The following is a 72,089-nucleotide window of genomic DNA, read 5'->3' on the forward strand; positions in this document are numbered from 1 at the left end:
ATCTATGTAAGCGGTGGCGTACTGCTGATGGGGCCGGAAGATGCGATCCATCATCCGTTGGAAAGTGGCGGGGGCTCCGTGCAACCCAAAGGGCATGGTCCTAAATTGGTACAACCCGAAGGGAGTCGAAAACGCCATCCTGTCTCTAGATTCCGGAGTCAGGGGTATCTGCCAGTACCCCTTCATTAAATCCAGTGTCGTCATAAAATGAGCTGTGCCTACGCTCCAGCAACTCATCTACCCGGGGCATCGGATAAGTGTCAAATTTCAATTTCTCATTGATTTGTCTGAAATCAATGCAAAATTGAGTTGACCCGTCTGGCTTATCGACTAAAATGATCAGACTGTTCCAGTCACTTTGGGACTCTTCTATTACCCCCAGTCTCAGCATTTCGTCAATTTCCGCTTTTATTACCTGTCTTTTACGCTCAGGTATATGGTACGGCCTCTGGAGAACTAGCGCCCCCGGCTCAATATCAATGATGGGCTACTCGAGTCTCCCCCGGGACGGAATAGAAAACGTCAGGAAACTCCGCCACCAGACCGTGACCCTGACATTTCTGCGATGGTGTCAGATTCTCAGCAATCTGTACCGATGCTTTTCTTGCCAACACAGAAAGATCAGGTCCCAGGTCCGTGACGTCATCTGCATGCGCCTTAACAACGCCTCTGGTTGCAACCAAGGCTTTAAGAGGTTGATATGATAAATATGTTTCTCTGTCCATCGCTCCAGCTGGCAGATCTCATAGTCCACCTTCCCAACCCGGCATGTAACCTCAAAGGGTCCTTGCCACTTAGCCAAAAGTTTAGACTCAGAACTGGGTAATAAGAGAAGTACCTTATCCCCCGGCTGAAATGTGTGCAACCAGGCCCCTCGGTTATATTGTGTCTCCTGTCTGTGCTGTGCCTGCTGCAAATTGTCATGCGCCCATTTCCCAACCGACTCAAGACGCTTGCACAGGTCCAACACATACCAGACGGTATTGGTCGAATTGTCTTGCTGCTCCTCCCACATCTCTCTGACCAGATCGAGCACGCCCCGGTGTCTCCACCCATACAACAGCTCGAATGGTGAAAACCCTGTGGAAGCCTGGGGAACCTCTCTGATCGCAAAGAGAAGGGGAGGAATCAGCTGGTCCCAGTAACACACATCACTACGAATAAACCTGCGCAACATGCTCTTAAGGGTCTTATTAAAGCGTTCCACCAGACCGTCGGTCTGAGGATGAAACACCGAGGTCCTAATGGTCTTAATTCCCAAAAGCTTACATGTTCCGCGGATTAGCCGGGACATAAAATTGGTGTGATCGGTTAGCATCTCCTTGGGAATCCCCACCGGGGAAAAAACTTTTACAAGCTCACTGGCAACGGACTTAGAGGACACAGATCGGAAGGGAATAGCCTCTGGATAACATGTGGCGTAATCCAGAATGACAAGTAGGTGGGTGTATCCTGCCGTGCTCCTCTCTAATGGCCCAACTATGTCCATCCAAATATGCTCAAACGGAGCTTCCACTAGGGGCAAAGGCACCAGTGGGGCTCGTGGAACGGCTCTAGGGCTGGCCTTTTGACATTCCCCACACCACTCACAAAACCATTTGACATTGCCATCCAGCACCAGCCAGAAGAACTGTGACACAAGCTTTGCTTTAGTTTTATCCCTTCTCAAATGACCAGACAGGGGAATAGCATGAGCCAGCTGCAACAAATCCTCCTTAAAGGGCTAAGGATGATGACGCACTTCACCGGTCTGGGGTAATTTATCAACACGGTATAGCAGGTCTCGATCAATTTCAAAATGGGGGTACGTGACGGCGCGTCTGGGCTCGACTACCCGACCATTAACCACCGTCGCTTGGTCAAAGAGCCTGCCCAGCACATCGTCACGGCCTTGCTCGAGTCGGAAGTCATGGGAACGAGCTAAGAAATCAGCTCCCATGGCTTCCAACTCGGGGTCAGGTCGATCCCGAGCAGAGGCAGCCGAGCCAGACCCCTGCGCTGGCTCCGTGACCTCCCCCCCGACTCTTCACCAACCGCCCCCACCTGAAACTTTTCCGACTCCCTCCATTGCCAGCCCTCATTCTTAGCGATCAGGCGCTCCCGTTTAGTTTTACGGGGTTTAAATTTATGGCAAAACCATTCTGGATCATGAAAGGGAAAGATCTCTCCAATTACTTCCTCTTTCTTTGCCAATAAAGAGGACGGCGCTGTCAGGGCAGTCAACCAATCTTTAAACTGCTCACAGTCCCGTCCCAGAACTACTGGTACCGGCAATCGAGGACATAATCCTACCTGCACCTGCGTCACCTGCTGGCCAATAGTCATACACACATTGATCTTGGGATAGGAGCAGACATCCCCATGAATACATTTAATATGCACCCGTCCCAATATACGTTTAAGCCCCAGTGAGATTAGGCTCTCCTGTACTAGAGACTGACCACACCCTGAATCCAGGAGAGCCTGGGTTTTTGTACCATCCACTGTCACAGGAAAAACAAAACCTGTGTGCTGAAGTGACTGAGGTAATTGAACGTGCTTACCTGGTCGGCTGAGGTCACACTCCATCACGGGGCAGTTCCGGGCGAGGTGGCCCACCTCCCTGCACGTCCAACACCTCGGTGGGCTGGTTTCTCTCCCCGAAGTTTTGGCAAAAGGGGAAAACACTGGAGCCACTAAAAGGGGCTCGCCGATAAGGCATCTGCGCGAGACCCCGGTCCGACACTGCAGCAGCCCGTGGGTATCCCCACCCTGCCCCAGTTCCCGGGCCGGGAGCTCCCACCGACACCACCCGACCAAATCCTGAACTACCCCTTCCCCTCTCTGGGGCCAGTTGAGGGGTCGATCCGGTGGCCGCGCTCCTCCCAGACTGTCTCGCAGGTGTTGGCTCCGCCACCTGGTACTGTTCCGCCAGTTCGATCACCCAATCCAGAGTATCTGATGCCTGTCGCTGGACCCATAGCTGAGGTCCCGGGGCTAGACACTCCAGAAACTGCTCCACCACGACCAGCTGTTCAGCCAGCCCATGGTGTTATCTTTTAGCCGATGGGCAATAGCTCGGGGGTGCTCCCCCACCGTAAACTGCTCCTCCCGGAATTTCTTCCGGTAGCCCTCCAGGGTGGCTCCCACACGACTCAGGATGGTTGCCTTCAGCAGGGGATAATCCAGCATGTGCTCTGGGGACAGCGTCCTTGTAGCTGCTTGAGCCTCCCCGATGAGCTGGGGCAACAAACAGCTAGCCCACTGGACTTGGGGCCACCTGGCTGAGATCACCATGGCCTTGAACACATCCAAGTAGGCGTCAGGTCGATCCTCGGCCGTCATTTTGGTGGGTCTCTGGATGGAGTGGTCTGGAGCTGCGGGTCTAGCTGGCCCCTGCACCGCGGCAGTGAGAGTCTGGCGCAGGAGGTCCATCATCGCGACAAACTGGGTAGCATCCATTGCCAGTCTGCTCCTTCTGTAAATGCACTGCTTGGGGCAGATGGTACACAATACCGCTGCCCTTGCAGGTGCTTCGAAACAATAATTCAAAACGGAAGGCACAAAGAAACAGGGAAAACAAAACAGTAACAAAAACTACAAAGAAAAGGTGCTGCACTTTGCAGCGATATCCCGATTGCCACTGCCCGTGCCACCCGGATCACCGTCCTACGCTGCCGGCTCACTAGTCTGCTCTGATATACTAATCAGGGGTCTGCCCAAGGGTTCCCCGCCCTCAATGTCTCGCTCTGAACCTCCGTTTCTTTCTCTCCCACTGGTTCTCGGTCGTTGACCAGCGCTTCCGCACTCTCGGCGCTTAACAGGGCAGACCTGAGGAAACAACAGAGCGTTAATTTATAGTGCTAACAATCTCCCAAGACGCGCCTCTCAGCCATTCAGAGAAGGGGAAAGTCTACACACCCACTCTCCCACCTCCCCGTGTCGCTGCCATGGCTCACAGGCGGTTGTTGGACGACTGCTGCCCTCTTCCTGCAGCCCTGTGGACGCGCCAGCAGAGTCAGCACAGATCTTTCCCTGTTACACAGGTATACAGTAAGAAACACAGTGTGTTTAGTAGAAGTTTTACAATATTAAACACAGTATAATGTCTAGTTTTTAATTGAAAGTATACAGTATGAAGCACAATGTGTTTAATATTTATATAGTATGAAGCAAAGTGTTAAATAGAAGGTATACAGTATGAAGCAGAGTGTGTTAAACAGGTATACAGTATGAAGCACAGTGTGTTCAATAGAAGGTATACAGTACGAAGCACAATGTGTTCAACAGGTATAGAGTATGAAGCACAGTGTGTTCAATAGATGGTATGCAGTATGAAGCACAGTGTGTTTCATATAAGGTATATAGTATAAAGCACAGTGTTTAAGAAGGTATATAGTATGAAGCTCAATCTGTTCAATATTTATACAGTTTGAAGCACAGTGTGTTCAGTAGGAAACACAGTGTGTTTAGTAGAAGTTTTACAATATTAAACACAGTATAATGTCTAGTTTTTAATTGAAAGTATACAGTATGAAAGACAGTGTTTACTAAAAGGAGTACAGTATAAAGCACAGTGTGTTCAACAGGTATACAGTATGAAGCAGTGCGTTCAATAGAAGATATACAGTATGAAGAACAGATGTTCAGTAGAAGGTATACAGTTTGTAGCACAGTGTGTTCAATAGTTATATAGTATGAAGCAAAGTGTTTAATAGAAGGTATACAGTATGAAGCACAGTGTGTTCAATAGTTATATAGCATGAAGCACATTGTGTTCAGTAGAAGGTATATAGTCTGAATCACAGTGTGTTCAACAGGTATACAGTATGAAGAAATGTTTTTAATAGAAGCTTTACAGTATGAAGCACGGTGTGTTCAACAGGTATACAGTTTGAAGTGCGGTGATTAATTGAAGGTATACAGTATGAAGCACGGTGTGTTCAGTAGAAGGTATACAGTATGAAAGACAGTGTTTACTAAAAGGAGTACAGTATGAAGAACAGTGTGTTCAACAGATATACAGTATGAAGCACAGTGTGTTCAATAGAAGGTATAAAGTGTGAAGAACAGTATGTTCAGTAGAATGTATGAAGCATAATGTGTTCAAAAGTTATATAGTATTGTAGCGGCGGCAGAACTGGAGAGCCAATCCTGACTGGAGTTATGGCAGCAGCACCCCAAAAAGAGGTCATGAGTTAAGAGAGCAGGGGGGATTGGAGGGGTGCTAGAAGGGGGGAGGGGTTAGTTCTGGAAAACGAGATGCAGGGGAGGTGGAGATTAGAACATGTTGAGACACCAAACGGTGCTGGGTGCTACAGAAAAAGAAAAGGGAGCTGTTAGCATTGCTGGGGATATAGGATCGGAGAAATTGTAACAACAGCGCAGCACTCGGTTGCCTGTTAATTCAGTTCTGTGCGGCTAAAATAAAGCCCTGTTCAGATCCGAATTACTGTCTCGCTTCCCTCATTTCTGAGATGCTTAGTAGAAGGTATACATTATGAAGAATAGTGTTTTCCATAGTACGTATACGGTATGAAGCACAGTTTTTTAATAGAAGGTATACATTATGAAGCACAGTGTGTTCAACAGGAATGCTATATGAAGAACAGTTTGTTCAGTATTTATACAGTATGAAGAAAAGTGTTTAACAGAAGCTATACAGTATGAAACACGATGTGTTCAACAGGTATACAATATGAAGCACAGTGATAATTGAAGGTATACAGTATGAAGCACAGTATGTACAACAGTTACACAGTATGAAGCAGAGGGTCTTCAATCGATGGCATACAGTATGAAGCACAGTGTTTAATAGAATGAATACATTTTGAAGCACAGTGTTTAATAAAAGGTATACAGTATGAAGCACAGTGTGTTCAATATTTATATAATGTGAACCACAGTGTTTAATAGAATGAATACAGTATGAAGCATGGTGTTTAACAGAAGGTATACAGTATGAAGCACGGTGTGTTCAGTAGAAGGTATACAGTATTAAGCAAAGTGTGGTCAATATAAGTCATTGAGGATTGCACAGCACTTAAAGTCTCGAGTCTCGGTAAAGCTGCATAAAAGCTACATGTTTTCACCCACTCAGAGTTGTGTGTTCAGTGAGTGGAGAATGGGATTGGAGACGGAGGTAATTGTAATTGTAATAGTATTAAGTTAAATATCTGCTCACCGTGTTTGTCTGTTTTGTTTGTCTTTTGTTTTGGCGACGAGTGCCGTGTCCTGTGTTTTTGTTTGTTACAAACCTTTTATTTACTGTCTGTTCACTCATTAAATGCTGAGCGAAACCATTCGCTCAACTCTACCTCTTTCTGTTGTTTATTTCCTGGTTCCTGTTACTGGTCTGACATCCCCCACTCTGGCCGTCTTTGTGACTGTTCAATAGAAGGTATACAGTATGAAGTACAGTGTGTTCAACTGGTATACAGTATGAAGCACAGTGTGTTCATTAGAAGGTATACAGTATGAAGCATGGTGTGTTCAATAGAAGGCATACAGTATAAAGCACAGCGTGTGTTCAACAGGTATACAATATGTAGTGTAGTGTGTTCAGTTGAAAATATACATTATGAAGCACAGTGTGTGCAGGACAAGGTATACAGTATGAAGCACAATATGGTCAATATTTATACAGTATGAAGCAGTGTTTTCATTAGAAGGTATAGAGAATGAAGCACAGTATGTTCAGTAGAAGGTATACATTATAAAGGACAGTGTGTCCAGTAGAAGGTATACAGCATGAAACACAGTGTGTTCAATAGTCATATAGTATGAAGCAAAGTGTTTAATTGAAGGTATACAGTATGAAGCATGGTGTGTTCAACAGGTGTGTTCAGTAGAAGGTATACAGTATGAAACAGACTGTGTTCAATATAAGATATACATTATGAATAACAGTGTTTAATAGAAGGTGTGCAGTATGATGCACAGTGTATTCAACAGGTATGCAGTATGAAGCACAGTGTGTTCAGTAGAAGTTATACAGTATGAAGCACAGTGTGTTCAGTACAAGGTATACGGTATGAAGAACAGTGTGTTCAATAGAAGGTATACAGCATGAAACACAGTGTGTTCAATAGAAGGTATACAGTATGAAGCACAGTGTGTTCAACCAGTATACAGCATGAAGCACAGTTTTAAGTAGGTGTACAGTATGAAGCACAGTGTGATCAACAGGTATACAGTATGAAGCAGGGAGTGTTCAATAGAAGATATACAGTATGAACACAGTCTGTTCAATAGAAAGTATACAGTATGAAGCACAGTGTGTTCAGTACAAGGTATACGGTATGAAGCAGTGTGTTCAATAGAAGGTGTATAGTTTGAAGCACAGTTTTAAGTAGGTATACAGTTTGAAGCACAGTGTGTTAAATAGGTTTAAAGTATGAAGCACGGTGTGTTCAATAGAAGGTCTACAACATGAAGCACAGTGTGTTCAACGGGTATACAGTTTGAAGCACAGTCTGTTGAATTGAAAGTAAACAATATGAAGAACGATGTGTTCAACAGGTACACAATATGAACCACAGTGTGTTCATTAGTTATACAGTATGAAGCACAGTGTGCTCACAATTTAGCACTAGCCTCTTTGGTTGTCAATCATTTTTTAAATAACAAATACATCTGGTATAGGTGGAGAAGAGGGGCATAGGATGTGACATAATAGTTAAAGGAGTGAACAAGAAAGAGGTGGCAGTATGGCAACGGGTCGTGTGAACAGGATCGCTTGCAGTGGTGACGTCCGACCAGAAATAGACTCCAAACAACTGCGGTGAACCTGAGAGGCTACGGCGTCCAGTGTTTTATTAAATAATACAAACAAAAGATTTAAACAACAAACTGAAAATAATGGGTGCGTTGGCCATAGTAAATAGACAGACATACAAAGTGGACGGCCAGAAAACAAGCACTATGCTTTAGCTTCCAGCACGAAATAGCAATTGTTAGTTGAATAGAATCTCTCTCCTCTCTTCCATTCTCCACTCACGAACACACAACCCCGAGTGAGTGGAAACATGCAGCTGTACCGAGACTCGATTGCTAATCAGTTATTCAATTGGAGTCTCGGTACAACTGCACGTGAATTAATAAAAGTGCAATTCCCTGTGCTCACATATTTTACCTGCACGTGAAGTGCTGTGCAGTCCTCGTGCCTAAATACAAATAGACATTTTAAATACTTCTGCTTGTAACCATGTATTTTATACATAAACGCTAACATTAACACACCACATGCAACATAAAACACTAATAAACACAAAAGGGGCAGAACACTCCACCACAGTCGCTATATATTTGTTTGTTTATTTTGTGTCTAAGCTTTAAGACAAAAAATAAATGAATATAGCTGTGACACTTTGGATTGTTTTCTGCATATTGGAAGTATGCTGGAACAGGAACTGTATAGCAAGCTGATGACTGAAGGGAAATGTGCAGGACCAGTGAAGATTCTGACATGGTTTGAAATTTATAATACACAAAGAGTTATTGAATGTGTGGAAAACAATCCATATTATTATTTTTTTTTTTTATTTGTTCAAACAATTGAAGCTGCGGGTAGTGGTCTGCTGCATGAGTTAGTTAAAACAACATGGATTCTGTTTGTTGTTTTAACCGAGACCTGGCGTTCTTTATACTGCTGTATTACTAGCGAGACTGAACACCTGGAGTTTCATATATATATATATATATATATATATATATATATATATATATATATATATATATATAATATATATATATATATATATATATATATATATATATAAATGAGAGAGAGAGAGAAAAAAAAAAAAGATCCACTAGCTAGGCACACTTGCACCACTGCTTTCCCCCTTTAAGCAACTGGCACAGACTCAACACGTTTACAGGTAAGTGTATTTTATTTACATCAATGATCAGTTTCTCTCAAAGTTCTTGCCCTGTACAGGTCACAGACTAACTCACTTCTTCAACCCTCTCTAAGCTACTTCAAGTCCTGGAGATCGAAGCACAGTCCAAGGGTTCTCCAAGGAAATAAGTTAGTCCGCGGGTGGGACAGGACAGCTCTCTTTTCCATATAGCAGTCTCGAGTCACAGGTAAATGCAAGATGGTCTCCCTCTGCTGGAAGAGTCCGGTGACCCGATAAGTATAGGACCAGCTCCCTCTGCTGGAGTAGTCCCATCAAACAGGTAAGTGTCTGACAAGCTCCCTCTGCTGGAAGACACCTGTAACATAGGCAAGCATCAGGACCGACTCCCTCTACTGGAAGAGATCTCTAGCACAGGCAAGTATAGAACAGGCTCCTTCTGCTGGAAGAGACCTGTAACACAGGCAAGTATCAGGAAAGGCTCCCTCTGCTTGAGTTGTCCGTGAAAACTGGTGTATGTAGCGTATATCTGCCTTGCAGACCAACTCCAGGATTGTAGTGACAATGTCCTGAACGTCCCAAGAATGAACAGAGATAGCACAAGTTATATCCAGGCTGTGGAGATGGACCTCCGGCAGCCAACTCCCGATCGTCTAGAGACGCACTTGTATCTTCAAGCTTCCGCGTCTTATGTCTGCATTTATTATAAACAATGTCTGTACTTCCAGTCTCAAGTCTATTCTTTCGGGTTATTATTTAATGTCTCTTCAAAATGAAATTAACCAATACCGCTCCGGGTTATAATCCCAGAAACTCATACCGCTGTGATGTCAGCGTATTCCAGCACAGCGTTGAACACCGCGGACTTTATTTTAAACTGATGCGGAGTACTACTCCTCTACTAGTACTCCGTTAAAAAGAAAATAAATAAACTTTCACAATTAAAACAAAAGACTACCTCAAAAGAGGAAAAATCGCGTTTTCATAAAACTAAATACTGACGGTATTTTTTATCATAACCCTATATAGCTTTTACCTTACGATGTTTTCTCACAACACTGAAATTATCACGCTACCTTCTTGTAGAAACCAACAGCTCAGTTTTCTCCCAACCAACCTACCTGATGGCTCTGCCCTGCTTCCTTTTAAACCCAGAAACCCCACTTGATTAATTGTCACCAGGCTTTCTGGGTTGTGTAATTTCTCCCATTAGCGCCGCCATTCCTTAAAGGCGCCACTACCCTTTCCTATATATAAAGAAAACTTATATTGCTTTTGTTGTTGCCTACGGAAAATCTTTATGAAGCTATCCTGCACATTTATTTGAGGAGGACTGCTGACATCTGTAGTTGACTTAAACAGTCTTTTTTTTATTATTACGGAAGATCCCATCGTTTTATTTTTCCTTCTTTCTTGTCTGGGAAAGTGACTGTTCAGCCCTATGTTGCTCTCTTTGTTATTTTCCTTGCTATTATAGCCTCTCGGTCATTATTGCCGATACTTACCTTAATGCAAAAAGTCTTGTTCATTATCTGTATCTTTGTTCTTGAGTTGTTGATTTTAGTGTGTTTGTCTGGGTAATGTTTTGAAAAATATTTCCTGTTTGAAAACCAAGTATATCTATGATTATATTACAGAAAGTAATTGAATATTTCTTATACTAATGTATTTTCTTCTCTATTTAAAATTGTATAAATTGGTTCCTTGCATATGAATCACTTAAACTTACAACTGCTATTTGCACTAGAGTAGTTCAACATGTGATATGGTTATTGTTTATGAATGTGTTTGCTCTATTTAAATGGTATAAAATGGGTTCTTTGCATATAATAACTTAAACCTACGATTGCTATTTGCACAAGTTTGGTTGAACATGTGATATGAATGTGAATTCCGTATTTAAATATAGTATTATTGCTTAGTTGCATAAGTATTAATTTGTTAAATTCTTCTTGCTGATGAACGTAATTGTATTTACATGTGAAATGTTTGGTCGTATTTGACAATTGAAATGTTTCCAGTTTGATTATGTATGGTATAAAGAAATGTACCTGAGAAAAAATTAAAGTCAATCATTTGGGGGGCTCAGTACGATTAATTTAATTACTTTCCATTTAACTATCAAAATCTTATTGGCTATTGCTGTTCAGTTTAATTTCTTGTGCCAAGGATAATTATGTAAAGTAAGAAATATACAATTGCTGTTGTTAGTAGATATATTGTTAACAGTAATTTGAAACTAATTGAGAACTAAAGGTGTTGAGGAAGAATACTTGAAATGTATGTTTTGAGTGCTGTGCAGAAATAAGTAACATTTCTGGTTATGTAATAAATGTCAATTGGTGTACTTAAAGCCCTGTTCTCTAAGTTATAATTTCTATATTGTAAGGTCGTGTAGGTAGAAACTTAGTTTTGCTACAAGGTCCGAGTAACGAGTTGTGGTTATTTTTGTATTGGGAAGTTTATATACTTCCCTGGCACCCAAACTTTATTATTAGACATATTTAGTTACAACGTAACATTCCCTTTGCTTCGAAGATGGCCACCAAACATCGTTTATGGGAAAATGAATACCAAAGCCGTCGCAAGGGAGGGAAGAACGGCAGAACACAAGGGATGCCTCAGCACTGCCTGACCAAAGGTCACTGGTGCGAGTGTGCAACCTCAAGGACCCTTGTGCCCAGTGAAGGCAATGAGGGATCTATCACAAGGCGATAGAACCTGGAAAAAGTATGCGCCGTAGCCCAGCTAGCCATATTATAAATCTCAGCCACACTAGTCACACCTCCAACGCAATGCTCTCATTCTATCCACGTAGCATCTGAATGCCCGAACCGGGCAGAGGAAATTCAACTTCCTATCCTCTGAAGTAAACAATGGTGGATGAAAGGACTCCAGTTCCACAGATAGATTAATGTGGAAGGCTGTGACCACCTTGGGGAGGAAAGCAGGGTTTGCAAGCAGTGACACTCTGCTACCATCATCCCAAATATGCATGCAGGAGCTATGATTGCCAAGAGGAAGGCTGTCTTCACAGACAAATACTTCAACTCAATGGAGTATATAGGCTCAAACCCGAAGGCTCCATTCGGGGAGAGTAGCTATCCTGGGAGGGCACAACTACCGAACACCTCGGAGAAACCGGGTAGCCAGAAAATGCGTACCCGGAAACACTGAGTCAATGGGGGCATGGCAAGCAGAAATAGCCACTTCACTATGGAAGGTGATCTACCAGCCTCAGGCAGGAACGTGGAATCCGCGTTCTTTCAGTCCATTCTGATTTTTTGCCCGGCAGGACAGCCTGGTGAGTACAGCGGATGCCAGTGTCTTATTCTTTACCTGCTGAGACACCTTGCATTCTTGGTTGGAGCACTGCAGCAATTCCTCAACCCCGGTCCAAAGTAATGATCAGGGGAGGTAGGAGCCACTTTCTCATGAGGCCACGACATAATCGCATTATGGTCCTCCTCAGCAAAGCTGAAATCCATTTCTGTAACATCCGGGGCGACCACCGGTACAGGCAGGGTCAGCTCTGGAGCCTGTGTTATCGGCTGAGCTGGGGCCACAGCAAGGGCTTGAGCCTGCTGCCTGGCCAGGGGCTCCCAACGTTGTGTACAGCTCAGCTGTGTATTGAAGCACTCAGGCACCAAGGGTGCAGACGCACCAAGGACACTGAGTTAGGTAGAACACACTACTGGTGCACTGAAGCATCGGGGGCACAGAGTGCAGTTGTTATTGGCATGCTGTGGCGCTAAGCACCGAGGCATGGAGCATCTAAACGCTGAGGGTGCCAAAGCAACACAGGCTCGAGTGGCTGCGGTAGACAATCAGGAGAGCAGTACAGGGGAGAGCACGGTGCAGAGCGGCGACAACCTTTTTTTTTTTTTTTTTTTTTTACTGCAAAGGCAGTAATAGGAAAAAATACAGGCTTATACACACAGCCATTCAGCTATGGGAGAAACACATTCACTATGCCAGGCGGGTGAACAAGCTCACCAAGTAGGCGGGCTAAAATAAGCCTGCAGATTCATCTCAACAGCGGAACCCTGCAGAGCTGGGTCCCGGTAGAGGAATCCCACTGCTATTACTTATTATTTTTAAACTGCAAGGCAGTAAAGAAAAATACATATACACACATACAAACACACACAACAGCAAATTGTGAGGGTAAAAATAGCAATCACCATGGCAACACGTGTAACTGCTTTTTATTTATTTTTATTTTTTTTTTAAAACAGTGTGCCGAGTAGGCAGGCTGAAACAAGCTGGCATAAGCAAACTCAACAGTGGGGACAGCAGAGCTGGGTCCCGGTGGAAGAATCACGCTTGTATTCTTTTTATTTCTAAAGGCAGTGAAATAAAACCACACATACAAACACACAACAGCAAGCTGTGAGGATAATACAACAGACATCATGGCAACACGGGTGCACCGAGAGGGAGTGCTGAGGCATTCCAAAAGAGTCAACTCCACAGCGAGGCACGGTAGAGCTGGGGTCCGGTTACACAGTAAAGGCAAGCAACCTGCAACGCAAGCGAGCAGGTGCTGAAAGGTATAGTTTAATAGAAAAAGTAAAAAGGCTACGACTCAGGAGCTACTGATTCTGTGAAAGCAGCGAGCCAGCTTTCAGCACAAAATGCAAGGAAACTAGCAGCAAGCTCAGCGCAGAGTTGTTTAAGTAATAAAAGAGAGCTCAATGCAACACAGATGGTCTTACCTGACCAACTTGAGAAGCAAAAAGAGGTCGATTCTTCCCTGCAAGATGGTTTTATCCCCTCGGTAGGCGGGATCGAGGAGGTCACCGGGGGAAGGGGGCCTTCGGCAGCTTTGATAGTAAGAGCTCAGTGGCACTAGGCAGGCGTATAGCCCATAATGTTTGGTGGCCATCTTCGAACTAAAGGTTAGTAATGGCTGTTGAAAGCACCAAATAAAGTTTTGTAGCACTTTTATAAAGATGTTAAAAAGTGTAGTTTCTAATATATTGTACATTTTTACCAAGGCTACACAATTAAAAAAAATAATAATTTGAGGACACATTATATATATATATATACAATGCCTTGCAAAAGTATTCAGACCCCTGACCAATTCTCTCATATTACTGAATTACAAATGGTACCTTGAAATTTCGTTCTGTTCGATATTTTTTTTTTTTTTAAACACTGAAACTCAGAATCAATTATTGTAAGGTGACATTGGTTTTATGTTGGGAAATATTTTTAAAAAAAAAAAAAAAAAGAAATATCTTGCTTGCATAAATATTCAACCCCCACACATTAATATTTGGTAGAGCAACCTTTCGCTGCAATAACAGCTTTAAGTCTTTTGGGGTAAGTATGTACCAGCTTTGCACACAGTGTCGGAGTGATTTTGGCCCATTCTTCTTGGCAGATTTGTTCCAGGTTGTTCAGGTTGGTTGGGTGACGCTTGTGGACCGCAATTTTCAAATAGTGCCACAGATTCTCAATGGGATTGAGATCAGGACTTTGACTGGGCCACTGTAGGACATTTACCCTTTTGTTCTTGAGCCATTCTAATGTTGCTTTGGCCTTGTGCTTGGGATCATTGTCCTGCTGAAAGGTGAATTTCCTCCCAAGCTTCAGTTTTTTAGCGGACTGAAGCAGATTCTCTTGCAGTATTTTCCTGTATTTTGCTCCATACATTCTTCCTTCAATTGTAACAAGATGCCCAGTCCCTGCTGATGAGAAGTATCCCCACAGCATGATGCTGCCACCACCATACTTCACTGTAGGGATGGTGTGTCTTGAGGCATGGGCAGTGTTAGGTTTGCGCCACACATAGCGCTTTGAGTTTTGGCCAAAAGCTCTATCTTGGTCTCATCTGACCACGAAACATTTTCCCATATCGCAGCTGGGTCACTCTCATGCTTTCTGGCAAACTCTAGATGTGCTTTCAGATGGTACTTTTTGAGTAACGGCTTCTTTTTTGCCTATCTACCATACAGGCCAGTGTTATGCAGAGCTCTTGATAATGTTGACTGGTGCACCATTACTCCACTCCCAGCCACTGAACTCTGCAGCTCCTTCAAAGTGATTGTTGGCCTCTCTGTGGCTTCTCTCACAAGTCTCCTTCTTGTTTGAGCGCTGAGTTTTGAGGGATGGCCTTTTCTTGGCAGTGCCTGGGTGGTATGGTGCAGCTTCCACTTCCTAATTATTGATCCAACTGTGCTCACTGGGATATCCAAACACTTGGATATTATTTTGTACCCTTTCCCTAATCTATGCATTTGCATTACTTTATCTCTAACTTCTGTAGAATGCTCTTTGGTCTTCCATTTTCCTTCAGATTCACAGCCTTATCAATGATCCTTCAACAGTGGAGTTTTTATCCAGAAAATGTGACAGCAACTTTAATGGTTCACAGGTGGAGGCCAATGGTAAGGTAATTGTGTCCTCGTTAGGGCAATTTCTTTCATCGGTGCAAACTGGGAGCTTCTACAGCACAGGGGTTGAATACTTATGCAAGCAAGATATTTCAGTTTTTTATTTTTCTTAAAAATATTTCCCAATATAAAACCAGTGTCACCTTACAATAATTGATTCTGAGTTTCAGTGTTTAAAAATAAAATAGCAAATAGAACGAAATTTCAATGTACCATTTGTAATTCAGTAATATGAGAGAATTGGTCAGGGGTCTGAATACTTTTGCAAGAGATAAGGGCATCTTCTAAGAAATAATAATAGATACAATATATATATATATATATATATATATATATATATATATATATATATATATATATACAGCTCTGGAAAAAATTAAGAGACCACTGCAAATTTTTCTTAAATCAGCATCTCTACATGTATGGCAGCCATTCCATTCCAGTGTCTGTTGAATTCCAACACAGGCACACCTCATTCTACTGAATGAGGTACTGATTAGGGGATCACCTGAACCAAATCTTATTTAACGAGGAAAAGTATAAAAACCACTCCTGTGGTCATCACTATCCTCTTGCAATAGGACCAGCTGGATGGCAAAACAGTGCTAGTAGTACCTCAAAAGTAATTGGAATCAAAAAATAACTATTGACCATGCCCAAAGAGTTGAAAAGGAAAGTTTTGAGTGAGGAAAAGAAGGGCTCAATTCTGGCTTTACTGGCAGAGGGATACAGTGAGCGTCGGGTTGCTTCCATCCTTAAAATTTCAAAGACGGCGGTTCATAAGAACAACGTCAAGCAGCACACATTGGGGACAACAAAGCTACAGACCGGCAGAGGGCGAAAACGACTCTCCACTGACCGGGATGACCGCCAACTCGTTCGAATGTCACTCAGCAACTGTAGGATGACATCAAGTGACCTACAAAAAGAATGGCAAACGGCAGCTGGGGTGAAGTGCACAGCGAGGACGGTTCGAAACAGACTCCAAGGGGCAGGGCTGAAGTTGTGCAAAGCTAGAAAAAAGCCCTTCATCAATGAGAAGCAAAGAAGAGCCAGGCTGAGGTTTGCAAAAGACCATAAGGATTGGACCGTAGAGGACTGGAGTAAGGTCATCTTCTCTGATGAGTCCAATTTTCAGCTTTGCCCAACACCTGGTCGTCTAATGGTTAGACGGAGACCTGGAGAGGCCTACAAGCCACAGTGTCTTGCACCCAATGTGAAATGTGGTGGAGGATCGGTGATGATCTGGGGGTGCTTCAGCAAGGCTGGAATCGGGCAGATTTGTCTTTGTGAAAGACGCATGAATCAAGCCAAGTACAAGGTTGTCCTGGAAGAAAACTTGTTTCCTTCTGCTCTTACAATGTTCTCCAACTCTGAGAATTGATTTTTCCAGCAGGACAATGCTCCATGCCACACAGCCAGGTCAATCAAGGTGTGGATGGAGGACCACCAGATCAAGACCCTGTCATGGCCAGCCCAATCTCCAGACCTGAACCCCATTGAAAACCTCTGGAATGTGATCAAGAGGAAGATAGATGGTCACAAGCCATCAAATAAAGCCAAGCTGCTTGAATTTTTGCGCCAGGAGTGGCATAAAGTCACCCAACATCAATGTGAAAGACTGGTGGAGAGCATGCCAAGACGCATGAAAGCTGTGATTGAAAATCAGGGCTATTCCACCAAATACTGATTTCTGAACTAAGTTAAAACATTAGTATTGTGTTGTTTAGAAATGAATCTGAACTTATTTTCTTTGCATTATTCGAGGTCTGACAACACTGCATCTTTTTTGTTATTTTGACCAGTTGTCATTTTCTGCAAATAAATGCTCTAAATGACAATATTTATATTTTTGGAATTTGGGAGAAATGTTGTCAGCAGTTTATAGAATAAAACAAAAATGTTAATTTTACCCAAACACAACCTATAAATAGTAAAACCAGAGAAACTGATATTTTTCACATAAACTGACAATTTTTTCCAGAGCTGTATATATATATGTAATTGTATCTATTATTATTTCTTAGAAGACGCCCTTATCCAGGATGACTTTCACTTGTTACAATATACATACAATAAACAACTTCCATTCAAAAAAGGGGAAATTTAATAAAAGCAAGTCCAAAATACAGAATTATTCAGTTAAGGGACAAAACAAGTAAAATCAGAAATTCAGGCAATAGCACAGATTAGATACAAGTACATGCTGTGGAGTCAAAACAGGCGCAATTAAATGTAATACACATGTTAATAGTTAACAGCAAAAATGTCTTCAGGATGCATTAGAAGTTGTAGCTTACAGATGTGCATACACTGTCTATTTTGACTAACTATCACTTGTTAGGGAGTGTTCCACAGCCAACTTTAGTTTTTGCTTTATTTCCCCCAAGCTTTAGGGACTTTTTCTGAACAAATGAAGCACTGGTGGAGACATGGGGTGTAAATTTATCTATCTGAACAGATAAACATGGTTATTTAAACAAGCAATTGCTGCTATTATACTGTTATTAGTCTATTAGTCTGTATTTTTTTTTTAATTTAATTTATAAATCAGAGGCAAGAAGATTAAAAGCCAACTACATTAACTGCACAGATGATCCCACCATCACAAGTAAGAATAGTGATCCATCTAGTGAAGAAAAACTAGAATTGCTTAATCTATGATTAGCCTATTGTGAACTACCTATGCAGATTTGCTAATTAATGTTTCAATATGCTGTATGCCAACAACTTTCTTTATTTTGTTAATCCCTAGTTTATTACAAGAGGCCTTATTAATCGCTGCCAAAAGCAAACCCCACAAAAATTCCTGAAGGTTCTCCTGAAAGGTCTGTACAGCACAACATATCTGTCCAGTCATTCCAAGTCAAAGCCACCAGTACCGGGAGCAGAAATCCACAAAATAGGGAAGTAAAAAAGTTAAGATTTAGAAATAAGTTTTTTATTATGAAACTCTTTCCAATGTTGTAATTGTTAATGTTGCAGTTGCATGCTTTCACTCAAGATATGGATGGCTAATTGTGAAAAGCATACTGTACCTGAAACGTTTTTGTAATATCACATTTTATAGAGCGATAGTAGACTACTGATATTTGCTGCAGCATCTTTAGATGTATATGGTTTATTGACCAAATATAGCAACCTGTGTAAAATTACTCTTTCTTTTATTTTACAAATAGGAGCAGAGAGAACAGTATTTCCTGACCGGACTACCTATGAAATTAGAGGCTACATTAGACAGAAACTCCAAAATGCCTGCAAGAGACTACGATGAAAGAGCAGCGATGCTGCAATAAATAAATAAATAAATAAATAAATACACTGAACAAAAATATAAATGCAACATGTAAAGTGTCGGTCCCATGTTTCATAAGCTGAAATAAAAGATCCCAGAAATTTTCTATACACACAAAAAGCTTATTTCTCTCAAATTTTGTGCACAAATTTGTTTACATCCCTGTTAGTGAGCATTTCTCCTTTGCCAAGGTAATCCATCCACCTGACAGGTGTGGCATATCAAGAAGCTGATTAAACAGCATGATCATTACACAGGTGCACCTTGTGCTAGGGACAATAAAAGGCCCCTCTAAAATGTGCAGTTTTGTCACAGAACACAATGCCATGGGGGGGAGGAGGCTGGGGGGGGCGGTTGTCTTTGTGTTTTTGCAGATGTCTCAAGTTTTGAGAGCGCATGCAATTGGCATGCTGACTGCAGGAATGTCCACCAGAGCTGTTGCCAGAGAATTGAATGTTCATTTCTCTACCATAAGCTGCCTCCAACGTCGTTTTTAACAAATTTGGCAGTAAGTCCAACTGGCCTCACAACCGCAGACCACGTGTTACCACGCCAGCCCAGGACCTCCACATTTGGCTTCTTCACCTGTGGGATCGTCCGAGACCAGCCACTCGGACAGCTGATGAAACTGTGGATTTGCACAACCGAAGAATTTCTGCACAAACTGTCAGAAACCTGACTTCAGTGGTGAATGCTCACCTTCGATGGCCACTGGCATGCTGGAGACGTATGCTGATCGGTTTGCTGATGTCAACGTTGTGAACAGAGTGCCCCATGGTGGCGGTGGGATTATGGTATTGGCAGGCATAAGCTACGGACAACGAACATAATTGTATTTTATCGATAGCAATTTGAATGCACAGAGATACCGTGACGAGATCCTGAGGCCCATTGTCGTGCCATTCATCCACCGCCATCACCTCATGTTTCAGCATGATAATGCACGGTCCCATGTAGCAAGGATCTGTGCACAATTCCTGGAAGCTGAAAATGTCCCAGTTCTTCCATGGCCTGCATATTCATCAGACATGTCACCCATTGAGCATGTTTGGGATGCTCTGGATCGACTTGTACGACAGCGTGTTCCAGTTCCCGCCAAAATCCAGCAACTTCGCACAGCCATTGAAGAGAAGTGGGACAACATTCCACAAGCCACAATCAACAGCCTGATCAACTCTATGCGAAGGACATGTGTCGTGCTGCATGAAGCAAATGGTGGTCACACCAGATACTGACTGGTTTTTCTGATCCATGCCCTACCTTTTTTTTTTTTTTTAAGGTATCTGTGATCAACAGATGCATATCCGTATTCCCAGTCATGTGAAATCCATAGATTAAGAACATAAGAAAGTTTACAAACGAGAGGAGGCCATTCAGCCCATCTTGCTCGTTTGGTTGTTAGTAGCTTATTGATTCCAAAATCTCATCAAGCAGCTTCTTGAAGGATCCCAGGGTGTCAGCTTCAACATCATTACTGGAGAGTTGATTCCAGACCCTCACAATTCTCCATGTAAAAAAGTGTCTCCTATTTTCTGTTCTGAATGCCCCTTTGTCTAAACTCCATTTGTGACCCCTGGTCCTTGTTTCTTTTTTCAGGCTGAAAAAGTCCCTTGGGTCGACATTTTCAATATCTTTTAGAAATTTGAACGCTTGAATTAGGTCGCCACGTAGTCTTCTTCGTTCATGACTGAATAGAGTCAATTCTTTTACCCTATCTGCATATGACATGCCTTTTAAACCCATAATAATTCTGGTTGCTCTTCTTTGCACTCTTTCTAGAGCAGCAATATCCCTTTTGCAGCGAGGTGACCAGAACTGAACACAATATTCAAGATGAGGTCTTACTAGTGCATTGTACAGTTTTAACATTACTTCCCTTGATTTAAATTCAACACTTTTCACAATGTATCCGAGCATCTTGTTGCCTTTTTTATAGCTTCCCCACATTGTCTAGATGAAGACATTTCTGAGTCAACAAAAACTCCTAGGTCTTTTGATAGATTCCTTCTTTAATTTCAGTATCTCCCACACAATATTTATAATGCAGATTTTAATTTCCTGCGTGCAGTACCTTACACTTTTCTCTATTAAATGTCATTTGCCATGTATCTGCCCAGTTCTGAATCTTGTCTAGATCATTTTGAATGACCTTTGCTGCTGCAACAGTGTTTGCCACTCCTCCTACTTTTGTGTCGTCTGCAAATTTAACAAGTTTGCTTACTATACCAGAATCTAAATCATTAATGTAGATTAGAAATAGCAGAGGACCTAATACTGAGCCCTGTAGTACTCTAATGGTTACCACACTCCATTCTGAGGTTTCTCCTCTAATCAGTACTTTCTGTTTTCTACATGTTAACCACTCCCTAATCCATGTACACGTGTTTCCTTGAATCCCAACTGCGTTCAGTTTGAGAATTAATCTTTTGTGCGGGACTTTGTCAAAAGCTTTCTGGAAATCTAAATAAACCATGTCATATGCTTTGCAATTATCCATTATCGATGTTGCATCCTCAAACAAATCAAGCAGGTTAGTTAGACACGATCTCCCTTTCCTAAAACCATGTTGACTATCTCCCAGGCTACTGTTACCATATAGGTAATTTTACATTTTGGATCTTATTATAGTTTCCATGTTTGCACAGAATAAAGGTCAGGCTTATTGGTCTGCAGTTACCTGGTTCAGTTTTGTTTCCCTTTCAACGGATGACCGTGTAATTCGTAAAACTTTATGCATTCATTTGAAAGTGGTGCACACAAATAATATACAATGTGGGTCGGAACATTTCTCCCAAAATTCCTAATGGAATCTTTTTTTTTACATACATACAAATATTGAACTGTGTGGACTCGAAACCAATCCTTTAATACAAAAAAGTAAAAAGGTACATTTTATACCTTTCTTCAAAAAGGAGAACATTTAAAAAAAATGCTCTCACCAATGCAGAACAAAAAAAACCCTATATGCACAAGGTTACATTTTCAGGTCAGAATACAAATATTACCACTATTTCACAGGATTTCATAAATCACTTAAAACATTGACAAAGACATAGTCAGTAAACCTGCACACCTTGTGATGCTATATAAAAAAAATTTAAAAAAAAGAAAGAAAAAAAGCCAACGGTCACTGCAGACTTCCAGCCCAGCCCATCTTGCCATATTTATTTAGTACCAATGGACAATTGTCCCCCGCCCTCCCCCAGTCTCATCTTCACACAACTCAGGTGTAGGGATGTCTGCTATAAAAGCAAGACTGAAGCAGTTGTATTATCCTCAATTGCCACTTTTGGCTTTAATTAGAAAGTTGGACCCTTTAGCTCATGACAATCCAACATCCAGAATCTCACTGCATTCTTCTCCCGAGGTGAACCCTTTCCTGGGTCGATACTGTTATGCACACTGAAGAGGTAGTGAACGTACACACACAAGGTTGGGAGGGGGTGGGGGGTCTCAGTGCCTGCTCTCTGCTGACGGAGAGCGCGTTATAGACCTGGAGCGGTGGCGCTCAGGGGAGTGTGGGGAGCTGGAGTGGGCTCGGGAGCTGCGTTTCACCTCCTTGTCCCGGACGGGGGAGCGGCTGGCAGAGCGGGAACGACTGCGGGACAGGGAGCGGCTGTAAGACTTGCGGCTGTGGCTCCTGGAACGAGAGCGGGAATGGGAGCGCGAGGAGCTGCGGGAACGAGATCGACTTCTTGACCTGATGAAAAGACAGAGAGAGAGAGAAAGAGAGAGTCAGAGAGGAGTGCGAGACACACACACACACACACACACACACAGTCAGACAGACATGCAGATAGTGACAGTAAAATAGCAACTGAGAAATTCTACATTGGGTGACAATTTACAGAGCTTATGGATTATTATTATGGATTATTATTTGGCTAACTATAATGGGGATCAGGCACCACTGAAAATAGATTCATGTAAATAAAATAAATAGACTAAACAGATTCAAATCTCAGAAAAGGATGCTTTACAAACTTATGCCACAAATTAAGTTTTAGGTATGAAATCAGGAAATGTAATGGCAAACAAGAAAGTAACACCTAATTTAACTCCCACATTTGTATGCTGTAAAATATGTTAAAATCAGTGCAGGGACAAACGCAGGGTTTCCATGTTCGGATATTTGCTCAATTTAAATATTCGTTCGTTTTTCAAAACAGTATAAAAGCCATTATATTGCTCTGAACACAGGCAGCGACATAATAGCAACAGGGGCAGGGGGCGTTGCCGTAGCCCTGTGTATGTGTGCCTTCAGCAAGACCTTATAATACATAACAGGTTAAAACAGAAAAATAGCCAAGGAATAAAGTATAAATTGTGTAGGACCCTTACAGTCTCTATAAAAATTACTACACAACATTTTCAGGAAGTCAGGTACTGTTTAAGCGAGGCATTTCACAATGATGTGCTTGCCTGTTTTCTGTCCCATGAGATTCTGACTCGCTCTAAGCAGCACAACGTGTTTTTGACCCAGATGGCTTTCAATAGAGATCACTATGCTTGCACGCGCATAATCTGGTTTGTTTACTTTCTGCTGTCTAAAACTTTTAAAAGAGGCTCAAGATCTGCTGTGTTGATACTGTTTTTTTATATATTATATATTTTCATTCATCTCACAGAGCTCTTTTTCATTTGCCATTTTTTTTTTAAACTATCGTGTAAATTCTAGTGACGGTAAATAAATGCAAGGTATTTGTCATTTCTAGCGAATACGAACATCTGAAAAAATATTTATTCAAATATTCAGATTTATCCTAGCACTATAAAATCATCTATACAAGCTACTGAAAAAGACTGAGTTTTTACAAGAGTAGACAACATGTTCAATTACAGCCTTACCTCCTCCTAATCGCCTCAGTCAGTTTGATTTTCCTTCCATTGATCTCCTTACCAGATAGCTTATCAAGGGCATTTCTGACATCACTGGAAGAAGCAAACTCAACCACCCTGGAGCGAGTACAAAGCATACAGTTACACACTTCAGCTGCCAAGAAAATATAATTCCATGGCTAGAAAAGACAGCTTGTTGGAAACTATATATTCTCAGTAATGTGCCTCCCCCTCAGTTTAGCAGGCACAGGGACAGAAAATAGGATTAAAGAGTATCCTACTGTATGCTAGCAACATTTAGTTTACCAATAGCTTTGTTTTACATTGACAGGCTGCTATTTTAACAATTGCTCATGCAACACCTTAGTTCTAATACTGGGCAAGTGTGCACTTATTTTTAGAGCAATGGAAAAAAACTTACCCTTCATTTAGTTTTGGTCTATGAGCATCAGCAAAAGTAACCTCTCCAGCTTGTCTCATGAAATCTTTCAGATCCTACACACAAGATCAGGACAGTTAGGGAAAAGTCAGTTAAAAAACAACAAAATATTGCATTACACAGTTTAACTAGGCATGATTACTGAAACAGAAGTGTTAGGTGTGTTATAAATCCTTTATCTATCTGAGCTGGATGGAAGTAGGGGGGGTCCAGAATCACTCAGTCTACCTTGATCTTACACATCCATTTTCATTTCTATAACAATCTTCTTATGGACAAGGCATGAATGAGAGCACTAATGTCAAACAGCACTATTTACCCAGTTAAGCACCCACCACCATCCTTTGTACTGCTGTCACAGGGAACTGGTAGAGTGGGAAAAAGTAGATCTCACCTTTAGCACACATGCACAAATTTAAAAAGGTAGGGTTTGTTGGGAATTCAATGAACACTGCAGAACCAAAACAGCATTAATTATTTTTTCAAAAAGAGAGGTACAGACAGCATTTCTGTATAAAATGGGATTTTGGTAATCTCTTCTAGCTAGTGAAAGTTATTTTATGGTTTTCAACTTCCATAGATCACACTAACAAAATGTTGTTTTCACTCTAACAAAAAATATAAAAGTAAACTGCTGTTCATTAATGATTATTTGAATATTGATGTGTTGTGTTAAACATTCATATCTATTGATGCCATTAATCTTTTAAAGCCCAAAATATAGTACAACTTATAGAACAGGTTTAAGGCCGAAACCTTCATTAAGTCCTTTATGTTTTAAAGATGTCAAATTTATACATCCAGAAGCTTGGTAAAAGCACAGTTAAGCACTGCACTATGTAAAGCACATAGGGTTTGTATAACTATATATATATATATATATTATATATATTTTATCATATGTCATACAAAATATATATCAAATATATATATTATAGTCAAGAATATATAAACACATATATAAAAATCATAGGAAAGCTGCTATTAATATGCAAATACACAGTGGTAAACTTTCAAAACTCTGAAACATGCAAACCATATAAAAATCATAGGAAAGCTGCTAATTAATGGTGCAAATACACAGTGGTAAACTTTCAAAAGAGAGACTTAAGGTGCTGTGTGTTACAATTTAGATCTGCAATAGCTATGTGGTTGAAATCAATAGCACATTATCACTAGTATGACAAATGTTTCTTTCAAAAAAAATTAAAAAAAACATTCCTCTCATACTGTGCAAGTTGGCATCTGATTTTCTGCAGGCTGTGCTTCCTCAAATCGTTATTACTTTTTCCAAGCATGAATGCATGCGTTAAAAAAAATAAAAATAAAAAATAAAAAGCTAAGCGGCACACTGGAATGTCATACAAAAGAAAGGTAATATGCTTCCAATATTCATACAGCTTATATCACAACTTAAAATAATTTAAATTACAAAATTAAAAAAAACAAATTCCCAGTCAACTGTATTGAGAATGACTTCAAGTATGAAGGAGCTCAAACGTCCAGGCCAGCCAATACATAACAATGCACATATCTAGTACTATGAGAAGTTGTAGGACATAGAGATGCCATTTAGTGAACGGGTACAATGGCATTAATATGCATACAAGTAACAGAATTCACACGTTTACAGTATTACACAACTACAAGTTTATTTTTAGTTTGTTCTTATGAAAACGGTTGAAAGAGCTGCAGTGAATGAATAAATTACAGTACTGTACAAACTCTGTGTAAATGTCCTCACTCTTTAGTAAACATGTAATGAAGATGCAGATGCACAAGTCGGTCTCAATTCTTGCCGTGTCTCTCCACACACTCTGTCTAATCCTTCCAATTCTTGACCCTAGTTCCTTTGTGTTACATTGTATTACTTAAATGGGCAGCAGCACATTTCTGGACACTACACTCTATAACTCAGTTTGATTGAAACAAGAATTAATAAAATAACCAAGTTTTTTTACTTAAAACAATCCAACCACAAACTGTTGCCTATACTTTAGGTATTTGCTTGTACCATCTAATTTGATGATTTAAATAGCAAAAGTTAACAAATGCACATCACAGAATTAACTGTGAATAAAAACAATAAACAACTTCTCACAATAATAAAAAGATTCACATAAAACAAAGAGTCAGCTGTTTCGCATTCAAAAACAGACACTTTGAAAGTTCAGCTGAAAAGCACGTTATCCTGAATAACAGGAGCCTTACAGCCAATTGAAGGAGAACTAATTTTCTGCTTCTCACTCATTGTGCACCGATTCTGTAACCAGCTGCACTTGGCATTTGTAAATGAATGAACTTTCCGTTTCCAATCAGAGGTCAGTCATGTGAAACAACAGTGCTGATTTATCCACTAGTCTTTAACAGTTGTTATCCCTTTGGTACCGGCAAGAAGTGTCAAGTTACAAGTAAAGCGTGGTAACGTATTAAATAAAATAAAATAAATAAATAAATAAATAAATAAATAAATAAATAAATAAATAAATAAATAATGTGAGGCAGGAGGCATATATTTTATATGAAGAAAATATAAGACCAAGACTGTGTCGAATTAAGCAAAGGTTTCGAGTTACCCAAAGTTAACTGTACATTTAAGTTTTTAGCATGCACACCACAATAACTCAATGCATACTTAGACTTCTACTTTAGAGCAGTCATGCATTAATCTCCAAATACTTGCTAACACTGTTCCCTTTTTGAACATTACCATGAAAATTAGAAACTGGGAATGGGGCACTTTGTAGAACCTTGGAAAGGTAAAATATTAACAAATAAAACAAACACAAGCAGCTATGATTAAATGTATGTAGTAAAGTAGTTTCTGACATTGCTCATTAAACAAATATGCAATACATGTATGACCTAAATAACAAAGTACACAGTTGAACCCAAAAGTCCCACAATATGCTCTGCTTTTTATGATTGTTTCCACTCTAAAGTTTTCACCAAGCTAACTTTGCTACTAAACTATGGTGCATTTACCACAAATAGGAGGCAAGGTAAATAAAACAATTAAATGATCACAATAGATAAGATATATTCAACGTATATTATAGGAATTAATGCAATAATGTCAAAGAGTTTTAACTATAATTGAAAATAACTTAAAGCTTCTCCATGTCAGACACATAAAATGCTTAACCCTTTGCGGTCCTATGTCGGACCAGGTCCGACATTACAATTTTCCCTTTCCTGTCAGACATCAAAAAGACGTAAAGTACAGGTCTGCAGTCGTTTTTTCTCCGGAAAAAAGTCGAGAAAACCTTTCAGTGGCCGAATGAAGCCACAAAAAAAAGGCGTATCTGATAGCTCCATGCACTACAGAGATAACACAGACAAACAAATGAGATAGCTGCTTCTGCATCCAGTGCTCAAAGAATATCAGACATTTGTAGATTTTTGAGATGTTCTAGTAATAAAACATTTTCACATTATCTAAGCAATATTAAAACAAAACCAGCAATTATGCACAAGCCGATACAGACTGGGTAAAAAAAAGTCCTGATAGAAAAGTGACTTGGGAACTCTCCCTTTCAATTCAGAAACCTGCGCATGTGCAGTAAAGGCGAGATTTACTTTTTATATTCGTGGACCCTCCTAGAAGTTCAGTGCACATTAAATGTGCACCTGAAAACCAGCTAAATGTGTATGCCCATCTCCACGTGTGGAGTGGTATTCTGCTTCTCATGGGGAGATATACAGAAAGTACATTTAAGAATGGAAAACTTACAGTAAATTGTTTACGTTACCTTCCTTTACACATCCCTACTCAAGCAGTGAACTGCTCTTAGCCCCCAGTTTACCATCATGTCAGGGCAGGCGCTCCACTGGCTCTTTTCCATCCCTTCTATTAAAGGCACTGCCCACGACATGCCGGCTCTGCAGCTGATGGAGGCAGACCATTTGCTAATACCTTGGGCATGCCGTTTGGACCCAGGGCACTGTGTCTCCTAAAAAAACATCTCGCACCTCAAATTTTCCTGTGGGACCACCTGGAACCAACTCGCGCCACTCGGGGAAGGATGGGAGCCTCTCAAATTAACGAATCGACCTCAATACACCACCAACTCTTTCTCGCTCTGTTGCTTGCTCGCTCGCAGCAAAGGGAACCAGGCCAGCGACTTTACAGCACAGGACCCAGCAAACGCTCAAACGATCTGCAGGTCACCCCAAGTGAACTAGGTGTAGTAGGAGCACAGACTGGCTTCTATGAACCAGGCTCAACCCAGACAGACCGACACTGAGGGACTTAACTCCACGCCCAAAGGCACTCTCTTCCACACGACACACAAGACAGGCTGGCAAATAAAGGGGTTAACACTTGGTTAAAATAGGAAACAAGAAAAAAAAAAGTAAAATTAAAATTAAATGCTGATAAACTAGAATCCTAAGTTAGGCTCAACACTTAATCCCATAAGTAATATTGAATGGCTAGTTGGCTTGAAATAGTTTTAACTGTTAAATAAAACTGGAAAACAAACATGTTAAATGATTTTGCTGTTGCCCATTTCGCTTTTGTGCTATAAATGGGACCTTGCCGGATCCCCAGTATTTTCTACCAGTTCCTGTAGAATTAAAGTCTAATGGCGCATAGAGTATAGATTAACTTTCAGTGCTTGTTAAAACACACTATTAACTCCTAGTCTACTGGGGTTCACTTTTGCCGATTATGTTCCCTTTTAAAACCCTTGTAGCAAATGCCAAGGCTGAACAGTAAGCAACTGATTTGGAACTCACCTGCCAGCTGACTCTGGAAGACAAGTTCTCCACAATGAGCCTGTTTTCAGTGCGAACTGGAGGGGGATTCCTAAAAAGAAAGAGATGCTGTGGTCACAGTGCAGTTAAACACTATCACTGCCTTTACACAATGCATAGAGGTAACCCAATAAAACTAACTCAGTGCAAGATTAAGTCAATTTTGGTTTCTTCATCCAATTTCAGACTTTACAGTAGTGAAAGAAAAACTTTAGGTTATTCAGTTCTTTAAACACACCTTTACTGGTACAATTTGATCTGTGAAAAGCATGCATTTTGTACCGTAACTTAGCATGTGGTCAAACAGCAAGCTGGATACACAAAGGCTTGACATCACTGACTGAGCTCTGGCTTACCTCCTGCCGTCACGTGATCTCCTGCTATAGCGGTCTGGGAAGCGGCCAGGCCCCCCTCTTCCTCGGCCTCCTCGAAGCCGGGCTCGTGCGTGCTCAATCGTAACTCTGCACAAACACACAACACAGAGGTCAAGCTGTGTTTGCCTACAACACTTAAAGTGCTGCCAAAAAACAAACAAACATCCAAAATATAACAGTATTAATTTCAATTATGTTGCAGAATTTAATTAAAAAATCTTATTTTTTCAAAGAAATACAAAAAACTAGGGGTGCACCAATAATCTGTAGCCAACATGCTATGGCAGGTACACTCAACAACGCTGGGAGCGAGAACCCTGCAGAAGCAGGGGAGTATTTTATCTGTGTGCACACAGGCTAAAAGAATTGAATCTTCTGTCTTGAACAAAGAAGACTACGTGGCGACCTAATTTAAGCATTCAAAATTCTAAAATGTATTGACAGTGTTGACCCAAGGGACTTTTTCAGCCTGAAAAAAGAAACAAGGACCAGGGGTCACAAATGGAGATTAGACAAAGGGGCATTCAGAACAGAAAATAGGAGGCACTTTTTTACACAGAGAATTGTGAGGATCTGGAATCAACTCCCCAGTAATGTTGTTGAAGCTGACACCCTGGGATCCTTCAAGAAGTTGCTTGATGAGATTCTGGGATCAATAAGCTACTAACAACCATACGAGCAAGATGGGCCGAATGGCCTCCTCTCGTTTGTAAACTTTCTTATGTTCTTATGTGTGTTGCCATACTGTTTAAAAAGTTCAGTAAAGGCTCTGCCCAGCCAGGACAGTTTTTGTGGTATTTTGTTTAACCTTTTATTTTGGCCCTTGCACTCCTTTGTTTTAGGTGTTATTTTGTTTATTAAATGTGCGCTTTAGTGCTTACACTACAGCTTCATTGCCTCCGAGTCTCTTTCTTGCTGTGAACCCAATACACATGGGATCAACCTGCACTAAAATATGTCTCAAAAGAGCATGTTCGAAATTATTTTTAAATATCTAAAGACAACAGGATAGCTCAGTTGTGTGCAGACACTACATTAATTACACTATGTTTAGGTTGAATCCTAAATAACATTTATGGTTTAAGTTATATTATTATTATTATTATACAATGTACTTCAAAATGACCTTTTGTAATTGTTGTTCATCTTGTTTAATCTGCATTGGTTGCAAATGTATTCTGTTCATTCGTTGCAGGTGTATTCTGTTCATTCGTTGCAGGTGTATTCTGCATTCTGAAGCAGAGATTGATCATTGTGTCGTCTTTTGTTAATAACAAATTCAAGTTTGACGAATTTTGTAATCGGAAATGTAATATTTTTTTGGTTAACAATTTAAGTTGTGCTGCATTTAGTATTCAGTTAAGTACTCTTTCCACACAACGGTACTCTGGTAGAAACCTTACACTATGTTGTAAAACAAAATGTATAAAACTGCTGTCAAGCACACAACATACAGCTGTCCCACGTTATACCGCCCCCCCCCCCCCCCCCCCCTTTATAATGCCACCCTCATTATTATTATCTCTGAAAAAGTATGATCAATATAAAAACAGTGCTATTTTTCCCCATTCTATCGCCACCCGCCAACTTCCCAAGCCGAGCAAACGTAAATGCAGGCATTATAGTATTCTTCTTTGTAGCACCATCGAAATAATCATGGCCAATTAAAACAGTTATGCAGTTAACCTTTAACTCGCTTTAATAATTAGTTGTTAAGTGAACGTTCATGCCAACGTCATCAACACACCCGCTCCCAAAGCAAAACAAAGTACAACATGGCGAGTCGACTCTACATTTAACACCAGAGCAAAACAAAACAAAAATCTGCATCTATGCATCTGAAAATAAGTCAGCAAGACATCGCAAATGTTTTCTCGCCTAAGTGTGGCATATACTGTTAATCAAAAGACAATTGGAGACATTCTAATGGATAAAAACAAATGGCTTACCTTGATGGAAGTCTAAAAAGTGACTTTTAAAACCACAGTAAATGTTAAAAAACAAAACAAAAAAATGTACGGTAAGAGGTTTGTTTGTTTATGTCGAGGTTTTGCACAAATGAAGGATGGTTTAAACTAAAAGCATCAGTTTTGTAAACTGAAATTTTTTTTTTTTTTTTTTTTTTACTGCTTAAAAGGGGCGGGGGGTTGCCTGTAAATAGTCAACTTTTTTTTGAAAGTCGAGCCACAAACAGCAAAGTTCAAATGACCAGTACAGTTTAAAAAAAAAAAAATCTTAAGCTTTTTTGTTTTTATGGAATTGTTTGGGTGATTTGATACTAAATGTGTGTTTACTTATTTTTTTAAAGGTATAAACTGTTCCTCAAAAGTAACCATGTATGTTTCATACAGATGGGAAAATATGACAAAACGTCACTAGTAGACCAACTGTTGTGTTAAGAACATACTGTACTTTTAAAAAAAAAAAAAATTATAAATGGCCTGGAGATACTGTAATTGTATAACTAAAAAAAAACATTTTAATCTATTGCAAACATAAGGTTGTGTGTGTTTTTATTTTGTATTTTTGTTGACCCTCACTATAACGCCACCCTCGCTTATGGTCCTTACCGGTGGTATAAAGAGGGTTGACTGTAATACCAAGTTATTAGGAATTCATTTTCTGAAGTAAATGCAACAATAAACAATACCTGTTCAGTTTTGTCAGAAATACAAGTAAACGGACCGGCAATGCATTTTAGAACTCATTATTCAAAGGGTTAAAATTTAGGCTGTATCTCTTGTTCCAGTAGTTTACAATAACTTACCTGTACTATCTGTTATCTGCCAATGGGCAGCTAATCCTCAGCTATCAGTATCGGCCAAGAAAATCTTAAATCTGTGCACCCCTACAAAAAACCTGTCACTTACCTCTCACTACACAGCTCCTTTCCATCCAGTTCATAAACAGCATCTTCAGCATCTTTGGGGTCTTCAAACTCCTGTAACAGTGAAATCATACGTTTACAGGTAAAGGTCTTTTCACACCAAGCACGTCCCGTTACAGCATCCAGCGTATTTTGACACCGTCAAGTTGCTTTAACAGCACAGGCATTAATCAATCTGAAGCTGCCACTGAACACAGCATTTCCTTAAAATACAGACTTACATGTTTACATCCTTCAGCTGTACCAGAAGTACTATTTTATAATAGTGATATGTATTTTGCTAAATATAAAGTAAAAATGGGAAAATGTTAGAAATATTGCGTATAAATTCTACATTGTTAGTGGTTGAGTGGTGTTGTCTTTGCCGCACTGTACAGCGGTCTTTCTTTACTGTACTACTTTGCTTTTGAAAGTTAAGTGCCTTCCTATTCGACACCCACACATACTCAAAGCAATGACTATGTTTAAAATTATTTAACAATTGTTTGATCACTTCCTACCTGCTGCTGATCGACTGCTGAATTTCCAAATGCAGATCGTATGTTACTTTAATCCCCAGCTGGGATCTTCATAACAGCTCTTGCCAATTTATTTTTGAACCCAAAAAGTGGAGTTGCAACCTTTATAGAATAATGATTAATTAATACTTATACTTTATTACTTGCAACTTTCACTCACCCACCCCACCCCACAATACAAGGTACCTCAGCGTATCTTTCTAACATTTATTCCCCTGGTCCCACCCCAAGTAGTCTGTTGAAAATAAATGCACATTTTCTCCCAAATGAAACCTTGCTCAAAAAGGTCTGGCTGGGGACAGGGGGGACACGGACGACAACTTTTTGCAAACTGTATATAAATCAGATGTTTATCTGCTTCGTCTCCTCCACCCCCTGTATCTTTCTGAAACCTATTTCTTGGACACTGTAGATACCTACCTCTGTGCTGTGACCTTTCTGCTGTCTGATTTGTTTGTTTATTTATTTATTTATTTATTTACACTGGGAGTCCTGTAGCCTACTCATTAACCATTCACAACCTACATGTCTCCTTATTACGGGACAAATATAAGTTTTAATTTGTAACATGGTAATAAAAATAATGATTTGCCATATTGAAGTATATTTTTCTTGAATATATTGGTTAAATAAGTATGTGGACGCTTAGACATAGAAAGTACTTCAGAAGCAGTGCAGTTTACGCTACGCAGTGAGAAAGTATCAGAAGATGCACAGTACTTTACGCTGGACGCTGACGCGACATGCTTGGTGTGAAAGGACCTTAACCTTTTGTGGTCTTTTCCATCTGCTGTCCTCCTGTTAGCAGGTAAACATCCATTTAAAAGCTTGGGGTAAATGAGACATGTTCTGCTACAGTAGATTTCTTCAATATCTTTCCAAAATGTCAGATTAAATTAGTTTATTTCAATTGAGCTATGTGATACAGCCATGTGCCAAAAGCTGTAAAAACACTGGCTGTCACAGCTGTGGATGCATGGAATGCAACAGCATCTTTAAAATGACTCTAGCTAATGGAAACATTCCACAAATCTTGCCCTTCATACCCTTCTACTAATCTCACATGTGCAGTGTTGAAAATTCATAACCTTCTTTATAAAATGGTATCTGGTACCAAACCAGGTTCAAGAATGCTCTCTTTGCATACCTTAGTATGTAGTCACCTTAACTACAGAGTGGTATTTCCATCACTTCAATACCTTTAGCTAACCAGCTGCTTCCCCTAAAGCAAATGGAAGTGCACGCAGGCAAGATTCAAGGTATAATTAGCTACCCCTTTTTACACTGACAGTGAAGAAACAATGGATACAAACCATCTGTGCTGCAAGTGCAGCACTGCATTGGAACATGTGAACTCTGTACAGCCATTTTTTGTGAGAAGCACAGAGCACATTTGTTCAGGCCAATACTACTTAATCATAGCTGCTCAGTCTATTTTAATGTCATATTTCTTTACATTAAGACATACCACAAACCCGTAACCTCTTTTCAGGTCGATATCGCGGATCCTCCCATAGCCCTTGAAGAATCTCTCCACGTCCTTCTCGCGGGCGGCGGGGTTCAAACGGCCAACAAACACGCGGCAGCCACTCATCTCGTCAGTGTGTGCGTTTTAATAAATCGCTGGACCTTGTAACCACTTTCTGAAATCATGAAAAGGGACATTAGTTCTAGCGACAGCTGGGCAATTTGATCTAGGGACATTTCATACTTGACAACTTATTTGTATACTATCTATTGAATCAATCCCGGTGAAGTTAAGTTGATATTGGATATTCGCGCAAAACACTACTATTTCACCTCATGAAAGATGTCATGTTAAGGAGTAATTTAAGCCATGTCTTGTTGATTTGTGAGTTACCAAACTTACATTATTAGTCTCTTTTGAACATGAAATAGCCTGCATCACTTTTTTTTTTTTTTTTTTTTAGATGCAAACTTGCAATATAATATAATGTAGTGCCTTTGCAACAAAAGGACAAAATGCATGCACGTGCATGTGTGTGTATGCATTTTGTATATATATATATATATATATATATATATATATATATATATATATATATATATATATATATATATATATATATATACACACACACACACTTTTGGTATCGCTTCCTCTCATTAAAAAACTGCAGCTGCCAGGGCATCCTTCCTGTGGTTTATAATGTTAAAGTGTGAGAAAACTCGCAAGTATCAGGTTAAAGAAATAGGACATCAAACAAACGTGTAGCATCAAATGACAAAACACGATTAGGGTACTATGTTTTTAATTTTCATACAAAACAAGAATGGGGATAAGAAATGGCATGTTTGTTGATTCACAAATATGTTGCATATACAGCAAGTCTTAATAAAATGCTTGAGAAAGTCATGTGAATAAAAATAAATGTAAGAGCTATTAACCATTATATGACGTACAATGTAAAGTGAATATGTATGCTTATTTTCCGTGTTCATAGATTGTTAACTCGCAAATCAACGAGACATGGCTTAAATTACTCCTTAGCTTAACATATTTCATTGGGTGAAATATTAGTGTTTTGCGCGAATATCTACCCAATATCAACCTAACTTCACCGGGGTTACTGAATATTTGGTTTCAAATATTTTTTAAATCCAATAAATTCATCCTTGCTAACTATGCGCAGATATGAAACTGTAAGCACCAAACACATATGTAGTCAAAAACAAATCTATATTCATTAAACGCCTACTATATCGTATCATTCTTATTAACCCGTTTTATTTTAAATGGGAAACATATGGAGAGGGTGGATACATGCAGCAGACCAGGCCCATCCCCCCCAAATGACCTACTTTCATTTGCTTAGGACTGGGAGCTGCAATGTTATATGGATTTGCGGGAAAATATAAAACCAAGATTGAGTTTTGTTTTTTCCTCGACTATTTAACTGAAAAATAATGCAAGAAAACGGCTGCGTTTAAACAGTGCGGTCGACCACGGCCTCGCCTAATTACCGCCTGCTCCCACTGCAGTAACCAAACAACCGACTGAAAACTGAACCTTTCTCTGTCGAGCGACAATCATCGATGCAAAGCATTTAACGAGAATTACTTTCAACAAATACAACACTGCAAAAAACTAATACTAAAAGAATGGCGACTGAAAAACAAACCCAGTACATCCTGGCACTTCTCCAGTGTATAAGGAAATTAAATACGAATGTGATGCAGTAGAGCCGTCTGAATATATGGCCAACAGAATTTTAAAATATCTGGCTACCAAGCAAGACAGTCATAGCCATATTAAACAACGTTTGTTTTTTTGTTTACGCTTTCGACGCAAAATAGGCCAATTTGTGTTCAATTTGTTACGTGCTAATTATACATGTAATTATCAACTGGTCATTAGAACAATCTGTGTATTTCTGCAATGCGAGTGAATTCTGCAGTTGTATACTTTAATATTATCTCTTTAGAAATCCTGTAAATTACTTGCTTTTGGCTAACAATGATTTTCGTTTATCTTCACTAAACGCTCGAAGCATTTAATTACACACATAATCAGGAATGTTACGCACATTATAATTTGTTACTTATTTATTATTATATATTAATTAGTTCCGTATTCTTTCAGACTCACCTTTAGTTTTGCAGCTTGATATTTGCGCTCCTCTTCAGACAATACAGCACCTCGATAAAATGGAAGCTTTTCTGGTATGTCATGTCACCTCCTCTTTCACGCCATTGGTTCAAAGCGGCCGCCCAGGTCAACAATCCCGCCCATACTCGCTATTGTGTTTATATTATTATTGTTATTGCATAATATGGGTCTTGCGGTGTACCAAAATGAGCACTCGATACACCCAACATGGGGATTAAATGAATTTGATCAATTTACTTGGACTAGTACAATTGCAAATCTCAAATGCAGTGTACCAGATTAGATTGGGATCATCAGTTAAACTAGATAGATATCAGGCTAGATCAAGTTTAGCACGAATTGCAGCATGCTAAACCAGACCCTTGAGGTTACAAAAAAATATCCCCATTAGGTAGATTAAATTACTCTTTGCACAGCAGTAAACTTGGCATTGTGTCGCTTTGTAACTGTCCTGTCTGGTTTGGACTGAAATCATAATTCTTGCTGACTGAATAAGTTTATGTTTCATGATTGGAGAAGTTTTGCATTGCCTACATCTGCTACCAAGAATCGTTGCCCATTTGTTATTCCTATAAATGAGTTCTTCCAAACACATGGAGTCTGTTCCAGCAGGTACATGTAGAGGGTAAACATGCAACACCTGTCAGTGTGATGAGCAGCAGTTACATCTAGTACATAGAATGTCATGACTTATTGTGACTGAAACCATGTGAGATACTTCAGGACAAACTTCAGGACAACATCTTGCTGCTCACCTCTATTGAAAGGTTCTCCTAAGAAGTGACAAATATCCACAGCAATTAGAGGCAGTGGATGGCAAGTGTTCATAGGGTTGTGAACAAAGCTCCTGATAGCCTTTTGTTGACTGTTTTAATGAATCCTTCAGAGGCTGCAAGTGAAGAAGACACTGCAATGTTGCATTTGCATAGCATGAGGTGAAATTCAGGTTGCTCAAGCCTTTGAATGGATGTGCAACTGCAAGTGTTCTCCTAGAAGATTGAAGCTTTTACTGTTCCTGAACATTAGTGATGGCTAGTGATGGCTTTTACCTTATGTCACTTGTGCATGTTGATCTCCTTCAGTCTTTTCAACTTGGGGCAATAAATCCCTCTGAGCCTACTGTACTCTGCCTCTGCAGTTTGAGGTGACTTAATGCAGGTGGTGTCAAAAAGTTGATAAGATGGACACCGCTTAAGGATGTAACTCTGGAAAGTGCAACGAAACTTTGTCCATAGGAGGAAATGGAGTTACCAAGATCCATCATAACTGCTTTTAGAGTCTTACTCTGGCATTTGTCAATGGTGAGTGCATGAGCACCAATGACTGGAAACTGCTCTTGAACAATGTAGACTCTGTCCATGATTTCAAATTTTGAGCATAAATGTTCAATGGTATGGGTGACTCCATTGTTAAATTAGATGGTTATGGTTTTGACCATACTTGTGTCCAGATAGTAGGAAACAGCTTGAAGCCTCCCTATTGCCACATTGATGAGACCAGTGGCAATGTCAGTGTTCTTGCGAAGAAGCAGTTTGCAGCCTATTTTGACTCATATGGTAGCTTCCAGTCCAGCTGTATGACTGCAGTCAGTCTTGTAGGAGTTAATTTTTTTCGGCACATATCTCTGGAAGTTACAAAGGCAGTCCACAGTCCAAGATGAATGCCCTCTCCAGGCATACGATCAAGTTCAGCAGTCTACAGTAGGCATGACGCAGGTTGAGCCCTCGGGATGAAATAGCTAGATGGCTATTTTTTTTAATTAGCAGTGGGAGAAAACCACTTCAGCAAGTACAGTAGAATCTGCCAGAACTGACAGATGCTGTGTCTACTATAGATACTAATGAGAGCAAAACAAATACAAACAAGGGAAATGCAGATCTTTTCAAGAAAGCTGGGAAACTTTGTATAAATGGATTTTATATTTTTAAACGCTGTAATAACAGTTCTGCTTGTGAATCATCCACACTATAATTTGACAGAACAGGTGTTCTTATGTTCTTATGATTTATTGCAGTGCAGGACCTTATTTTCCCTCATTGGTACTTGAGCCCCACATCACTGATGGAATTGCCGCCTGTACACCTATTATCAGTGATTAAAGCATGGTTTTCAAATGAACTGATTATTGCTCACCAATAATGTATTGGTATGAGAAAAGTGTGTTTTTAAAAAAGTAATTTCAGCTTTCAATCACTTAAAATAAGCTGACGATAATCTAAACAACACCAAGCTACAGACAGGGAGTCCCAAGTTTTAAATGTGTTACTGTTTATAAATAAGAACTCAACTTTGTTATGAATATTGTGTAACTATGTTTAAAGCAACATACTACGATAGTGTTTATTATTGTAATTGTTTATTAGTTTTAAAATGTTCAGTAAAACATGACCTATTGATTGACCTTGTTAGTACAACTGGCCCCCTTTGCTAATGACGTCTTCAGTCAGGCTCATAACCAAGTATAAATCTCCACATTTTTGTAAAATTACTTTACAATTACTTCTAAAGATGCAACATGTTTCAGTAAATTCAAACGACAAACTTCACATAAGAAAATAATAACATAAGAAGTTTAAAAACGAGAGGAGGTCATTCGGCCCATCTTGCTCGTTTGGTTGTTAGTAGCTTATTGATACCAAAATGTTATCAAGCAGCTTCCTGGGATCCCAGGGTGTCAGCTTCAACAACATTACTGGGGAGTTGATTCCAGACCCCCACAATTCTCTGGTGTAAAAAAGTGCCTCCTATTTTCTGTTCTGAATGCCCCTTTTTTTTTTCAGGTCGAAAAAGTCCCTTGGGTCGACATTGTCAATACCTTTTAGAATTTTGAATGCTTGAATTAGGTCGCTGCGTAATCGTCTTTGTTCAAGACTGAACAGATTCAATTCTTTTAGCCTGTCTGCATATGACATGCCTTTTAAGCCCGGAATAATTCTGATTGCTCTTCTTTGCACTCTTTCTAGAGCAGCAATATCCTTTTTGTAGCGAGGTGACCAGAACTGAACACAATATTCAAGATGAGGTCTTACTAATGCATTGTACGGTTTTAACATTACTTCCCTTGATTTAAATTCAACACTTTTCATAATGTATCAGAGCATCTTGTTAGCCTTTTTTATAGCTTCCCCACATTGTCTAGATGAAGACATTTCTGAGTCAACAAAAACCCCCTTTTTCATCGATTCCTTCTCCAATTTCAATATCTCCCATATGATATTTATAATGTACATTTTTATTTCCTGAGTGCAGTACCTTACACTTTTCTCTATTAAATGTCATTTGCCATGTATCTGCCCAGTTCTGAATCTTGTCCATATCATTTTGAATGACCTTTGCTGCTTCAACAGTGTTTGCCACTCCTCCTATTTTTGTGTCGTCTGCAAATTTATCAAGTTTGCTTACTATACCAGAATCTAAATCATTAATGTAGATTAGGAATAGCAGAGGACCAATACTGATCCCTGTGGTACACCGCTGGTTACCACACTCCATTCTGAGGTTTCTCCTTTAATCAGTACTTTCTGTTTTCTACATGTTAACCACTTCCTAATCCATGTACATGTGTTTCCTTGAATCCCTACTGCGTTTAGTTTGAAAATTAATCTTTTGTGCGGGACTTTGTCAAAAGCTTTCTGGAAATCTAAATAAACCATGTCATATGCTTTGCAATTATCCATTATCGATGTTGCATCCTCAAAAAGATCAAGCAAGTTAGTTAGACATGATCTCCCTTTCCTAAAAAAAGGATTGTCTGTCTCCCAGGACCCTGTTACCATATAGGTAATTTTCCATTTTGGATCTTATTATAGTTTCCATAAGTTTGCATATAATAGAAGTCAGGCTTACTGGTCTGTAGTTACCTGGTTCAGTTTTGTTTCCCTTTTTGTGGATCGGTGTTACGTTTGCAATTTTCCAGTCTGTCGGTACCACCCCTGTGTCAAGAGACTGTTGCATGATCTTGATTAGTGGTTTGTAAATAACTTCTTTCATTTATTTGAGTACTATTGGGAGGATCTCATCTGGCCCAGTGGATTTGCTTATTTTAAGAGCTCCTAGTCCCTTTAACACTTCTGCCTCAGTTATGCTAAAGTTATTTAAAACTGGATAGGAACTGGATGACATGTGGGGCATGTTGTCAGTATCTTCCTTTGTAAAAACTTGTGAAAAGTAATCATTTAATATATTTGCTATTTTTTTTTCTTCATCTATGATTTTGCCATTTGTATCTCTTAGACATTTAATCTCCTCTTTGAATGTTCTCTTGCTGTTGTAATATTGAAAAAGCATTTTGGAATTGGTTTTAGCCCCCTTAGCAATGTTCATTTCTATTTATCTCTTGGCCTTTCTAACTTCCTTTTTGACTTGCATTTGCAGTTCTGTGTACTCTTTCTGTGTACTTTCTTTTTGGTCCCTTTTTAATGCTCTGTAAAATGCCTTTTTTCGCTGAATATTTTTTTTAATTGATGTATTAAACCATGTTGGCAATTTAGTTTTAGATTTAGAATTGTCTACTTTAGGGATGTAATTGTTTTGCGCCTCTAGTAATACATTTTGAAGAACAACCATCCTTTTTCTGTGGATGTTTTCTTTATTTTACTCCAATCTACTTCTGTTAGTCTCTGTTTCATACCTTCGTAGTTTGCTTTTCTGAAATTGTAAACCTTAGCTTTAGTCATTACTTTTGGGGTTTTAAAAAACACTTCAAATGACACCATGTTGTTGTCTGAGTTTGCTAATGGTTCTCTGACCTCTGTTTTAATTATTCTGTCTTTGTTATTTGAAAAAACTAAATCAAGGCATGCCTCCCCTCTAGTCGGTGCCTTGACAAATTGTGTTAGGAAGCAGTCATTTGTCATTTCCACCATTTCTATTTCATCCGTCGTGCTACCCACCGGGTTTTCCCATTTTATATGGGGGTAGTTGAAATCCCCCATTAGTATGGCTTCTCCTTTGCTACACGCATTTCTAATGTCATTGTATGACAGATTATTGTGCTCATCGTCTGAATCTGGCGGTCTATAGCATGCTCCTATTACTATGCCCTTTGAATTTTTGTCCGTTTTTCTGACCCATATTGATTCGGCTTTATTTTCTTCAAGAAAGACTGTTTCTTATGTATAGCGCTACCCCTCCTCCTCTTCTGTCCTGCTTGTCTTTCCTATACAGTGTATACCCACAAATATTACATTCGTCCCCATCACTCTCAGACAACCAAGTTTCTGTAACACCTATCAGATCATAGTTACTTGTTAGTGCAGTAGCTTCAAGTTCTAAAATTTTGTTTCTGATACTTCTAGCATTTAGATAAATACATTGAATGGTTGTCTTACCTGAGTTGTTGTCCTTGTTTTGATGCGGTCTCCCTTCTGTTTTTTTGTTGATTTCTCCCCCCTTCCTTTCTAGTTTAAATGCTTCTGAACTTGCAGCGTTTTCTGAAGGCAAACCGTTCCTTGGCATGAGAGATTATGATGTCACAATCTTCAATGGTATTTGGGCCTCTTCTTTTTCACATTGGTGGAAGGATCTCAGGGAGGGTGGATTGAATTAGATGATGATGTTTCATCATGACCTCGTAGGGCCAATTCAAAAGCTCCATAGAACTTTATGCGCTCAATGGTGCGTGTAAGTATGTGTCAGTTTTTAGGCACTTCTTCCTTTTGCTCCTTTATGGTGTTTCAGTAAGCACTGCTAAATTGGACAGCAATATTCACTCTACTTATCATACCTAGATGCATTTCACATGTTTTATGAACTCAAGAAACCTCACGCTTCTTTGATTTAGTGGACAGATGTTGCAGGTCTGTAACTCCAGTTCTTAAGAACATAAGAAAGTTTACAAACGAGAGGAGGCCATTCGGCCCATCTTGCTCGTTTGGTTGTTAGTAGCTTATTGATCCCAAAATCTCATCAAGCAGCTTCTTGAAGGATCCCAGGGTGTCAGCTTCAACAACATTACTGGGGAGTTGATTCCATTCTTGGCCATGCTGCATCAGTGTCACCCCGAGCCTTAGCAAAAAGGAGACAAGGAAAGCAAAACAGTGCATTGTGGCTTTCACTTGCACAACCCCATGGCCTCGGCTTAAAGCAGGACTTGTTAAATATTTGAGTGTATGCTGGTCCTCTGTCACTGTTTACCTGCACTAATTTTATGCGAGATCTGCTGGATCCCAACCTTTTGATTTGGAATTTCTGCACTCCAGTGTAGCTAATATTAATTCTACTGTATTCATGTCTTAGAATATTAAAACCCCACAATGTATATATTAAAAAAAAAAAAAAAAAAAAAACATGAAATGTACTCAGGTTTAAGGTGTCCCTAAATCCAAATTCAGGAAAAAAAAAAAAAAAAAATGCAATCAAGTAGATTTAAAAAATGTATTTTCAGGAAATGATAGATAATTAAGAAGAAGAAATAAACCTGACACAGATCGACAGGATTTTATATTTATTTATTAACCGATTTTCTTAACAGCCACTAGTGGCAGAAAAGACTGATCGAATATTTAAAAACATCTAGAAAAAAAAGCCACTAGTGGCAGAAAAGACTGATCGAATATTTAAAAACATCTAGAAAAAAAAGAAAAAAGACCTGACTCAGATCAACAAGATTTATTTCATCTTGCTCGTTTGGTTGTTAGTAGCTTATTGATCCCAAAATCTCATCAAGCAGCTTCTTGAAGGATCCCAGGGTGTCAGCTTCAACAACATTACTGGGGAGTTGATTCCAGACCCTCACAATTCTCTGTGTAAAAAAGTGTCTCCTATTTTCTGTTCTGAATGCCCCTTTTTCTAATCTCCATTTGTGACCCCTGGTCCTTGTTTCTTTTTTCAGGCTGAAAAAGTCCCTTGGGTCCACACTGTCAATACCTTTTAGAATTTTGAATGCTTGAATTAGGTCGCCACGTAGTCTTCTTTGTTCAAGACTGAACAGATTCAATTCTTTTAGCCTGTCTGCATATGACATGCCTTTTAAGCCCGGAATAATTCTGGTCGCTCTTCTTTGCACTCTTTCTAGAGCAGCAATATCTTTTTTATAGCGAGGTGACCAGAACTGCACACAATATTCAAGATGAGGTCTTACAAGTGCATTGTACAGTTTTAACATTACTTCCCTTGATTTAAATTCAACACTTTTCACAATGTATCCGAGCATCTTGTTAGCCTTTTTTATAGCTTCCCCACATTGTCTAGATGAAGACATTTCTGAGTCAACAAAAACTCCTAGGTCTTTTTCATAGATTCCTTCTCCAATTTCAATATCTCCCATATGATGCAATACCAACACTTTTAAAAATGTATCCGAGCATCTCATTAGCCTTTTTATAGCTTGCATTGCCTAGACGAAGACATCTTGAAATTGCCACTCCTCCTACTTTTGTGTCGTCTGCAAATTTAACAAGTTTGCTTACTATACCAGAATCTAAATCATTAATGTAGATTAGGAATAGCAGAGGACCTAATACTGATCCCTGTGGTACACCGCTGGTTACCACACTCCATTCTGAGGTTTTTCCTCTAATCAGTACTTTCTGTTTTCTACATGTTAACCACTCCCTAATCCATGTACATGTGTTTCCTTGAATCCCAACTGCGTTCAGTTTGAGAATTAATCTTTTGTGCGGGACTTTGTCAAAAGCTTTCTGGAAATCTAAATAAACCATATCATATGCTTTGCAATTATCCATTATCGATGTTGCATCCTCAAAAAAATCAAGCAAAATAGTTAGGCACGATCTCCCTTTCCTAAAACCATGTTGACTGTCTCCCAACTCTGTTACCATATAGGTAATTTTCCATTGTGGATCTTATTATAGTTTCCATAAGTTTGCATATAATAGAAGTCAGGCCTAAACAGGTAGTGGTCGGTATTCCCTTTTTGTGGAAATTAACAACAAAACTGCCGAACGCTGGCAAGAAGCACTGCTTAAGAGCAGCAGGCTCGGGAGAAAACAGGATACATGGCGCGAAATAAAGGCAAATTAAAACTATGAAAACAACAATATGTGGAATGTGAAATAAATGTGAAAATAAAGATAGACGAAGATAGACAAGAATAATTTGACTTTAGATACTTTGAAAATAACTAGAATAGCAATATGGAAGCAGCTTAAACGTGTTCTGTCTTTTTGCACAGCAACATTGCAAGACAGAGACAAAGTTTTGAGCAGTTCGTATTTAGCCTTTGTTATCTTGACACATGCACTGATCACCGCACCATCCAGACCTTTTTAAACCAATCATAACCAGTCCGGGCTGATGGCTGGTTGCTACTGCGCATTGTTGCCATATTCGAAACATCCTTTTGCGCGTCACAATCCATTCTGCGCTGTGTAGAAATAAAATGTATGCATCGCGAAATATGGGGGGAGTGGCCGACAATATGCGTTATCCTTGTATATTCAAAGGTATGCGCCAAGCACAAAATCAGGTTTGTGACGCGCAGAATAAGTATATAAAAGGCACACCCAGCAACTGCAACCTCGACATAGGCGAAGATATGCTGAAAGGGTCTACCGGCCTCCACACACATATGAGGAGCTCTGCAGTGAGCAAGTCGTGTATCCAGTATGTGTATCCTGGCTACCGTGACCTTCCATAGGGTAGCAGGTGACACAGTGGGGATCACCCAGTCAGCCATGTCCCACCACCTCCACAGGTTCATAACCGCATTGCTGCAACGTGCTGAGGAACAGATCAAATTCCCCAGTACCAGAGCAAAAGGAGGAGACAATGCAGGGTCGTGCATGTGCTGCACACAGTTAAGCAATTGACTGTACCCATATTGCCATCCGGGCACCTGTTCCGGTTGTCCCGTTCTATCAGGATTCCAGTTGTATTCGGAATAGTGGGAAATTTGAACAGCTATTCCATGCCATGTAAGCAGGGTATTCCGAATGAATTTGTCCGTATTCTGGATACCAGTATTCTGAAAACGTGATACCAAATACCCACTTAGTATTAGGATACTATTGGAATACTAGCCCTTCTAGACAGCTTATTCAGAAAACCTTTTTTTTTCTAGACACACAAGTCGTCGTTTTATAATCTATAATATATAAGACGACGGCTTGTGTGCCCAACAAAGCCTTTGCAAAAACTGTGCACAAATATATTAGTACTTGTATGACCCCAAACTGGTTGCTGACTGTGCAATATCTTCCTATACCAGGATACCAGTCAATACCAGGAGATATATATATATAATGTATTTATTATCCTTTATTTAACTATTTAGTCTACGAACAACAAGAACAATAAAATTAAGACGCAGGAAAAAATCACATTTAAAACAATATATCACATTTAAAACAAAATACACAAAAGTAGTCAACTATTTAAAACAATTACAACTCTATCACGAAATCAATTTACTCTTAAATTGCAATAAAGATATCTGGGTCTGCAGCTTTAGTTTGAACTGGAACTCATTCCAGGACCATGGGGCATAATAAGCAAAGGATCCTTTACCAATCTCAGTACGCAGATTTAGGATTTTAAAATGCAAAAAGAATGAGATCTGAGGCTATGGTTACTATGGGAAGCATAAGGTATTCATTTAAATAAATATATTCATATAATTTACATTGAACAGCCTTAGCAGAATATATCAGTGCTTCAACCTGTGTAAAGCCAAAGAAGTCCAGCCTACCAAATCGTATAATATGCAATGATGAGTATTAAATCTTGTATTTGTATTGTCCCTCAATGCTGCATGATACAACGAGTCCAGTTTACCTAAAGTTGATGGTGATGCAAACCTATATACTGCATCATCATACTCAATTTGTGGCAAAAACATACAAGCAATAAGCCTCTTTTTTTGTTTCCATAACATATATAACATGTTCATATCATAGTGATGTTTATAGCGTATTCCCATGCCCAACAGACGAGTATGGAAACATGCACTCACCTCTGTCCAGCACACTGCCTTCCTTCTGTTCCTTTAATCTTGTCCTATTAGCATATGGTAATGCATCAGTAAATAGAAACATGTTATGCAAATGTATTCTAGGTGGACATTCAATATGCACATAGAGCAATCATATTTGAATTGGGCGAAAGCCCTAATTCGTTAGAATATAACAATATCTGCGCGATAATTGTGATGCGCTAGTTCCAGTAACTGCGCACCGCTGGCTCAAATAGTGTCTGAGTAACAGTCCACTCTGGAGTTGGGTACAGTAGTACAAACGTACAATAGTACAGAACCCCAACCCCCCACATCCGCACACACTGGATGGGCAGATCAGTTACGTGTTTTTTCACTGTATCGATATGATGGACAGCGGTAGTGTGTTTGCATATACAGTTATATGTGTTCTTCAATGGCATAATGGCATCCAACCTATACCATCAAAGTATGGAAATGAAGATTGAGAGAAGGGTGAAGGGTGGGGTCCATCCTGTTATTTTTGCTGTGTGTTGCCACATATCTGTAAATTAATTCTATAGATCCATTATACACCCATCTTGTGGCCCATTGCTTTATTTGGCTATTCCATAGGTTGCTGTGCATTATGGGTGAGGGCTGGGCAGCTGCAGTTCGGAGAGCCAAAAACCGACTCTTGCTGTGAAAGGCATGATAATGTTTTCCTAAAGTCAGACCAGTGATACGATCAACCAATCAAAGACCTATATTTTTTCTACAGCAGTCCAATCATAAGTTAGCTGAGGCAGGGCAAACAGTTCTGTTAACTGTAATTTCTGTCCGTTTTTATGCAGCTGCATGTCCAGCCTGCTGAAAGTCAATGTTGTAATTGTACAGAGCCTGTTTATTTATTGAGAAATCATAGTAGGCTACAATTAACATTTTAGGAGCGTATTTAGAATTCATTATTATTCTTACAAAAACAATGGCATAACGAAAAAAATCCAATCGAGTCGAGTCATTTGATGACAGTGACTCGAGTCGAGTCATCAAAAATTGCATCATTGACTCGAGTCATTACAACTCTGCTGCTATGGACAACGTGTCCTCCTGTACCAGCTAAGACGACCCTTCCCATCCCTCCTGCACTCCTATGGGAGAGGGAGGGTATGGCAATTGAGGCTGTGGGACCTGGACAGCGGCCTGTGGTGCCTGTCTAGCCGGAGCTCCAGAACCTGGGTCATCTGGGCCTTGAGGTCCATAATGTCTCTTGCCTGCTTGCTGCGCTTCACCCGTCTCACTTGTGGAAATCAGGAGCTACTGCGGGCGGCAAGTGCATTGCGAAAACCTGACAGGGGTCCCTCGGATCTGGCCATAGAGGACACGGAGCTTGCCCTTTTCGCTCTCTCTAGCTGGGCCTCCTTCAGTAGCGGTTGAAGGGCCTCACAGACACTACATCCCACTTGAGGGCCATGGTGGCATGTGGTACACCCAAGCAGCGCACGCAGAGGATGTGCTTGTCCTCCTGCGGGATGCTAGCATTGCAGGAAGTGCAGGGATGAGACCCCGACATAGGCCTGACCTTGAGCATCAGTACTGAGACACTGCTTACTCTGTGTTGAACACTGGAAGTGTCAGCGTAGTGTGTACAACCACTGGTGTTGCAGCAAGGGTATTAACCTTGTGCACCTTGTGCCGAGTACCCTGTTACACAGGTTGACTAGTGCCTATGTAACTAGTGCAACATGTTTGCACCGTGTGTCCCAAGAGGCCTGCATACCAGGTACCGTATACTACGTGAACTGCGTATCGTGAGCAATTGCACTACAGTGGTAGAGATATCAGCACGTGTGCACACATATACTGTGCAAACCGAGCACCGCACACACCGAGTACTAATAGCACTAAATGCACCACATATCATGCAGCGTTGTTGTCCACTACCACTGAGGCGCTGGGCGCCATGTGTCGCTTATATTAAGCACCTGTGCTCCAAGATAATAGTACCGCAGCACCCAGGAGCCCGCTACGCAATGTGCCTACCCTAACCGCGTGGTCAACTCAGACCGCGGGGTCTGCTCGAAAGCGGGGATATGGCAAGGCCTAGCCCTGTTAAGGAGAGTACAGCTGAAAGGTCAACTCAACAGCGGGAATACGGCAAGGCCAAGCCCAAAGGAGGACATGTGTACTCTCAAGAAGAAAAGACAATCATTCATGGATGACTGCACAGGCAGTCGCTCACATACAACAGACAGATAAAAAGAGTGGTCTACCACGCAAGCGAGGAGGCCGCTGAAAGATAGAAAGGACTGGGTGAAACTGGGGTCATTCAGCTTGCTTAATTAGTAATCCCTGCTAAATGTCTTTTGCCCTCAATTTACAGTACTATACTAAAAGTAATAATATGATTTGAACAAAATATTTCATGCCTGCATTAACCAGACTTGGACAATAGCAGCAGTTACTGCAAGAGTGTATAACGGGGTTCTGAAAAATATAGCGTTATACGTCCCTATGTGTTGCTACAACTGTTTAAATAATGTAATTTTTGCACTTATAATTTTAAAGTCTGTTTCAAAGCTCTTTTCAAAATGTCTGCTCTAGTGCTCTGGGGTTTGAGATCTAAATCACTGCAGGAAGTGATTAAAAAAAACAAAAAAAACAAAAGAAAAAACATAACAAGTGCTCTGGCGTTTCTGTTCCGTACCACATTATGGATCATGGTTGCTGTGTTACCTGTTTGACAATGTGGGCAATAATCCTGACAATTTCAATAACGCAACTGTAAACATCAAGGTGTTACTCTTTAAGACCTTGGTGTTTATAATTGCGCTATTGAAATCAACATTTCTTTCTATGCCATCTCATGCAGTGTCTGGGCAGTGAAACATCTTATTAAAAAGTTTCATCTCACATGACCTGCTCATGAAGATCAATACAACAAAAAAAGAGACTGTGGCACAAAATGAAGTGCTCATTATCTGCCTTAACTGCCTACGGATAAATATTATAATTGCATCTCAGCCCCTACGAAAAAAAGTAATAATTAATCAATGTCAACCCATCATAATCTATGTCTATTTATGACTTTCCCAACTACTTTTCTTAGAATTATCTGTTACTCTTTTTAACTGCTGACTATTGTTTTATTTAAAATATTGCAAGCACTTTGCTAGATATTCATTCATCGGGAACAAAGAAAACAAAAACAAAACAAAGAAAACTGCCTTCGCTATAAACCTTAAATGTTGTGGAATCCATATATTATGAACAATAACAAATGGGGCAGAAGGGAATTACTTTAGGTTATACTTCCATCTCGGGGTACCAGAACCAGAACCCCTCAATGTAATTATAACCCTGTAATTCACTGCAGCTCTTCTATTATTCTATTTACAATAATAACTTATTTATGAAGAGCTGGTCATTTTAACTCAGTTATGTGCTTTTTCATAAGGCTATAGTGCAAAAATAATGATAGTCTGTCCAATAGTCCATTGCCAAATATTTGCTCATTCCTTATCAATCTGTTTTCAAGCTGTGCCAGGGCCAACATTTTGAAATGTAATGAAAATAAAATGTTGAGTTATTTTTAAATGTGATGATAGGAAACCCTCTAGAGAAATATTACTGAGCTATCTGAAACACACCGCTGGCCCTGAAGTCCTCAGTGGAATTTAATGGAGTTTGCAATTTATTTATATATCTCCTGCCCTGACTATTTCTTAATTGATTTTAACACACAATTTAAATTTGATTAAAGGCTTAGTAACTGCAAAATTTTGAAATTATCTATATATTATATTATGTAATTCATTTAGACAGGTGCATGTGTTTGATATACAGTGGTTTGCACAAGTATTCACCCCCTACCAATAATGTCACATTTTGTTGAATTACAAATAATGTGTGCACAGTTTTTCAAACAAACATTTTTATTTAGACCTGTAGTGGTTCAATTGAAAACTTTTATATGCAGAGGAGATTAAATGTCAACAAAACTTGCAAAGAAAATGTACCAAATTAAATTTACTGGTTGCATAAGTACTTAGCTCCTTAAGTCAGTATAATTACTGCTATGAGTCTTTTTGGATAAGTCTCTACTATCTTTCCACAGTAGGATGGTGAAATTTTTGCCCATTCTTCACAGGAAAATTGCTCCAGTTCCGATTAGTTTGTTGGGGATCGTCTATGGACTGCAATCTTCAAGTCTCACCATAAATTTTTGATTGGATTCATGTCAGGACTTTGACTGGACCGCTCAAGAACATTAGTTCTCCTTGTTCAACCACTCCAGTGTGGCTCTGGCTTTGTGCTTTGGGTCATTGTCCTGCTGAAATGTGAATTTCCTCCCCAGTTTCTCTTGGCTGACTCAAACAGATTTTCCTCAAGGATTTGCCTGTACTTTGCATCATCCATTCTCCCCTCTATCCTGACAAGCTTCCGTCCCTGCTGAAAAGAAGCATCCCCATAACATGATGCTGCCACCACCATGCTTGACAGTTGGGATGGTGTTGAATGGGCGATGTGGAGTGTTGAACTTGCTCCAGACATAACGCTTGGAATTTAGACTGAAAAGTTCAATTTTTCTCTTGTTTGACCATAAAACCTTTTTTCACATGTCTGCAGTATCATCTATATGCTTTTTCGCAAACTCCATACATGCTTTAAGATGAGGCTTTTTGAATAATGGCTTCTTTCTTTCCACCAATCCATACAGGCCAGCTTTGTGTAGGGACCGGCTTATTGTTGATGTGTGAACACTGACTCCCATCTCAGACACAGAAGGTAACCTTTCTCCTGCTCTGCGCCTCTACTCTTTTATCCCTGACTTGTTTTGAAAGCTCCTTGGTCTTCATGGTTGCTTTATTGGATCACTATGCAAGTTTAAGCTTGAAAGTTTTTATATAAGTGAGGGAATGTGGCAGAGCGATTGCCCTGCACAATGGTAAATTAGTGTTAGTGTGACTTATATGTGGGAATGGGTTTATTGTGTCGTTTTGGAGTTGATTTGTTTGATTTAATTATTGTTTACAGACGGGCGCTCGATTTAGACGTGCTGCCTGCTAGGCTTGGTTGAGGGGGAGGGAAGCAAGTGATTGGCTGTGCTGGAACTCAATCAGCAGGTGGGCGGGTCTTGACTGAGTGGCCGTCAGTTTGAAAACATCCGCGGGAGATAGCTCGGTGCTGCTGCAAGGCCTGCCGTTTTCACGGCACCTTTGATTTATAGTTTGTGGTATTGCGTTTTATTTCTCACTTTTTGTACAGCTTGATGTATTAGTCCTCTGTGCGTTACCATCATAACATCACCGCCTTTATTTTACTTTCATTTTCTGTCTGTTTGTGAATAAAACCTGTGTTTGTGCTGGCGTTTTCAACATCAACACCACGTCTATCTCTCTGTGTGCTTGAACAGCGGCTACCCTCACGCGTGAGATGAGTAAGACCCTGTCACAGGGAAATTATCTACACGTTAAACCACTTTGAGTATAAACAGGCTGAAACCATTTCACTAATGTTGTGACCTTTCAAACAAATCATTTGCACCTGAGCCGATTTAGGCTGCAGTAGCAAAGGGATTGAATACTTCTGCAATGGAGATTATCAGATTTTTTCTCTATAAATGTTAAATAATGAATATTATTAGGATTTACATGTAAACAATTCACAACTGGTCTTTAAATTAAAGTTGTTTTGAAAATGGTAGCTGCTGGGGTTGGGGATATCAAGCAATTTTAATTGATGCTGGGATGGTGGTGTGTATATGCGATATGTTATTGTATTTCACAAATTATTCTTAGGCTTCGCAGGTAAGACAGAGACAGTGAAACAATTCACATTTGGCCTCCTTTAAATTAAAGTTGGTTTGAGCGCTGTAGCTGATATGGTTGTGGAGATAAAGCCCTTTTACAGTGGCTCTCAAAAGTATTCACCCCCCTTGGACTTTTCCACATATGATTCCAATCATAATGGATTTGCCACTGATCCTCACAAAAAAGTCCATAATGTCAAAGTGAAAAATAAAATCAACAAATTGTTCCAAATTAATTACAAATATAAAACAGAAAATAATTGATTGCATAAGTATTCACCCCCGTTGCTATGACACACCTAAATAAGCTCTGGTAGAACCAATTGTCTTTAGAAATCACATAATTAGTTGAATGGAGTCCAACTGTGTGCAATTAAGGTGTTTCACATGATTTCAGGTTTAATACACCTGTCTCTGGGAGGTCCTACAGTTGGTTAATACATTTCTTAACAAAAACTACGTCATGAAGACGAAGGAACATTCAAAGCAAATCCAGAACAATTTATTTGTTTGATTCACATGGAAAGGAGAGCTTGTGAAACAATTCACAATTGGTCTTCACATTAAAGTTGTTTTGGACACTGTAGCTACTGTGGTTGGGAAGATAAAGCCCTTGTACACGTGGCTGAGCCTAAGTGTGCGTATATGCGGTATGTTATTATTTTCTACAAATTATTCTTAGAATTCCCATGTAAAACAGAGGCTATGAAACAATTCAAAATTGGTTTTCTTTACATTAAAGTTGGTTTGCTGTAGCTGCTGTGCTTGGGGCGATAAAGCCCCTTTACGCGTGTCAGATATGCTGTGTGCTTATAAGCGATTTTTGATTGTTTTTCACAAATTATTCTTAGGATTCACATGTAAAACAGAGACTGTGAAACAATTCACAACTGGTCACCTTTAAATTAAAGTTGGTTTGAGCGCTGTGGCTGCTGTGGTTGGGGAGATAAAGCCATTTTCATTCATGTTGGGTTAGCGTGAGTGAAATGAATGAATATCGAACGTCAAGCTGACTTTACCGCGTTAAATTATATACCCAGTATTGATGGCTGGTTCCCTTTGGGGTAGAAACACTGGCAAGCAAAACATTCGCCATCAGTATCAGGTTTGTAATTTGCAATTAGCGGGTTGGTCCAAATTTAGAATTGGTCTAGGTCCAAATGGAAGAAAAACAGCAATTGACTAACCTTGAACTGCAGCTCGAGCAGCTGCACTAGCCCCACTTTCATTCATATTTGAACACAAAGGGGTTGAGGATGACGAAGTATTGCTGAAAACAGGAACAAAAAGAACTTCATTAGGTTCCCATTCCAAAATGTCCGCAGCTTCCCCCAAAAGTTGCGAAATGGGTTTGCCATTGTTGAGAATTAAACTGATCTTCAAATCTGACAGACCATTTACACCAGTTAGACTGCACACCTCTCTGCACCAGGCAAAGTTAGTAGATCACTGATTAACTTATTGTCCACCCATCGAGAATGATTGACGCTAGCTCAAAATACAAGGGTGAAAACAATGTGCCAAAATTAAAAAACTGTGTTTTTTTAGTTTTTTTTCCGTTCTGAAAAAAGTCCAGAGTTTTAAAAATTAGCCCAGTATGAAAAATGCAAAAACACTGAAACAATAAAACCGATAGTAAGTACATTCAAACCTCATTATAGCAAGCCCTTTGTGAAGCTTACAGCTAAGTGGCTATTTTGATTGTATGAGTGTGTCTGTACTCTGCACTGGCTAGACTGGTACTCGTCTGCTACTGTATACGCACCCTCTGGTGTGCATCAGATCAGGATTGAGTCTTCCCAGCGACAGCGAGTGGAAGCGACAGCGAGTGGGAGAAGCACACTGTGGAAAAGTACAGACCAGTTTAGAAGCAGTTTGAAAGCAGGTTGACGGCTGCGGAAGAAACTAAACTTCAAAAAAAACCCTCAACATGGTCTTCAAGCTAGTAATCTGTGACACCTGCTTGATGTGGGAAATCCGAGAAAACCCAGCGGAGCTAAACCAAGTGTGCGTAAAGTGCCGCGCGATCCAGGATTTGCATAAACTAGTAAGTATGCTAGAAATGGAGCTGGAAGAAGTGCGACAGCAACAGGATCTTGAGGAACTGGCACACCCACAATTCATGGAAGTCTGCATCACCCCTAACAGACTGAAAGCCACCAGGGAGATAATAGGTCAGAATAGCTGGGTTCAGGTAGGCAGAAGCAGGGAAAAAAAGAAACTTCGTCAAACACAACCACCAGAAATCAAAACAACCAACAGATTTGAGTCACTTCAGAATTTTGATGAGCAGAACCAACAACAAGAGAATGAAAGAACAACATCCAGGATCCTATTGACAGTGGTGACCAGACAGCAAAAAGAAGGGAGGTCATGATTGTTGGGGACTCCATATTGAGAAACACAGCAAGTTCAATTCGTAGTTTGGACCCCCTTACTACAACAGTGTGCTGCCTTCCGGGAGCCTCGGTCAAGCACATCACTGAGAACGTGGACAGGCTCCTAGAACGAACAGGAGACGACCCGGTAGTAGTCGTCCACATCGGTACAAACAACATTGGAAGAGACAGACCAAAATCCCTGCAAAACAAATTCAGAGAGCTAGGAAGGAAATTAAAAGGGAACAAAACTGTGGTATTTTCTGGGATACTACCGGCACCTTGAAAAGGACCATATGGACAGCTGGAAATAATTAATCAAAACGCATGACTGAAAACGTGGTGCACACGAGAAGGCTTTATCTATCTTGATCACTGGACCACATTCTACAACGAGGACTATCTATATAGACGGGATGGACTGCATTTAAATAACAAGGGAACCAGTCTACTTGGAGAAAAGATCCTCGAGCAGGTTCAGAAGCATTTAAACTAGAAAGGAAGGGGGAGAAATCAACAAAAAAACAGAAGGGAGACCGCATCAAAACAAGAACAACAACTCAGGTAAGACAACCATTAAATGTATTTATCTAAATGCTAGAAGTATCAGAAACAAAATTCTAGAACTTGAAGCTACTGCACTAACAGGTAACTATGATGTGATAGGTGTTACAGAAACGTGGTTGTCTGAGAGTGATGGGGACGAATATAATATTTGTGGGTATACACTGTATAGGAAAGACAGGCAGGACAGAAGAGGAGGAGGGGTAGCGCTATACATAAGAAACAGTCTTGAAGCCCAGGTGTTAAACCTGGACAAAGAAAATAAAACCGAATCAATATGGGTCAGAATAACGGACAAAAATTCAAAAGGCATAATAATAGGAGCATGCTATAGACCACCAGATTCAGGCGGTGAGCACAATAATCTGTTATACAATGACATTAGAAATGCGTGTAGCAAAGGAGAAGCCATACTAATGGGGGATTTCAACTTCCCCCAAATAAAATGGGAAAACCCAGTGGGTAGCGCGAAGGATGAAATAGAAATGGTGGAAATGACAAATGACTGCTTCCTAACACAATTTGTCAAGGCACCAACTAGAGGGGAGGCATGCCTTGATTTAGTCTTTTCAAATAACGAAGATAGAATAACTAAAACAGAGGTCAGAGAACCACTGGCAAACTCAGACCACAACATGGTCTCATTTGAAGTGTTTTTTAAATCCCCAAAAGTAATGACTAAAGCTAAATTTTACAATTTTAGAAAAGCAAACTATGAAGGTATGAAACAGAGACTAACAGAAGTAGATTGGAGTAAAATAGAGAAAACACCCACAGAAGAAGGATGGTTGTTCTTCAAAAATGTAGTACTAGAGGCGCAAAACAATTATATCCCTAAAGTAGACAAATCTAAATGTAAAACTAAATTGCCAAAATGGTTTAATAGATCAATTAAAAAAAATATTCAGCGAAAAAAGGCACTTTACAGAGCATTAAAAAAGGACCAAAAAGAAAGTACGCAGAAAGAGTACACAGAACTGCAAACTCAAGTCAAAAAGGAAGTTAGAAAGGCCAAGAGAGAAATAGAAATGAACATTGCTAAGGGGGCTAAAACCAATTCCAAAATGTTTTTCCAATATTACAACAGCAAGAGAGCATTCAAAGAGGAGTTTTAATGTTTAAGAGATACAAATGGCAAAATCGTAGATGAAGAAAAAAAAATAGCAAATATATTAAATGATTACTTTTCACAAGTTTTTACAAAGGAAGATACTGACAACATGCCCCACATGTCATCCAGTTCCTATCCAGTTTTAAATAACTTTAGCATAACTGAGGCAGAAGTGTTAAAGGGACTAGGAGCTCTTAAAATAAACAAATCCCCTGGGCCGGATGAGATCCTCCCAGTAGTACTCAAAGAAATGAAAGAAGTAATTTACAAACCGCTAACCAAGATCATGCAGCAGTCTCTTGACACAGGGGTGGTACCGACAGACTGGAAAATTGCAAACGTAATACCGATCCACAAAAAGGGAAACAAAACTGAACCAGGTAACTACAGACCAGTAAGCCTGACTTCTATTATATGCAAACTTATGGAAACTATAATAAGATCCAAAATGGAAAATTACCTATATGGTAACAGGGTACTGGGAGACAGTCAACATGGTTTTAGGAAAGGGAGATCGTGCCTAACTAACTTGCTTGATTTTTTTGAGGATGCAACATCGATAATGGATAATTGCAAAGCATATGACATGGTTTATTTAGATTTCCAGAAAGCTTTTGACAAAGTCCCGCACAAAAGATTAATTCTCAAACTGAACACAGTTGGGATTCAAGGAAACACATGTACATGGATTAGGGAGTGGTTAACATGTAGAAAACAGAAAGTACTGATTAGAGGAAAAACCTCAGAATGGAGTGTGGTAACCAGTGGTGTACCACAGGGATCAGTATTAGGTCCTCTGCTATTCCTAATCTACATTAATGATTTAGATTCTGGTATAGTAAGCAAACTTGTTAAATTTGCAGACGACACAAAAGTAGGAGGAGTGGCAAACACTGTTGCAGCAGCAAAGGTCATTCAAAATGATCTAGACAAGATTCAGAACTGGGCAGACACATGGCAAATGACATTTAATAGAGAAAAGTGTAAGGTACTGCACGCAGGAAATAAAAATGTACATTATAAATATCATATGGGAGATATTGAAATTGGAGAAGGAATCTATGAAAAAGACCTAGGAGTTTTTGTTGACTCAGAAATGTCTTCATCTAGACAATGTGGGGAAGCTATAAAAAAGGCTAACAAGATGCTCGGATACATTGTGAAAAGTGTTGAATTTAAATCAAGGGAAGTAATGTTAAAACTGTACAATGCACTAGTAAGACCTCATCTTGAATATTGTGTTCAGTTCTGGTCACCTCGCTATAAAAAAGATATTGCTGCTCTAGAAAGAGTGCAAAGAAGAGCGACCAGAATTATTCTGGGCTTAAAAGGCATGTCATATGCAGACAGGCTAAAAGAATTGAATCTGTTCAGTCTTGAACAAAGAAGACTACGTGTCGACCTAATTCAAGCATTCACAATTCTAAAAGGTATTGACAGTGTCGACCCAAGGGACTTTTTCAGCCTGAAAAAAGAAACAAGGACCAGGGGTCACAAATGGAGTTTAGAAAAAGGGGCATTCAGAACAGAAAATAGGAGACACTTTTTTACACAGAGAATTGTGAGGGTCTGGAATCAACTCCCCAGTAATGTTGTTGAAGCTGACACCCTGGGATCCTTCAAGAAGCTGCTTGATGAGATTTTGGGATCAATAAGCTACTAACAACCAAACGAGCAAGATGGGCCGAATGGCCTCCTCTCCTTTGTAAACTTTCTTATGTTCTTATGTTCTTAAATAAAAGACACAGTTAGTTATTTTTAAATCTAAGAAAGTGGTTGGTGTATGAAGACAGAAGAGAACCTGGGTGTAGCTGTGTGACTAATTGAAGAGACATCCTGCAAGAGGGGCAGGTTGGGTTTTAGTGGCATTTTAAAGAATTGTTTTAATCTGTAATAGGAGCATATTGTTTGTATTATATTGGGTGTAAAGTAAAGCTGGTGTTGGTTGTTCTGGGTTTAATTTAAAATAAATTGAATACAGAATCTGAAATTGCAGAGCTTAGAGAACAAATTCAGCGTTTGCAAACAAATGACAGACTTGGTCAGGGTAGTAGCAGAGCTGCAGTGACTGAACGTTTGGTTTATATGCCTCGAACGTAAATGTCCCATGTTCTCCGGTAAACCCAATTCTTTGTCATTTGAAGATTGGGTGGAGGAGGCACGTATTAGCATCCGTGCCCGGTATATGTCCAGTATAGAACAGGGAGCATTGTTATTTGACCATCTAGAGGGAGAAGCATGAGCTGAAATAAAATATAGACCGCAGGCAGAGAGGGAAGAACCAGACCAGATATTTGATATCTTGTCTGAATTGTATGGTTGTTCATTATCTTTTGTTTGTTTACAAAACATTTTTTGACAGAAAACAGCGGAAGGAGACTCTCTCAGCGAGTATTCACATGCCCTTATGGCCCTCATGGAAAGGGTTATGTGCAGTCAACCAGAGGCCAAAACTGATTGGGAGCAAGTGCGGAGAGACCAATTTGCAGAAAGTGTAAGGGACAGTATGCTGCGTCGGGAATTAGTTTCATTAATTCTCATAAATTCCAGTCTCTCATTTTTAGCGCTGTGTCAGGAAGCTATTCGGTGGATGGAAGAGGGAGAACGAGGTTATGGTGGCACAGGACGTACAGCCATCCGAGCCTGCAGTACCCAAGCTGAAGTGCTGAGGCTGTAGGAGCTGTTGCTAGGGAAAGTACTGAGTTTACAGAATTAAGGAAAATTTTTAGTGACAACAAGCCTAACTTGATCATATTATTGCAAATATGGGTAGAGTGGGGCCTGCCTTGAATAGTGGGGCAGGGTCACCGAGGAACAACAGGTATCAGTTTGACCCAGAGGGTAAACCTATTTGCTTAAAATGTAACAGGCCAGGCCATATAGCACATAATTGTAGACCTGGACGGACACCTCAGGTAAACAATGCACCACATATACCTACATTAGGGCCACAACCCATTATTTATACCCAGCAGGTGGAAAACTAACACCCCCAGGTGTGCAGAGCCACACACCTGGCGGGGTCCCCTCAGGCTTAGGTAATAAAACACTTGTGTGCCCCACAGTTCTCCGGCAGTTGGTGGGTCATTGTCCAGTGGTCACTATTGTAACGGGTGGGGTTGAGGTCCCCTGTCTACTGGACACCGGCTCCATGGTCACCACAGTTACTAAAAGCTTTAATAGGTTTTTGAAGTTTATAGGGGAGTTCCTAGACTGTGGGTGGATGAGCCTTAAAGCAGCCAACCGCCTGGCTATACCATATGTTGGGTACCTAGAGGTTGAGGTACATGTGTTGAACAAGGTTGTAACGATCACTCTGCACAACTGAGAAGCAGTTGTTCTGTCCTCTCTAAGGAGATACTACTGGCCAAATCTCTATAACTAACTAAGTGAGCAAGAGTGACAGACAGCAAAAGCAGGGACGTGAGAGATGTCAATTTCACGAACAAGTGGTTTATTGTTGTAAACTATAATATAATAAATATAATACAAGGACAACAACTTATTGCAGAGAACAGTTAGTTAAGTGGAAGGTACAGGTGAGTAAGAAAGTAAAGTGAACTAAACAAACATCCAAACAAACTAACACTAAAGCGAAATGAATGCGGTGTCCGGTCGGCCTCCAATAAACCCAACACACACACAAACACCCCACCAACACAAAACCAACACACCGACAGGCAAAAAATACAAAGGTGAATGAATAATTATCCAGGGAAACCAATTACAAAGACAGTCTTCATGGCAGTGGATGATAAATGAAATGTAGGCCTAACAAGTCCAGTGAAGCAATGCACATGTAATCCTAAGTAACAAAAAAACAAAGCCAAAATTACAGGAACCAAAGTATCAGAGTAAACTAGAAAATAAACCAGCAAACAGAAAAGCAATAATCTCACCAACAAATAATGAAGTCCTGAATAGAGTCCTGTACTGATGATGAAGGTTGATGAAAAAATAATGATCGTAGAAAATGATGAGTCTGTCGAGCAGTACCGGGTTGAAGGGTGAACAATAGTTTGGAAAATATCAGGAGGATCAGGAACAAAATGGGGACTGAACACGCTAGCAAAAACAAACCCTAAACAGACCTGAACAACAACTAAAATTAAACAAGTAACAGTGTAAACAAAAAAGAAAAGTTTAGACAAAGTACAAGATTTTAACAAAAAAATAAATGGATGCACCTGTATTTATCTAAAATAAAGTTAAAGTTACACTAAGTAATGTGCTGTTTGTAAAATTGATTCCTCCAGAGAAAAGGGAGTTTGCTCCTGGCCTAGCCAGCCAGCTTTAAACAGGTTTTGGCTTCCAAGTAGCTCTGAGATTGGAAGAGTGGATATCTGAATGAGTCAATGGGGAGAGAGGATGAACAGAGGGTGATAGCAAGGAACCATGGAAATTGAGTTTTAACCTGGCCCGGCTACTGACCCTAATAAAAGGGACAGGCGGGTGAAACTTACACCCACTTTATGGAGCCTGTGAATTGCTACATTTGAATTGCTAATTCCTAGGGGAGGACATTGTTAAGGACCCCCTGGTGTTAATGTGAAAAGACAGAAATAAATTACACCAGAGTTGCTAGGGATGAATATTATCACTGAGTGCTATCGAGAATTGTTTGACCAACATGGTTCTGCATTTCTCAAAAACCCCCTGTACAACAGGCAGGGGTGGCATGGAGACAAGCTTTTCCCCAATGTCAACGTACAGAAGCTACGTCGGCCTTGGGGAAATTGAGAGTGCAGGGTAACTCTCCTGTATGTATTCCAGCAGGCACTTAGTGTGGGTACCAGCAACTTGTCCACAGGGCAGTCAGCTTTTTGCAGCCCTGTTGGAACCTTTGGGCCCAGAGGAGGGTAGTCTTCCTGCTGGTGTATTAGTTTCCCCTGCCCTATTGAAGATAGAAAAGGGGTTAGTACATGCCCATTTTGTCCCTGTTGTTAATGTTGGTATTAATGAAGCCTGGCTACAAGCTAGGATAGTTGTGGGCACACTGCATCAGGCAGAACCTGTTTCTAGTGATGAGCCATTGGTCCATGTAGAAGCCGCCCAAGGGCATGAAGCACATACCCAATCGTATAGTGCGAGTACAGTGCTTAGTAACATACCACTGTTTGAGAGTGATAAATGGGTAGGGCTCTCCTCTAGGGAAATAGAACAGGCTGAGAACTTGTTGAGGAAATAGTGTGGTATTTACACATAATGAGGGTGACTTTGGGTGCACCAATTTAATTGCACATGAGATTCCAGTAGTAGATGAGGCACCCATCCATCAGCAATATAGAAGAGTTCCCCCATCTCAGTATGACTCCGTAAAAGCTCATATTAAGCAGCTGCTGGATTGCCAGGTTATCAGAGAGAACAGTAGCCCTTACTCCTCCCCGACTGTACTGGTTCAGAATAAAGATGGGACCCATCAGATGTGTGTAGATTATAGCCAGCTTAATGCTAGTACTCGCAGAGATGCTTACCCCCTGCCTTGAATCAAGGAATCATTGGATGCCCTCTCTGGGGCCCAGTGATTTTCAATGTTGGATCTAGCCAGTGGGTATAACCAAGTCCCAGTAGCAGAACAACATCGTGCAAAGATGGCATTTTGTACACCTTTTGGACTTTTTTAATTCAATCATATGCCCTTTGGTCTTTCAACGTTTAATGGAACGGATATTTGGGGATTAACGTTTTCAATCATTATTACTTTACCTTGACGATGTGGTTGTGTTTTCCTCCAGAGTGGACCAGTATCTGGAATGATTAGAATTGGTTCACAACCGACTTCAAAGTCAGGGATTGAAAGTAAAATTGTCCAAATGCCATTTCTTTTAGAAGGAAGTGAGGTAGCTGGGGCACATAGTTTCTACCACTGGAGTTCAAACTGACCTGGAGAAGATTGCTGCGATTGCAGAGTGGTGTCCACCTTGTACTGTAACAGAGCTCAGTTCTTTTTTAGGCTTTGCAAGTTATTACAGTAGGTTTGTGAAAGGATTTGCCAAGTTGGCAGCACCATTGCTGTGGCTGTGTTTGATTTTGAAATTAAATATCGCCCAGGACGCATAAATGGAAATGCAGATGCCCTATCTAGGCAGTATGAGGACCAATCTGGAACAGACTCCATTGCAGGAGTTGTACCTGGAACAACGATGCCCAAGGTGGTATGCCAGATTTCAGCAGAGGACTTAACGCAGTTTCGAGATCAAGGGGTGGCAAGACAATGCAACATCCAGATGCTTCTCGACCAAAGGCAGTCTTAGTCTCTCTTCAGGCCTTGGATCCTGTAACGTGCAAACCTGTTTAAGGAAGTGCTGGGCCTTCTCAGACAGTGGGATAGCATAGAAGAGAAAGAGGGGGTACTGTACCGGCGCATCTATGCTCCAGATGGAGGTAAGGAGCTCCTCCAAGTAATACTGCCTAAAGGTAAGGAGCTCCTCCAACTAATACTGTCTAAAGTACTCCAAGCGGAGGTCTTGACAAGTCTTCATGATAATCATGGACATCAGGGAGTTGAGCGGACAATGCAACTCATCAGGCGACGCTGTTATTGGCCAGGAATGGGACGTGCAATGGAACGCTGCTGTCAGGAATGCCAGCGTTGTATTTTAGCTAAGGCAGTTCAACCAAAGATACACACCTTCATGGGTCACTTGACAGCATCTCGCCCTTTAGAAATTTTGGCTATTGATTTTACTGTCTTAGTCCTCCAATGAAGAGAAAATGTGCTGGTGTTAACAGATGTATTTTCTAAGTACACACAGGCCATCCCAACCAGGGACCAGCGTGCAGTTACAGTGGCGAAGGTTCTTGTTCAAGATTGGTTTTACCATTTTGGGGTACCTGCGCAGATCCATTCTGATCAGGGAAGGAATTTTGAAAGTGCCCTGATCCAACAACTGTGTAAGCTGTATGGCATACAAAAAAGTCGCACAACACCCTATCATCCATGGACAATACAAGCGATTTAATCGCACGCTTTATGACCTGTTGAGGACTCTTTCTCCTGAGATGAAGAGGCATTGGCCCGAATATCTGCCGCAAGTTGTGTTTGCATATAACACTGCTGAGCATCAAGCTACAGGACGATCACCTTACTTTTTGATGCATGGTCGCGTGCCCCAGCTCCCGATGGACCTCTTGTTGGGTGTCGAAACAGCTACAGAGGAAAACCTTGAAGATTGGGTCCAAGTACATTTGAATAAATTGCAAACCGTGTATGGGGATGTTCGAGGCTGCGGCTGCCCATGGAGCCCAAGTGAATGACAGGTCAGTGAAGAATTCTGTTTTGCCTGAGGGACAACTGGTCTATCTGCAGGTTCACTGTGCACAAGGCAGACATAAGATTCAAGATTTGTGGAGCCCTGTACTATACAGAGTGGTTTGTGCTCCTAGTAACCAGGGTGCTATGTGCTCTGTTGCTCCTGTTGAGAAAGTAGGTCCAGTCCGGCATGTTAATCATACCGAAATACACCCTGCCCTTTACTCACCTGTGGATCAAGGACCAGTGATGGTACCATCTAATCAAGGTTTGTGTTTGCCAAGTACCTCCATAGGCTCAGATTGAGGATGAGGACTCTTTAATGTTTGTTCTCAGTGATGTTCCCCAGATAGATGACCCACGAGTTCTCCGACACCTCTGGTAGATGACCTGCCGAGTTCTCCAACACCTCTGGTGGGTGAGTTGCCGAGTTCTCCAATCCAGCTTCCTGGTGGAAGTTCCTGAAGTCCTTCAACATTCCTGCCACCCTACAACTGGTAAATGTTCAAATCTATATCACTTACTAAGGCCAGCTTCACAAGAAGTCACGAGCCAGCTGCAATATGTGGGGTCTGCTGCTCTCTCTGAGCCCAGTCCTAGTAGATGTTTTTCATTACACTGTAGTATTTTTAGACCATGGCAGTAAATTTATCGATCTTGTACTTTCATTTATTTGAAGGGTTCTTGTGTGTGGATTTTGTTCTTTAAATTTTATTCTTAGAAGCTCCCCTCTCCTATATACCAAAAGGGGGTTGTGTAATCCAGTATATCCATTGGGTGGTGCTACATTAGTGAATGCAAATAATGTATACCCCTTTGCAAATTTCAGTTGCTTGTCAGCTGTTTCCACAAGCTGAAAGTATTCAAGTGTGCAGTTTCCATTTTGAAAATCCAGTTGTAAAGGTTTTGTCAATTGCTGCTCACTGTCAAAAAAAATATGTTGTAATGTTTAAAATTGAAGGGGTTGTGTGTGTAACTACCACTGAATGCTTCGTTGTCAACAAAACCAACCACCACGATTTTTGGTAATTGTCCCAAGAACAGATTTTCCTGATTACATACACGACTGCCTGCGGCTAAACCTAAATACTTTCATTTGAACCCGATCAATAGGATATTTGACATTAGCTGTCGATACAGCCTCCATACACTAGGGGTCACTCTAACCCATTTAACAAACAGCGAGTGTTGAGAATAACCAACTTAAAAGTGTTTGCGTTACTCATTAAACAAAACGAATCTCTATTACGAGTTAGTTTAACTTTTATATTGACGCCATTCAACATTAGTTTGTCTTGAAAAAACAGACTGTGTGTAAGTGTTCCAATAACTAATTTTTTGTTTGAAGTGTAACTGTCCCATTTTTTCCCACGTGATATCGACTTGACTAAAAAGAGAGGCTATGTGATAATTTACAAGGCCCACACGTTCATCAGCAGCTATATCTGCCCCGTCGTCTTTATTTTACAGTTCATGTACAGTAACGGGTTATTTAAATCTAAATAATCTTTGCCGATCCTGGCTATGTAAAATTCCAAAGGGGCATTTCCGAAAGTTCAGTACGCAGCAGAACTTCAACGTAAATACTTTTTTCGATGTCAGTTTGAGTAGGAGCCATCTGAACATCTGTGAACAAATGCCATTAAAAATATCACAGCCAATCTGTCTATACTTGGTCTGCTTCTTAGACCCCCTTTTGCTTTTATGAATGTTTTTGCCTTTACCAGGTCTTCTTTTAGAAGCCCACGGGGGCCCCTGAGAGGGTGGTGTGACATATTTCTCTTTCTCTTGATTCCCTTCTGATAAACATTAACCCCGAACCTTCTTGTTGGTGTCATAGCCCTATTCACTACAGATCTGGCAACCTGTCCCATCACATCTTTGGCAATGTTCCTACCGGCTGATTTCACATGCGGTTTTACTATTTCTAACCCCCTCTTTACAAAAGGAACTACCTTCCTAAATCTCTGCAGGGTCTCTGTAGGTTTTAATTACGACCATCGCTTTAAAAGTTTGTAGCTTTCGTCGGTCGAAAATACAACTTGACAATAACTTTGCCAAATGCAAATGACACGTGTTTATTCTGGTCTAACTTTATTTCCACTGATACAGTTCCAAAATGATCCACGCTTACAGGGACGTGATAAATTTGCCATCGTCTCCTTTTAAATTAACACAACGTAACAGGAGCGTATGCGTCCACAACTAACTGATGCTCAATAATATTTGTATATACTGTACATACAGGGTATTAAAACCAGATGTAATATCAGCAGGATGGGGTGACTTTTTGCCGCCGATGTCTGCCTTAAAACCCAACACATTTAAGAACATAAGAAAGTTTACAAACGAGAGGAGGCCATTCGGCCCATCTTGCTCGTATGGTTGTTAGTAGCTTATTGATCCCAGAATCTCATCAAGCAACTTCTTGAAGGATCCCAGGGTGTCAGCTTCAACAACATTACTGGGGAGTTGATTCCAGATCCTCACAATTCTCTGTGTAAAAAAGTGCCTCCTATTTTCTGTTCTGAATGCGCCTTTGTCTAATCTCCATTTGTGACCCCTGGTCCTTGTTTCTTTTTTCAGGCTGAAAAAGTCCCTTGGGTCGACACTGTCAATACCTTTTAGAATTTTGAATGCTTGAATTAGGTCGCCACGTAGTCTTCTTTGTTCAAGACTGAACAGATTCAATTCTGTTAGCCTGTCTGCATATGACATGCCTTTTAAGCCTGGAATAATTCTGGTCGCTCTTCTTTGCACTCTTTCTAGGGCAGCAATATCTTTTTTTGCCATCTGTACACTCCGATCACCATCAATTCTCACACATCCGCTGATGGGGTTGTAAAACATTACCTTGGGGGAGGCGGAGGGGAGAACCGGGGGTTAAATGTATATAATTTAATTTAACACGTCCTTAATAGTTTCATAATATCCTCTCTGTAGCATATCGGTCTTAACGGTACTTGATGCTTCTGAAAACAGATAAAAAGTCGTATCTTTGATTGTATTAAATGTATCGGATAGTGTATCTCTACTAACGCTACTTCCCATTTTCCAGTCAACTGTACAGGTTTGACTAAATGATTTGTAAAACAGGCGCTTGTGTTGCCTGGAAATAACTCTGAAGAGGCGTTGCTTGTCAGCGTGTCAGCTTGTAATCCATTTTAGTATTTTCTAAAACTACTAGAGTTGAGTGCATGTTTCCACACTTGTACACTATAAACGTCACTATGATATGAGCATGTTATATATGTTATTATGGAAACAAAAAAGAAGCTTGTTTCTTGTATGTTTTTGCCGCAAATTGACTGTGGTGATGCAGTCAACTGGACTCGCTGTGTCATGCAGCAGTGAGGTAGAGTACAAATACAAGATTTAATACTCATCATTGTATTCTTGTTGAGCTGTAGGCTTAAATACCGTGGCCAAGGGGGTTAACAAGTTTGTAATTATTCTATTACCCCTCTGCCACAATCTGCACAAGTTCATTAATTTGTCTGACTGTCGGCTAATTTAACAATGCACTAGCCAGCAACCACACATTAACAAGAGATTTTTAAAAACAAATACACGGCGTCCCGCCGTCATATATACAAATACACAAATAAATCATAATAAACAAACCACACGGCTTTCATCGTCATTTATATATAAATAATAAACAAATAAATAAATCATAATACAAACACAAAATAAGACGGAGGGGGAAACCCCCATTTATAAAATAATCAGATACCTATAAATAGCAGGGCTTTCCTGACGCCCTGCTACTAAATACAAAAGTTAATGAAATTACACATTAATAGATCAACCGAAACACTTTCAATTAAATTGCCTGAGCAATGTGAGTATAATAGTAATGATGGTTAAAGCATAGTTCAAATAGAGAAGGATGGAAACTGTTTCTTTAAATGTTTAGGTGTGGTTTTATATGGTTCACAAAATGACCATCTAACAATTAGACATAACGTAATAGGACTAATGGAAAACAATATAAAACGATATGAAATGTACATCGACTCAGTGACCCATATTGAAAAAATGAAATTAAGTGACGGTAATATAGATTCTTGGGCTACAGAGGCAGAAGTTCTGGCAGCTGCAGACCTACTAAATAGGCCTACACGTATACACAGACTTAAAGAATAAGGATTGTTTTAAGTATGAAGGCACAATAGAAACTATTAAAAATAAGAACGATCCAGTTAATCTTTTATACAACAATAACCATTTCTCAGTTATTGTATTTAAAGACACTGAAACCAGAGGAATGTCTGAAAACTGTGCCATCATTCAATCAAAATACATCTAAAACAGTAAAAATAAACCAGTTTAAAGTAAACAATAAAATGCAAAATAGAGAATTAAACAGGACTAGGACAGAGAATTCAAAACAGAAAGATAGGAGACCCAGAAATGGAAATGGTAACAAATACACTAAAGATAAGACAGAAGACACAGTATTTAATTTAATTTATCAAGGAAAACTTTAGCCACATCCCAAAAAGCAGCATTGAGTAAAGGATTTAAGTTTATACCGACTAAAAAATACATTGATAAAGATGAACTGGCCACTGAATATGGCCACTAGCAGAATATTTTTTCAATGAAAATATCTCAGATTCAGAGGGTAATTATGAGCATGGGATTAAGGTTAATAGTACAAGCATGTGGACTCCTCCAGATGGAAGAGACAAGTGGTTAGATATGTATATTGAAGTAAAACAAGAAATTATAGTAGGACTAAAGAAAAAATGTAAACTTAATTTAACCAATATTGAAGAACAAGCTATGACTGAGTTGTTAAATGATGATGATATAAGTATAAGACCGGCAGATAAAGCATCGGGAATAGTGATAATGAACACAGAGGTCTACATGAAATCTGTAGAATGTGAATTGAAGAATACAGATACATGTGAAGTTAAAAGCAATAGGATCAATAAATTGGTAAAAGAGGTTAAGGACATTGCAGAGAGACTATACAATAAAGGCATTATATCAAAAGAATTTTAAAAATACATGCAGCCACACAATGCAGGAACAGGCCTATCAAGAGGAAATCCTAAAATGCACAAAGAAAATCACCCTATGCGAATGATAGTCAGCACGATTGATAATCCAACACACATAATAGCTGAAATAGCAGAAAAACAACTTAGGTCACACGTTGAGAAATTACCGAGCTATGTTAAGGATACAACACAATTTTTAAAAAGACTTGAATCACTAAAGCACAACCTTGCAGAGAATACAATTTTATTTTGCATGGATGTAAAATCCTTGTATCCAAGTGTCCCTCGTAAAGAAACTTTAGAAGCTTGTCAAAAACCACTAGATAATAGACTAGATAAATCAATACCCACAGCAGAGGTGCTGAACATGATCAATGTAGTTTTAGAAAACAGTTGTTTTACATTTGTTGATAAAAATTGCAAACAAAACAATGGTACAGCAATAGGATCTAAATTAGGAATGCATTTTGCCAGTACATACATGGGGAAATGGGAAGAACAATTACTTAGAAAATCAGAAAGAGAACCTTTAGAATACATTCGGTTTGTAGATGATATTTTTGGGGTTTGGACACATGGAGAAGAATCTCTTTTCCAGTTTCATAAAATGTCAAACGAAATACATGGTAATATTAAGGTGGACCTTCGATGGACAAGAAAAGAAATAGAATTTTTAGATACTGTAGTAAAACTTGAAGAAGGTTCAATTGAGACTGACCTCTTCTATAAACCGACATGCACCAGTATTTACACATGTACTCTGCACATCCAATACAAACTAAAAGGGCAATACCAAGGGGCTAGGAATAAGAATACAAAGAATATGCTCTAAAGAAAGTGACTATGTAAAACAAAGACATGTATTAAAAACAAATCTTAAAAAAAGAGGATACAAAGAAAGAATTATAGAGACAGAGTTAAGAAAAGTGGATAAACTAAAAAAAGAGATGATCTACTAGATTATAAAAATAGAGATTAAAAGGTCAAGAGAGTCCCATTAGTAATGACGTACTCTAAACTTTTGACCAATTTTTCTAAGATAGTTTGGAAACACTTGCATATTCTACATAATTCAGAAAAATTGAAAAAGTGTTTAAGGCCCCAGTTGTAGCATTCAAAAGAGAAGCTAATTTAAGAACATAAGAAAGTTTACAAACGAGAGGCGGCCATTCGGCCCATCTTGCTCATTTGGTTGTTAGTAGCTTATTGATCCCAAAATCTCATCAAGCAGCTTCTTGAAGGATCCCAGGGTGTCAGCTTCAACAACATTACTGGGGAGTTGATTCCAAACCCTCACAATTCTCTGTGTAAAAAAGTGCCTCCTATTTTCTGTTCTGAATGCCCCTTTGTCTAATCTCCATTTGTGACCCCTGGTCCTTGTTTCTTTTTTCAGGCTGAAAAAGTCCCTTGGGTCGACATTTTCAATACCTTTTAGAATTTTGAATGCTTGAATTAGGTCGCCACATAGTCTTCTTTGTTCAAGACTGAACAGATTCAATTCTTTTAGCCTGTCTGCATATGACATGCCTTTTAAGCCCGGAATAATTCTGGTCGCTCTTCTTTGCACTCTTTCTAAGCAGCAATATCTTTTTTATAGCGAGGTGACCAGAACTGCACACAATATTCAAGATGAGGTCTTACTAGTGCATTGTACAGTTTTAACATTACTTCCCTTGATTTAAATTCAACACTTTTCACAATGTATCCGAGCATCTTGTTAGCCTTTTTTATAGCTTCCCCACATTGTCTAGATGAAGACATTTCTGAGTCAACAAAAACTCCTAGGTCTTTTTCATAGATTCCTTCTCCAATTTCAATATCTCCCATATGATATTTATAATGTACATTTTTATTTCCTGCGTGCAGTACTGTGATGAGTCAAAGGGGTTTCGGTCTGCAATTCAGCCTCCCAACAGTAGAAGGCATCAAACCAACTCGGGACTTCCCTTAAGGTCTTGTGACCATGACAAAAGTCATCTTTTTGAGGGGCGGCACCTTGGTGAGGGGCGGAAGTACGAGTATGTAAATTCCAGCCACTGGAGTCAAGTGAAATTAAGGATACCTGTCAGTTTGGCATTGGTGATCCACTGACTACCGGGGCGGGGTTTGCATACTAAAGGAAATGTGCTACTGTGTTCGGGGTTGGTCCTAAGGAATAGAGGCGGGGGAAAAAAGGCTGGAGGGAAGTACGTGGGAGTTTGGACTGTGTCACGAACGGAGGCTTTACTAACTTGGCTCTTTTCTGTTTTTATTCCTTTTTGTTTTATTTTTGGATTTAAGCAGAACGCGAAGAGGACTAAGAGGCTTCCATTCCTTTATTTTTGATTACTCCAGCACTCCCTCCCTCACATCCATCTTTATTATTTTTCTTTTTTCCGTGTAATATTAAATAAAATTTTAATTTTTACACGTAAATCACTGTCTGGGAAATCCATTTTTACTCACACGCCTCACAAGTACCTTACACTTTTCTCTATTAAATGTCATTTGCCATGTGTCTGCCCAGTTCTGAATCTTGTCTAGATCATTTTGAATGACCTTTGCTGCTGCAACAGTGTTTGCCACTCCTCCTATTTTTGTGTCGTCTGCAAATTTAACAAGTTTGCTTACTATACCAGAATCTAAATCATTAATGTAGATTAGGAATAGCAGAGGACCTAATACTGATCCCTGTGGTACACCACTTGTTACCACACTCCATTCTGAGGTTTTTCCTCTAATAAGTACTTTCTGTTTTCTACATGTTAACCACTCCCTAATCCATGTACATGTGTTTCCTTGAATCCCAACTGCGTTCAGTTTGAGAATTAATCTTTTGTGCGGAACTTTGTCAAAAGCTTTCTGGAAATCTAAATAAACCATGTCATATGCTTTGCAATTATCCATTATCGATGTTGCATCCTCAAAAAAATCAAGCAAGTTAGTTAGACACGATCTCCCTTTCCTAAAACCCTGTTGACTGTCTCCCAGGACCCTGTTACCATATAGGTAATTTTCCATTTTGGATCTTATTATAGTTTCCATAAGTTTACATATAATAGAAGTCAGGCTTACTGGTCTGTAGTTACCTGGTTCAGTTTTGTTTCCCTTTTTGTGGATCGGTATTACGTTTGCAATTTTCCAGTCTGTCGGTACCATCCCTGTGTCAAGAGACTGCTGCATGATCTTCATTTCTTTGAGTACTACTGGGAGGATCTCATCCGGCCCAGGGGATTTGTTTATTTTAAGAGCTCCTAGTCCCTTTAACACTTCTGCCTCAGTTATGCTAAAGTTATTTAAAACTGGATAGGAACTGGATGACATGTGGGGCATGTTGTCAGTATCTTCCTTTGTAAAAACTTGTGAAAAGTAATCATTTAATAGATTTGCTATTTTTTTTTCTTCCTCTACGATTTTGCCATTTGTATCTCTTAAACATTTAATCCCTCTTTGAATGTTCGCTTGCTGAAAAACATTTTGGAATTGGTTTTAGCTCTCTTAGCAATGTTCATTTCTATTTCTCTCTTGGCCTTTCTAACTTCCTTTTTGACTTGCGTTTGCAGTTCCGTGTACTCTTTTTGCGTACTTTCTTTTTGGTCCTTTTTTAATGCTCTGTAAAGTGCCTTTTTTCGCTGAATATTTTTTTTAATTGATCTATTAAACCATTTTGGCAATTTAGTTTTACATTTAGATTTGTCTACTTTAGGGATGTAATTGTTTTGTGCCTCTAGTACTACATTTTTGAAGAACAACCATCCTTCTGTGGGTGTTTTCTCTATTTTACTCCAATCTACTTCTGTTAGTCTCTGTTTCATACCTTCATAGTTTGCTTTTCTAAAATTGTAAACCTTAGCTTTAGTCATTACTTTTGGGGTTTTAAAAAACCCTGAGTTTGCCAGTGGTTCTCTGACCTCTGTTTTAGTGATTCTATCTTCGTTATTTGAAAAGACTAAATCAAGGCATGCCTGCCCTCTAGTCGGTGCCTTGACAAATTGTGTTAGGAAGCAGTCATTTGTCATTTCCACCATTTCTATTTCATCCTTCGCGCTACCCACCGGGTTTTCCCATTTTATTTGGGGGAAGTTGAAATCCCCCATTAGTATGGCTTCTCCTTTGCTACAT

At 39.9% G+C, this 72,089-nt stretch overlaps 1 protein-coding gene across 1 annotated transcript; it reads right to left on the reverse strand.

Annotated features, from left to right (window-relative positions):
- Window positions 1–21,384: 21,384 nt before the first annotated feature.
- On the reverse strand, window positions 21,385–36,038 carry LOC121329946 (serine/arginine-rich splicing factor 5-like). Its single transcript, XM_041276052.1, has 8 exons — window positions 35,965–36,038; window positions 33,823–33,997; window positions 31,820–31,890; window positions 28,932–29,036; window positions 28,558–28,627; window positions 23,800–23,873; window positions 23,388–23,495; window positions 21,385–22,239 (listed from the first exon to the last, which is right to left on the reverse strand). Exons 2-8 carry the CDS (start codon window positions 33,946–33,948, stop codon window positions 21,993–21,995), a joined length of 801 nt encoding a protein of 266 aa, XP_041131986.1. The 5' UTR covers window positions 33,949–33,997; window positions 35,965–36,038; the 3' UTR covers window positions 21,385–21,992.
- Window positions 36,039–72,089: the final 36,051 nt, after the last annotated feature.

This window comes from Polyodon spathula, chromosome 17 (genome assembly GCF_017654505.1).
Source record: "Polyodon spathula isolate WHYD16114869_AA chromosome 17, ASM1765450v1, whole genome shotgun sequence".
NCBI classification, from domain to species: Eukaryota; Metazoa; Chordata; class Actinopteri; order Acipenseriformes; family Polyodontidae; genus Polyodon; species Polyodon spathula.

Coding starts and splice junctions, on each gene's coding strand:
- LOC121329946 (XM_041276052.1), bottom strand. CDS start 33,948: ATGAGTGGCTGCCGCGTGTTTGTTGGCCGTTTGAACCCCGCCGCCCGC. Junction 23,496..23,799: donor AGACCAAAACTAAATGAAGG/GTAAGTTTTTTT, acceptor TACTCGCTCCAG/GGTGGTTGAGTTTGCTTCTT. Junction 22,240..23,387: donor ACTGAGGCGATTAGGAGGAG/GTAAGGCTGTAA, acceptor TCTTTTCATCAG/GTCAAGAAGTCGATCTCGTT.